Source organism: Erythranthe guttata, chromosome 4, assembly GCF_056151865.1.
Source record: "Erythranthe guttata isolate IM_541 chromosome 4, IM_541, whole genome shotgun sequence".
Taxonomy (NCBI): domain Eukaryota; kingdom Viridiplantae; phylum Streptophyta; class Magnoliopsida; order Lamiales; family Phrymaceae; genus Erythranthe; species Erythranthe guttata.
Window position 1 is genome coordinate 9,910,388 of NC_142536.1, and position 72,089 is coordinate 9,982,476.

General features: G+C 36.4%; 2 protein-coding genes and 2 long non-coding RNA genes across 4 annotated transcripts; 3 read left to right on the forward strand and 1 right to left on the reverse strand.

Moving 5' to 3' along the window:
* The first annotated feature begins 31,869 nt into the window (after positions 1–31,869).
* On the forward strand, positions 31,870–37,394 carry LOC105954913 (protein argonaute 5). The gene is made up of 22 exons (XM_012978596.2): positions 31,870–32,532; positions 32,839–33,035; positions 33,108–33,263; positions 33,339–33,469; positions 33,561–33,670; positions 33,745–33,848; positions 34,035–34,170; positions 34,323–34,439; positions 34,521–34,631; positions 34,710–34,781; positions 34,887–35,006; positions 35,097–35,253; positions 35,364–35,488; positions 35,570–35,707; positions 35,788–35,906; positions 36,002–36,064; positions 36,145–36,208; positions 36,324–36,459; positions 36,551–36,624; positions 36,724–36,818; positions 36,919–36,950; positions 37,055–37,394. The coding sequence occupies exons 1-22, from the start codon at positions 31,951–31,953 to the stop codon at positions 37,240–37,242; spliced, it is 3,027 nt and encodes a 1,008-aa protein (XP_012834050.1). The 5' UTR covers positions 31,870–31,950; the 3' UTR covers positions 37,243–37,394.
* Positions 37,395–38,486: 1,092 nt separating this feature from the next.
* Positions 38,487–39,071, reverse strand: LOC148771107 (putative F-box/LRR-repeat protein At3g44080). Its single transcript, XM_088817490.1, has one exon. The coding sequence runs from the start codon at positions 39,069–39,071 to the stop codon at positions 38,487–38,489; it is 585 nt and encodes a 194-aa protein (XP_088673616.1).
* A 6,387-nt stretch (positions 39,072–45,458) lies between these two features.
* On the forward strand, positions 45,459–47,680 carry LOC148771108 (uncharacterized). Its single transcript, XR_016031027.1, has 3 exons — positions 45,459–45,479; positions 45,572–45,611; positions 47,347–47,680. It is a non-coding gene; the product is annotated as an uncharacterized LOC148771108 (long non-coding RNA).
* A 21,687-nt stretch (positions 47,681–69,367) lies between these two features.
* On the forward strand, positions 69,368–71,622 carry LOC148771109 (uncharacterized). Its single transcript, XR_016031028.1, has 3 exons — positions 69,368–69,605; positions 69,681–69,715; positions 71,409–71,622. It is a non-coding gene; the product is annotated as an uncharacterized LOC148771109 (long non-coding RNA).
* Positions 71,623–72,089: the final 467 nt, after the last annotated feature.

Below are 72,089 nucleotides of genomic sequence, written 5' to 3' on the forward strand. Positions count from 1 at the left end.
GATACTATTCACGACAATATGTTTCGTTGCCTATGAGATACAAATGCAACAAAAATATCTTGTTACAGAAACGTTATTCTTTAGCCACAAATACTATATTTCGTTGCTAAAATATAACTATTGGCAACGGAATTCATTTCGTCGATAAATAAATCATTGCCTATTTTGCATTTTCTTGCAGTGAGTGTAGAGTTTAGACCATTTACTTTACTATTTCACCTACTTTTATGTTGAAAATTGAGTATATCTCCCATGGTTCGCACTCTATTTCACAATTTCATCTTTTTTGTTTGAAAAAAGAATAGTTTTGGTGTCTCATGATTTTCATTAAAAAACACATTAAACCATAAAATAATATTATTTCATAATTTCTCCAATTTCATATGATGGAATTTAGTTTGTTCTTCCATCGTACTCATCAAATGTGCAGCCAAAATTATAAAGTAATTTGATATTTAATTATCTTATTCAATTTCAAACACAATAATATTAATTTCATTGTTTTATATGTATAATTACAAATTTTTAAAGCTAATATAATATATTTTTCAACTTTTATGTTATGAATTATGAAAAATGCATGTGAAATTAAATACCAATTACAAGGTGACACGACACATACATCTTGTCCACTTATCTTTAGGATTACGGGTGATACAAGCGCTTGCATGATCAATAATTTATCTGCAAATAAAGTTTGAACTACAAAGTGCAAGGTGACACTTTATGACTATCTTAAGGGCATCTCCTGTCGATGGGGGCGGCTCCCCCGACCACGACCCCAACCTCAATTCATTTTTCGTCCAGCCAACCAATCTCTTTCTTCTATTTTTTTCCAACAGCACTCTCACCATATAATAATAATAATAATAATAATAATAATAATAATAATAATAATAATAATAATAATAATAAAAGAAATTAATAATAAAATGAAAATAAATAAAGAAAAAAAGAAAGAAACAAAAAAGGAAAAAAAAAAGAAAGAATTAAAATAAATTTAAATAAATAAAGAAAATATACAAAGAAACAAAAGAAAAAAAATAAAAAAAGAAATACTAATGTGGAAAGAAAAGAAGAAAAAAAAACAAAAAAAAACAAATGCCTGCGTACGTGAAATCCACGTGAGGAGTAGGAGAGTGAGAGCTCAGGGCTTATCCCTGGGCTCAATTGACCCCTCCAGCCACCCCAGCTCCACCCCCTTCTTACTAAACACCTCAGTCCTCCCCCACCCCACCACTCCCCCATTCCATAGGAGATGCCCTAAGAATTGTGGATATGAACACAATTGCACTTTCAATAATATAAAAACAAAAAAAAATCTCTTCTAATTAATAAAATAGTATTAAATGCAACAGCAAATCATATTTTTCTCTCCATATTTGATATGGTATGACAAATTACGTCAAGTCGATGAGGTGGTGTTAAATTACGAAAAAAAATTCTTTTATTTGGAAATACAGTTACCCGTAAACTATATATTTTCTTACGAAAAAACTTCAGAGTGAAAAAATCAAATTCATTGCCAACAAAATTAGTGGTTTGTTTTCTTTTCTGAAAGTGGTGAAATAGAGTTCACCATGATATTTATATGGGATGCTGAAATTGAATTTCAATAATTTTTAATATGTAATAGTAATAGTGGTTTTTGGTAATTTATGTAAAAGTAAAAATATATATATACATATATAAATTAATAATTAAAAAAAATCAATTTTTTTAATAAAGAAATATAAAAATGGAATTTCCGTAGGATGGATGATGGGTTTAGCACTTTAATTTGAAACATAATATGGGGTGGGAGGTCTCAGAAAACTCCATACACAAAGTAACAGCTCTACCCTACCCTACACCTTCATCCAAGATTTGACGTTAGCTTTTTTTTAACGTTAGCTTTGACTGAAACAAGTCGAACAGTGGAGGGTTTTGGGGATACACAAAAAATTAAATAAATATATAGATTGCATTAAAAACTCTGTCCAACATTATGGAATGGAGAAAGTGGATTTGCTGTCAATAGCCTTTCCAACTGTAATTTGTTGTCTCAATGCTATAGTTTGTTTATTCAATTTTATTTGGTAAAAGTTTTAATACCCTTGCTCGCACTCCTACTCTCACTCAATTATCTACCATACATGTATAATTTGCCCTAGACATGGCCACGGGCCGGGTCGGGTCCGGGTCCGGGTCGGACCCGCCGGGTCCGGGTCCGACTTTTCAGGGACCCGAAACCGACCCGCGTGGAGGCGGGTCCGGGTCCGGGGCGGGTCCACCCGGTTTTTCAAATTTTTTTTTATTTTTTTTTATTTTTAAGAAAGGAAAAAAAATTTATATTGAAACTTGAAAAAACATGAGATTAACTTTAAATTCAAAATAAAAAAATAATTGAATTTAAACACTAAACAATTTTAGAAAAAAATGAAACGATTAAAACATTGAGACATAAACTAAATAAAATTAAAGTTGTGAAGATTGAATTATGGGTATTTATAAGTGAAAGTAATAAGTGAGAATTTTTTCAAAATTTCAAAATTCAAAAAATATCAAAATTCAATCTTTCTTTTAAATTAAATCGTATTTTTTTTATATTTTTTTTTATATATGCATTTGTTACTAGTCGAGATTTTTGATATTAATAATTTATAAATATTAATAAGTTCTTGTCAACAATTGAGGTTAATCGATTTAAATTTGTTACTAATCGAGATTTATATTTTTAATTAATCATCTTATGATAAGATACTCAATAATATTAATAAGTTCTCGTCAATAATTGAGGTTAATCGATTTAAATTAATTGAAATGAGTTATAATCTATTTTTTTTATATAAACATATTATTTTTCATTCGATTTTTTCATACGGTCGATTTTAATAACATAAGTTAATTTGTAATAAGTCAACGCATTTGTTTATATATTGAATTGATTCAATACTTTATATTTTTCAATAGTGGAGATTACATTGATATAGTAATTAATAAGAGATGTTTTGATGTATTGAACCGTGATTCTATATATTTTTTTTAAAGTTTCTTATATTGCATTTGTTAATTATTTAATTAAAATTATTTAATAATAATTAATATGAGAATTTTTTCATAATTTCAAAACTAAAAAAATTTCAAAATTCAATCTTTCTTTTAAATTAAATTGTAATTATTTATATATGCATTTGTTATTAGTGGAGATTTTTAAATATATATATGTATTTGTTATTAGGTGAGATTTTTAATATTAAAGATAATGAACCTGACAATTAATAATTTATTAACATTAGTTATTCAATTGTTATAATTATTTTATAGTATTATTTATAATTATATAGTTATAGTTAAGATTAATATTGTAATAAGTAACTTTGCCCGAGTGGTTAGTGCTCACTAAACCACTCGGGCTACCTGGGTTCGAACTAGGGGTGTGCACGGGCCATAAACCCGTGGGTTCTATCAAAACCCGCCCTCGTCCCGTCAAACAACGGTTCTTGATTTTGAAGAACCAAACTTGTGGGTTTTTAACGGGTTTACGATAGGCGGGTCCATGGCGGGTTTGTAGTAGGACCCAACCTTTACGGGTCGAAACCCATTATCGTCTAAACTATTTTTTTTATATATAATTTATAAGTTTTACGAGAGAATAATTAGAAACTTAAATGAATAACCTAAAATTTTAAATTGAAACCAAACATAAATAATGTAAATGTCAAGAGTAAATAAAAATTAATATAAAACTAAAAATAACTAATTCATAACTTAAAAGACAAAATTTAAATAAAATAAATATAGTTTTTTCAAGCATAACCAACGCTATTCAGCTCCATTCAACACCATTTTCTTCCTTTTTTTTTTCTGTCGTGTGTTGACCGTTGTATATATATGTTTTTTTTTCCTACATTTTCTTAGAGATTTTCATAATCTTTATAGCTATTACTTCCACAATTATAGTTTAGTTGATTTATGTATTTGATACACTAGAGATACTTTATTTATTCATTAATATTATTAATTTATTATACTATATAATGTAAACAAAACGACGTCGTTTTGTATGGCGGGGCGGGACGGGTTTCACGGGTATTAAAAAAAATTGAACCCGTCTAAGACCCAAACCCACGGTTCTTCACCATTTTAGGACCCAATCCTATGGATGAATCTATCCGTCCGGTCCTAACTGGGCGGTTTTTCACGGGTTTGATGGGTGTAGCGGGTTGATGGGTCCGACTTGCCCACCCCTAGTTCGAACCCCAGAAGCTGCATTTTTGGCATTATTTCATTAAAAATCCGGGTGGACCCGACGGGTCCTCGGGCCGAGCCCTCGGGTCCGGGTCTTCGGGTCCACCCGCCAGGTAGACCCGGCGGGTCTCGGGTCCAAGAAGTCGGGACCCGAAACCGACCCGTACTTGGCCGAGTCCGGGTCCATGGTCAACGGGGCGGGGCAGTCACCGGGCCGGGTCCGGGTCAAACCCGGCCCGTGGCCATGTCTAATTTGCCCACAGTATTTTTTATTGGGAAAAGTACATATAAATCTCTAAAATAAAATATAAAACGCAGATCAGTCCCTAGATAATTTCTTCAAGTAAATCAGTCCTTACTCACGCGTCTAACATATAGATGAGTTCCTAATGTTATTTATTGTGTTTTTTCTATTATCACTCTTATATTTAGCTATCTTCATTTTCTCTCTTTCTCGTTCCCTTTCTCTCTCTTTCTTCTCCCTACTCTCTAACTTCTCTCTCTTCTTTGGATTCCTCTTTCTCCGACGAGAAAATCGAAACCCACAATGACTACAAATGATGTACCAAACCCAGTGTCCACTGTGATTCTTGGAAGTTGTCGATACAAAGATCAACTGCACATCATTACCGTCAAAAGTACTAAGCGACCTTAATGGAGATCTATGGTGCTGTTATCAGAAAGTGGAATGACATCCATCCAGATGCACCGATCCTCCAATACTTGGCTCCTCGGGAAAGATTGTATGTGACATTGGTTGTGACGAAGACGTGGAGAACATGGTTGCGTTGCATTTGATAATGAAAATGAGTGTGATCGATATTGTCGTGATCCGCAAAGATGATCTTAATTCGCGTGGAAAGAGGGTCCGTACCGATGCCTGGTAGGCAGGGGCGAGTCCACCCAAGGGCTAGGGTGGACTCAAGCCCCCCCCCTTCCAAAATTTTTCCCATTATATATATATATATATATATATATATATATATATATATATATATATATATATATATATATATATATATATATATATATATATATACTATATACTATATATCCTATTTAATTTTTTAGTCTATTCAGTTATATTATTTAAGCTCACTTATTTTTAGTCCACTTACTCAAAGCCCCCCATGTATATTCTATTTATATTTTTAGCCCATTCAATTATATCCTTTTTTTTTTTAGTTTATTCAATTATATTATTTTAGCCCACTTAGTTTTAGTCCACATACTCAAAGGCCCCCATGTTTGACTTGCTCTCATCTTCTATTTCTCAATTTTGTTACATATCTTGAAAAAAAAAAAAAACTTTGTTCTCTCCCACAGTCACACTAATAGCGGTTAAATTGACGGGGCTATTTGAGGAAACCCCCTCATTACTTCTTTTAATAGAGAGAGGCCCAAATTTTTTTTTGGGGGCGCTGCCCCCAAACCCCCGTGTCTTTAAGCCCCCCCTCACCAAACTTTCTGGCCTCGCCACTGCTGGTAGGTCTCCATCCCTTTATGTATTGCTGAAATGCATTTCTTTATGGTTCTTAATTATTCTGTGATACATGGTATAGAATATGGCACATAATAGTATCATGCTAATAGAATCATGGTATGGACGTATGGTACTTACAGTACGTAAGCGTGATTTGTATAGTATTGGTGATAGGTGAATTTAGTACTGTTGGACGTGGGAAAACATAGTATCATATAATGGGGAAGATAGTATGGAATCAACGCACATTAGTATTTTTCATTGTTTACCAGTTATGATATTTGTCATGTACATTGTTATTTGCATTCCACCCTGTTGTAATCCATTTTTTGAATTATCTTAAACCAAAAGCGGTGGTCAAACCGAGGTTGAAGGTAACCCGCTTGAAAATTCAATTGATGCATGGAAACATTACATACGTGTGGGGAGTAGACTTGACCACAGTTCGGTTCAGTTCCGATTCCATTTCCAATTTTGGAGGAACCGGAACCAAACCGAAAATATCCGGTTCTTTACCGTTCGGTTCTAAACCGGCTCCGGTTCGGTTCCCCGTTAAAACCGGTAGAACTGACCGATTCTGATATTTATATATTTTAATATATATTAAAACTACTTAAGAAAGACTAAAAAAATATTTTTTTTTAAATACTTCAAACCAATTATGAATAAACGGTTAACTATATGTCTATGCAAACCAATTATGAATAAAACATTAAATAATAAGTCTCGTAAATGGCTACCTAAGGTATTATCTGTATGTCTACGATAATACATGCAATTAACACACTCATCATGTGAAAACTACTCGAAGGCTCTTCTATCCATGTTCTAATTATTAAAACGATCTGTCAATTCAATTCTAATAATAACACATAGCAACATAAAGTAGCTAGGTTCATGCACTAAATAAGATCAGATAGAAGAAATAATCATAGAATTTAAACTTGCATAATATTAGTAAAATATGTTCGAATTACCACAAAGGGTTCTAATAAAATCATAGAATAAAAACTTAGCTACTCATGTTCTCTACGAAAAACATCACAAAAATATAAAAAGACATAAATTCAGAAAAGATTGATAAAAGAAGAATTATGATGAAGATTCGTCAGGTCTTCGTCTTCGATTCTCCGTTCTCTTGCTCCTCTTGCTCTAAGATTGTGTAAGAAAGGTTCCCTCAATTGTCTGCTTGAGTTGGTCTTTTATAGGGTGGGAAAAGTTTGGTGAAAGAAGCAATTTCCTTGTGTAATTAGGATTCCCTTACTACGCCTCACTGCCATCTAAGACCCCCGTCTGGATTTTTGGTTATAATTCCAGACGGGTGTCTCAATTCCAGAAACTTCATTCTTCATGGGAAAAAAATATTCAGACCACCGTATGGATTTTTAGTTATAATTCCAGACAGGGGTCTCAATTCCAGAAACTTCTTCAGACTTTTGACTTCTTCACTTTTCGCCAACCTTTCTCCAAAATTGGAGTTTTGACCCTCTATTTATTCAATTCTTCAATTTGGACCTGAAACACAACAAATCCACACTTTAAGCACTAATTATCAATAAAATACACCAAAAGCTTAAATTAAAAGATATAATTAAGTATAAAAATATACACTTAACATTTAATAATTTTAGTATAAATGTATTGTTTTTATTTGCACATGGTATTATCTATGAGATAGAATGATGGTATGCCTTCTGTTGGTTGATGATTTATCATTTTTTGTATAAATGTACTGTTTGTATTTACAAATGGTATTATCTATGGGATAGGATGGTATAACTGACTCAATTTATGACCATTACAAACATAATATAGCCGTTGTTTATCGTCAGAAGTAATCAAGTCATAATATGAGCATAAAAGACACATAGGCTCATTTTCTTCTCATTCATGGCTTCTTCGAGTAGCACCACTCAAACGAGTGGATTAAAATACAAAAAAGGAAAATGCAAGCGTCACACCATAGCTAATCTCATTGGTGTGAACCATTTGAAGTTGGGCAAAGTTTTCCCCACAACAACTCTAATCTTGAACAAAATGAAGCTACAAGTGCGTCGATGAACCAAGTCCATTAAGAAAGTAAAGTGACGAATTGCAATTCTGAAGGTGGAGTAGTTCAGAGTTTGATAGTGTTGAATCTACTAATATTTGCAGTCCACATGCTATGTCAAACCTATGTATCGTTGTTTAACTAGTGACCATAAGAGTATGGTAAAGTTAGGGTTATTCATGAATATAGTACGCTTTGTTCATCAAGTAAGTACAATGTATAAACTGGAAAATTGGGATTATTCATGAATATAGTACTCTTTGATCATCAAATAAGTACAATGTATACAATGATAAAGTTACGGTTATTCATGAATATAGTACGCTTTGTTCATCAAGTAAATATAATGTATAAACTGGTAAAGTTAGGGTTATTCATGAATATATAGTACAATTAGTTCATTCATAAAGTATATGTTTGCCATTCATATTGTATTGTTACATTCTATATATTATTGTGGGGCATATGCATTCATATAATTGTATTTTAAGACGCAATTCTTCATTTTAAGACTATTAAAAATTAAATGAGACAATGTGGGAGTCGATCAACACCGATTATAGTAACATTTATGGAAAATATTAGTTTTACACACGAGCCTTATACACGTATATGTGTATCTTGTATACTTATATGAGTATCATGTAGGAAATTCAATATATTTATGGCATCTTGTACTACAAACGCAACAATAATGCTCACCTACCTTAAAATACGCATCTAAAACATAATTTATGCATCTCTCACACTTATTAATCATTAAAGTGTCAAGGAAATTGGTACAACTCAATTCATCACAAAATATAGTACGCTTTGTTCCTCAAGTAAGTACAGTGAGTACACATGTGACGTACATGTATAGTATTGACAAGGTATCTTCGAATAAACTAGAAAGTAGTTGTTGTTCATTACTATGGTACGCTTATATTCTCTATACAAACTCAATTCATCACAAAATATAGTACCATGTGTTCAAAAGGACATATAGTATTGTTAGCTCTACAACAAAAGGACATATTGCTTATGGTACAAAAATACTTTCATCTGTTCATGAAAAAAAAAACCCCAAAAACCCTAAAACACCTCCACTCCCAGATTGTTCACAATAACGCTATAGCTCTTTCATCTCTAACTTCTACTTCTACTCCCCGATGCCTCAGAAAGATAATTGCTAGTTTAGGGCAAAGTGTTTTGATATCGCAAGTTGTTTCCTTAAACCAAATATCTAACTTGTCTACAACATGACAATATGACCACAAGAAGACAAACAAGCCTCAATTAAGATTCCCATCCTGCTGCCTGCATCCATGAACCCATTTAGCTTCCGATTTGATCGCCAACCTAGATCTTCTTCAATCATCTTGCTTTAAAACGAGACCTACGAAATAAAATATTATATTAGTCTACAACAAAGCCAGTACATAAAGAATAACTAATTACAAGAATACGGATTTACGACATAATTCGCAATTCGTGTGAAAGTCGGAGAATAGTCTATGGAGTTCCAATGGTAAATAAATACATTTGTACGGTTCAGAACAAGCAAGAACCAGTGTTGACTGGAATTGATGTGTCAAGACAAACTTTTTAATAAAGATATTTGTTGTGTTTAGATTGTCAAACGCCATCGTTCCAAAAATAGTAAAATCTTCGAGAAGACTATGAAACTTGGCATCACCCATTTTTTCGACGTCTATCCGAGGTCGCTAATTGTTGCTACGAAATATAATACAAAATATTAGATAAACCTTGTAATGAATGCAACATGTTTGTTAAACCACCATATGCGGAGTCAAGGTAATCAATCTCATGTCCATGCTGGTTCATGATGGATTCGGAACATAATCAATTCAAGTACAAATCTATGTATTCCGCACTCAACAAGTTATTAAATAAAAGTTTGCATATATGCCTTCCAGTCAATAGATGTGGGCCTCTCTCCACAATAATTTCACTACAATAAGACATTACCACGTACTATTGGCTAAGTAAATTTATACTATGTACAAAGTTACTACATACTATAACATGTAGTCAACTGTTGGTTGTAATACCTACACGCAAGTGCACATATCGTATAAGTAATAAAGTGGAGAATTAAGTCCGGATATCGATTCCACATAGAATATTTAATTACGCTAAACCCTAGCAATTATTATCAAGCCCACCCTACACAGTTGACTTTAGAGAGAATTAACTAAATTAAATTAAACTAATTAAGCAAATTAAAAAGGCAAATACAAGAAAGCAATTTAAACACGAAGATTAATCAAAGTAGACAAGTCTAGGATTTTATTCTTTCCCGTATGTGATTATTACTCCTCCAATTCCTTCAATTATGCAAGCAGTTAACCCGGACTATTAACCTGAGATGCTAAATTAATCATAACCCGCTTCCGCGTGTATTACGATTCTAATACTCTAGATTCAATCAGTGTATTCCTACGCAATTAATTCTAGAACACAACATTAAGCACAAATCTCAATAATGGCTACCTAAGAGATTAATTATATTCCTATGTTAATATCACAAAGGCTCTTCTACCACAGTTCTAATTATTAACCCGATCTTCCGATTCATGCGATTAACAATAACATAAAAGCACATAAGGTGATCAAATTCATGCACTTAATAAAACAAACAGAAGAAATAATCCGGAATTAAAACTTGTATAAAATCATAGAATTGGGTTCATGAATCCCACATAGGGTTCAAAATAAAATCCTAGAAATAAGAAAATTAGCTACTCATGATTAAAGTAAAAACACAAATAAAATTAATCATAAACGATAAATCTATGCTTGGACTCTTCAAATTCTTCGTCATCGTTATTGCTTTGTTGCTCTTGAAATTGCGTAAAAGATGGATCCCCAATTGTGTGCTTGGCTTGGTCTTATATAGGGTGGAAAACTTGGGAAAGAAGGTAGTTTCGTTGTGCAATTAGGATTCCTTTACTGCGCCTTTTCGTCATCTCGGAAGGTCGTCCCGAATTTTGTACTAAAACTCGGACGGCCATCTCAAAACCATAGACTGCTTCTGCTTCTCGGACGGTCGTCCCAAATTTTAAGTGTATTTCTCAGACGGCCGTCCCGGGCTATATTTTTTCAGATTTTTTATTTCTTCACTTTTGGCCCATCTTTTCTCCAAAATTGCAGTTTTTACCCCATACTTTTTCAATTCTTCAATTTGTACCTAAAATACAATAAAACAACTTTTTAAGCACCAATTATCGTTAAAACACACCAAAAGCTCCAATTAAAAGGCACGATTAAATGTAAAAATATACACTTAATATCAACATGTAACATTTGTTTAGTAAACTTATACTATGTACAAAGTTACTACATACTATAACATGCAGTCAACATGTACTATGTATTCACTTGACATATACCATTAAAGACATTAACATGTACTATCAAGGTGGTTGTGCTCTTACCATAAATCAACATTTTCCAAGAACAGATCCAACAACATCCTCTCTTCTTCGGATATTTAATCACGATGTACTTAGTCCTTTCTTCCCCGGTAATAATCGACATTCTATATAACGAATAAATCACACCAATTATGACATAAAATCTTAATAATGAAATACTAATATAATCATAAATACCTTGATAACAGGGACCGAAACCGAAACATTGGACACGTGAACTCGACCACGCCCTCGTCATCGTCTTCGTCCACGTGGAACTTTGGGCTGTGAAAAACTTTGAACTTTGGCTTTTAACTTTGGGCATGTGGAACTTTCCTCCCCCTCCTTGATCTCGCCTTCATTTCATTCTCCTTCTTCTATCTCCTTGATACGATCTCTCGAGTATCATAAATATTTCCTACGAAACGTAAGATCTATTCTTTAATATTTTTCTCTTCATTCTAAAACCCTAGCACAAAACGACTATTTAAAGAGAATAAAACCGTAGAATCCTAATCTAACTAGGAAAGATAATTACCTATACTAATAAAATACTAAATATCTATCATATACCTAGAATCCTACGGCTCCTATGTAAACTAACTAAACTAATACTTAAATAATATATATAAAATATACTAATCTACTTAATTAATAGTAAATTATTAACTAAACTAATAATTAAACGATATATTATTTAATATATCGTATCAAACCACCCCTCTTGAAATGAACCTTGTCCTCAAGGTTCGAATAATTGCAGCTCTCTCTTTTTTGCGCTTCCACCTATGTTTGACTAGGTCGAATTGCTTCCCGATTGAATCCGAAAAACATGACAAACGATCAAGATCTTTAACACATTGTTTATGTTGATCGAACGAACTCCTAAAGGCTTTTGGAAAAATTCTCAATATTTTTCCTGATAAATAAGCTTTTTCAATCGTCTTTTTAGATTTTGTCTCATCCAAAGTGACCATTGGTTCTTCGTCTCCTTCCTTTTGAACACCATAGAAATCTCCTAATATCCACTGTGTCTCTTCGTTCTCTTCCCTGGTTAATTTCTCGTCTTCATCCCACTTTACCTCAGTTGACTCCGATTCTTCTTCTTTCGGCTCTTCGTCCCACTTTATGTGAGTTGAATCCGATTCTTCTTCTTCCGGCGAACTCACAAAAATTTGGAGTTCTTCGAAAAAATCATCGTCGTCCTCTTCCTCTCCCTCCGGCGATAGGATCGGCAGCGGCGGCGGTGGCTCTTTGAAAAATTCATCGTCGTCCTCTTCCTCTTCCTCCAGCGATAGGCTCGGCAGCGGCAGCGGCGGTGATGGTCGGCGGTCCCTTCGGCAGCGGTCCCTTCGGCTTTTGTGATGGCGTTGACGTCGTCCTTGACTTTGTTCGAGCAATTTCTGAAAATTAATCCGTAATTTCTCTACGGATTTTTCCAATCGCTCCAACCGTCTTGTTTCTGACATCATGATTTCACAAAGTTTTGATGTGATCTCAACTTTGCTCCAGCGTAGCTTTGATATAATCTCTGCCTTGCTAACGAAGCGTTGGTGTTAATCGCAACTTCGCTCTGATACCAATTGATACGATCTCTCGAGTATCATAAATATTTCCTACGAAACGTAAGATCTATTCTTTAATATTTTTCTCTTCATTCTAAAACCCTAGCACAAAACGACTATTTAAAGAGAATAAAACCGTAGAATCCTAATCTAACTAGGAAAGATAATTACCTATACTAATAAAATACTAAATATCTATCATATACCTAGAATCCTACGGCTCCTATGTAAACTAACTAAACTAATACTTAAATAATATATATAAAATATACTAATCTACTTAATTAATAGTAAATTATTAACTAAACTAATAATTAAACGATATATTATTTAATATATCGTATCACTCCTCTACTTCATTTCGTTCTCCTTCTTCTTCTATCTCACTCTCCTTCGTCTGCCCTCTTTTTTTCCCCCTTCTGTCTGTCTCTTTCTCTTTCTCTTTCTTTGTCTCTATCACTGTCTCTGTCTCTCTCTCTGTCTTTGTCTCTTTCTCTATCTCTTTCTCTTGCTCTTGGTCTTTCTCTTTCTTTCCCTTTACTGCTGCTGTTTTTTTTTTCTTTATTTTTTTCCTTTGTTACTCTTACATTCTCCCTCTTTCTTTCTTTTTTGTTATTCTTCTTTTGATCTCCTTCATCGGATATAACAATCTACCATTTGGTCTCTTTGCTTCGTAGCTCGCCTCTATCACATTTATCCTGGGCTGGTGCATAACTATTGAGCAACTAAATGGATGTGGGAGGGGTAATAAAAATGAACACTGAGTCATTTTCTTTTTCTGGGATATCGTGGATATGGATAGGCCGATAGTAACTGCATATATATATATATGGGGGCATGAGAATGCGTTTGTCATTGTTTTTAAGTACCTCAACGTGTGGGATCCGAATAAGCCTTTATCTCGCATTAAGGTAATAATTGTGATTGTCTGAGTTTGTACAGCAGTCATTGTTTTGAGTTTTCTTTCATATTAATCAATGCTGTTTTGTTTGTCTTCTTCTTCTTTTAAGGTTGAGAACAATCATCAGGACCATGTAAAGCATCATAAGATATCAGGGCTTGCGACTGAACCAACACAAAGGCTTATGTAAGCTCGTCTGACCTTTTTTCTTCTTCTACTGCTTTGGTGCATAAAACCAGCACTCTTAAAGATTGTATGTTTTGCAGATGGTGGAAAAGAATAACTACAACAATGATGAACTTGTGCATGCATGCAGAGTTTGGTATACAAGTTAAGCCTCCTGACCTTCTTCTGTCCATCGAGATGGTAACATTAATTTATAATTTATTTAAATTTTGTATCTCTTTTACATGCATGACCTTTTTAACTTATGCTGCTATCTATTATTTCTGTTGCCAGCTGAAAGAAATATCATGATTCTGGAAAGGAGAAACGTGTTCACCCAAATGTACGTAGGTGTTAAGTGTATATTTATACACTGAATTGTACCTTTTAATTAGAACTTTTGGTGTGTTTTAACGATAATTGGTGCTTAAAATGGTTATTATTTGTATTTTAGGTGCAAATTGAAGAATTGGCAACTTATGGGGTAAAAACTGCAAATTTGGAGAAAAAGTGGGCCAAAAGTAGAAAAATCAGAACTCTGAAGAATTAAAGACCGGACGGCCGTCCGGATTTAAGAACGAATTCTCGCACGGCCGTCCGGGTGAACGAAGTGGCGCAGTGAAGGAATTTTAATTACACAAGGAAACCGCCCTTTTATATTTTTGCACCATATTTAAAGGCCAAATAGCACACAATTAGGAATCCATCTTTATCTTTTCTACACGCAATCTAGGAGCAAGAGAACGGAGCAACGAAGACGAAGACTTGACGAATCTTCATCATAGTTCTCCCTTTTTACTTTTATTTCTCGATTTTGATGAACTTTCGTATTTTTATTATTATGCTTTTCGTAGAGAACATGAGTAGCTAAGTTTTTATTCTAGGATTTTGTTGGAACCCTATGTGGTAGTTCGAACCTCTTTTTCTACTTTTATGCAAGTTTAATTCTTCGATTATTTCTTCTATTTTGATCTTATTTAGCGTATGAACGTAGCTAATTTATGTTGCTATTAGTTATTGTTAGAATTCATTGACAGACCGTTTTAATAATTAGAACAGAGATAGAAGAGCCTTCGAGTAGTTTTCATCGGATGAGTGTGTTAATTGCATGTATTATCTAGACATATAGATAATACCTTAGGTAGCCGTTTACGAGACTTATTATTTAATGCTTTATTCATACTAGGTTTGCATAGACATATAGTGAATCGTTTATGAATAATAGACTCATAATACACGCGACAACTGGTTATGAGTAATTTCGTGTCTTGGGTTAATAATCGGGAATCGTAACTTGCATGATAGAAGATTAATTGGGTGAAGAATTATCGCATAGGGGGAAGATAAAATCCTAGATCCGTTTTTATATTGATATTTTCTCGTGATTATTTGCTTTCTTAATTAGTTTAATTTATTTAGTTAATTAATTTGACAACCTTGCGTAGGCTGGATAAAAATCATAATTGTTAGAATTTGGTACTTCGGATTAAATAATTTGCGTATTCCCTGTGGGATCGACATCCGACTCTCATGAGTCTACTTTACTACTTGTTTGCGATACGTGCACTTGTGTGTTGGTATTTAGCACCCAACAAGTTTTTGGCGCCGTTGCCGGGGAATACAGCTAAATTATTTATTTATCCTAATATTAAATTTGAGCAATTTTTCTTACTTCAGCCGTTTTATTTATTTTATTTAATTATTTTTAGGTACTTTTTATGCGAAGAGGACACGACACGAACTTGCTACCTCTCGATCCCGAAATTGAGCGAACATTTAGGCAAGCTAGGAGAAATCAAAGGTTAGCTCAAAACGCTCCCGCAACGATGAAAGAAGAGATTAATCGTGGGGGAGATGACCAAGGGCTCCTACCGAGTGCGGTGGGGGAAGTCGTCATTGAGCAAGAGCAACGCCAGCTAATTAATCCACCACCTCGTCAACGAGCACTGCATGAGTACACCGTTCCAACACTTAATGGGTTTCAATCAAGCATCCAGCAGCCCCCCATTGAAGCCAACAATTTCGAAATTCGAGCGGGACTCCTCACTATGCTCCAAAACAATGGGTTAATCAGCGGATTGGCTCATGAAGATCAACATCTCCACTTGGTCAACTTCCTCGAAACATGTGATTCGCACAAGATGAACGGAGTATCACCCGAAGCAATGCAACTCCGCTTGTTCAAACACTCCTTACAAGGAGCTGCCCGAGAATGGTTACAAACTCGCGCACCGCACTCCATCTCGTCTTGGGCCCATCTAGCACAACTTTTCATGAACACATACAACTCCCCAACAAAAACTGAGAGAATCCGGAGAGAAATTCAAAACTTCATACAAGAAGCCGGTGAAGCGCTATTCGAGACGTGGGAGCGGTTCAAGCAGCTAATAAGAAGGTGCCCGAATCATGGACTTCAAGAGTGGCGCCAACTGCAAATATTTTACGATGGATTGCAAGACAACTCGAGAACCGTGCTCGATTCTGCAGCTGGAGGTATGTTCATGAGTTTGACCTACGACGAAGCATACGAACTCTTGGAGCGAATCGCTAGAAATAAATACATGCGGGCATCGGACCGGTCAAACAGCGGAGGCGCTAAAACGGGAGGAATTTTAGAGTTAGACGGTGTCACTGCAATCACGGCCCAGTTAGAGAAGCTATCAAAGCAATTAGCAGCGTTGCAGACTCAGCAAGTCCATGCAGTCCAAGTTCCCGACCAGCGCGTAGAAGAAATGGAGTCTTTGAATTATGTGCATGACACCAACCGACAACAGAGAAATCCTTACTCCAACACGTATAATCCGGGATGGAAGGATCACCCTAACTTTGGGTGGGGAGGAAATCAGCAAGGACAAAGGCAAGCACCACCTCAAGGTCAACCGCCTAATTATTCACGATCAGCTCCTGGATTCCAAAATCCGCCTCAAGCTCAACCTCAAGGTGGAGATCTCGCAAATATTTTGGTGCAATTTATGACAACCACCCAAGCCTCCATCCGAAATTTGGAAACACAGATGGGTCAACTTGCAATCCAGCTAACCGCGAGGCCATCGGGAGCACTACCGTCGAATACGCAAGATCCTCGAAAGAGCAACATCGAGCAGTGCAACGCAGTAAGTTTAAGGAATGGGAGACAATTGGAGGAAGCTCCACGACAAGAGAAGCAAAACACGGTAATCAAGACGCCGACCGTGATCGTGGAAAAAGAAGCAACTCACGAAGAACCACAACCATCCACGTTGAAATCACGAGCCCCTCAAGTCCCATATCCTCAAAAGCTGCTAAAGAAGAAGATCGATGCCGAGTACCAAAGATTTTTGGACAAGTTGAAGGAAATCCATATAAATATCCCGTTTATCGAAGCTCTTCAAAAGATGCCAAAGTGGGTGAAGTTTCTCAAGGATCTCGTGACGAAGAGGAAGAAATTGCAAGGGAACAAGATGATCCAACTCACGGAGCAATGCAGTGCAATTCTTACACGGCCCCTTCCACAAAAACTCGGCGATCCAGGTAAGTTCACTATCCCTTGTACTATAGGAGGTAAAAATTTTAGATCACTCATTGATTTAGGGGCTAGCATTAATCTTATGCCTTGTTCCACTTATAAAAATCTTGGGTTAGGTGAGATCGAACCTACGGCTATAACTCTTCAATTAGCCGATAGGACTTTAGTTTACCCAAAAGGTATTTTAGAGAATGTGCTAGTAAAGGTGAACAAATTTATCTTCCCGGTTGATTTTGTTGTACTCGATATAGATGAAGATAGGGAGATACCTCTTATTTTAGGGAGACCGTTTTAAGCCACTTCAAAAACTCTAATTGATTGTGCGAGTGGTGATCTTACAATGACAGTGCATGATGAAACGATCAAATTTAATATTTTTTGTGCTAATAAAAATCCATGTGATAATAATGAGTGTTTTACTATTGATCTTATGGATTTTACAAATCATGAAAAATTTGATGTTTCAATTTCGGACCATGGAAAGCATCGTTGAGTGCAGGAGATGACGACGGAAAAGGGAATCGGAAGGAGCACGTTTATTGTGCAAACTCAATTTCAACTCCTCCGAGAGATAGTCAAAAGAGTTAGGGTGCTAACGGTGATGAACGTGCAAGGAGGAAGTGGCCACCTAAAGAATCAAACGAGCATCATTGTGGAGGGGAATTCAATCGCCAAGTGACTTCGGTCACGTTAGCTTGAACAAAGAAGCAGACAAAGTCCGGCTGAAGACTGTAAACTTAGCGCTTCTCGGGAGGCAACCCGAGATTTCGTTTTTATATTTTATTTTATGTTATTTTATTTTTTTTTAGTTTTTGTTTTTATTAAAAAAAAAAAGTTTCAGGGGCACTGATACGAAGTTTGTATTTTTCAGGGGCCTAATTGCAATTATTCACACGGCCGTGCAAGAAAAAGGCAGGAATCTCACACGAGCGTGTGAGATTTCGGTGATGCTACTGCCCAAAATCGCAAAAGGGCGCGGCCGTGCGGATTTTTCACCTAAATCTCGCACGGCCGTCTGAAATTTGAAGAGGCTACTGCCCAATTCTGCAAAAGGGCGCGGCCGTGCGGATTTTTCACCTAAATCTCGCACGGCCGTGCGAATCAAAAAAAAAAAAAAAAAAAAAACGGGCATATTAAAAATGGATTTTTACACCACAATTTTCATAATTCCCAATTCTCCCTCTCCCCCACTTCGAACCCTAGCCTTCCTCTTTCGAAAATTTCCCTTTTCTTTGACAAATTTCACAAAAAATTCACCAACTAGACTCACATAATACTTAATCTCGGTGGTTTGTTGTTGATTTGCGCAGGGAGGATTCAAGCAAGGTGAAATTTTCTCTAAAAACCCATTCCACCAAGAACGCCCACAAGGTGTTCGACGATTTGCCCGAGTCAAGTTTGGGGGAAATTTCGCACATCGATTCACTTCAAATCCCTTCCACACGCATTATCACATCATGGGGAAACGAGGACGTGACGGGGAGGGCACCTCACAAGGCAAAGGCACTTCAAAAGGCAAGGGGAAGGGCAAGAAAGCCGATCAAATTCCAACACCCGATGACGATGCTTTTTGTGTCGAAGGCGCCAATGCTCGTTTTGAGAAACAAAAGGTGAAGAAACTTGTGACGGAGCGCGCATATGAGATTACCCTTCCGCAATTTGCACCATTGCACCAAGAATTCCTACGACGAGGGTGGCAATCATTATTGGAACCGGCGGGGTCGATCAACTTATCTATGGTCCGCAAGTTCTACGCCAACACCTGTATTCTCTTAACCTCGGATAGGAAGACAAGCACGGTTCGAGGAAAGCGAGTCGATTGGTGTGCCAAGGCTATCAACTCCTTCTATAACCTCCGACATGAGCCATTCAATTGGGAGCAAATGCAACTTGCGGTCACAAGAGATCAACTCGGCGAGGTGTTGTGCGATGGGCCCCCAATTTGGTCCGAACTCTCAACCGATGAGGCATACGAGTTGAAGTGGAAATGCATCAACCAAATAGGCAAGGCGTGCCTTACTTTCATTTGTGCCAACCTCATCCCCACCCGCTCGTGGACTCACGTGGATCCCAAACGGTGTGCTCTTGCATATTACATTCTCAAGGGCACACCGATCAATATTGGCGAAATTATCTCCGACCGATTTTGGACCTCCATGGTCAACAATGCCAAAGGGTTTTATTTCCCTTGCCTCGTCACCGGTCTATGCAACAAGGCGAATGTCCCAACTAAAACGACGGATATTCTCACACTAATTCGGAAGCCGATGAGTAACCTTGCGGCCCGACAATACAAGGCACCCATCCAAGATGGTGAGCAACCCCTCGATAACCAACCAATAGCTCCACCCGAGGGTCCAAGCACAAGTTCGGACCGCCGTTTTCAAAGAAGAATGGAGCGAGAGTTGGTGATCACTAGAAATCGGAAATCGGCTTGCCACCGTGGAGCACAAGGTAAGCACAATCGAGTCCCTTCAACGGTGGTCGGGAAAGATGCTCCAAGCCATTGTACGCCATTTGGCATGCGGCACTCCCGAGTGCGCCGAACCGGCTCCGTTGCCCGCACCGATTCTTGAGCCGGTACCCGAGCTTTTGGATGATGAGGAGGATGGTGATGCTCATGCGCAAGGTGGAGTTGGTGAGCAGCCCGACGATGGTCCCGACGCTTAAACAGTTGTTTTCTATCCTTAAACTCCGGGCAAATCACATTGAGGGCAATGTGAATTTTAAGTTTGGGGGTGGTTAACTATTTGTTTTTTTTCTTATGTGCGCCTTATTTGTGTTTTTCTTGTTTGATTGTTTGCATGCTTTAGTTTTTGTTTTTGTTTTAGTTTTCGTTTTATTATTTCCGTTTTATTATTTCGATTATAAAAAAAAAAAAAATTGGTTTTGCTTGGATCGACGCATCGATGAATTATGATGATGGGAGATGGTCAATGTTTGATGATGAAATTGCTTGATTTATGTTGATATGGAGTAGATATTCGTTTTGCTTTCGATTCAACGGAACGTAGAAGTGAATTATTGCTAGGAATCACACCTTGTCCATTGCTTTGGTTGAATGTTTTGTATTTTAAATTTGGAATTTATTTGTGCTAAATCATGCTTTGTTCGGTTTTAAATCTCACCTTAGGACATTTATGATACGAAGTATTGGGTAGTAAGTGATTTGGGATATGATTTGGGCCTTCTTTAAACCGTTTGAGCCTTTCAAGCCTACCCTTTTTATCGAACGTATCCTTAGAACCTTGATTTGAGCCTCGGAGAAAAGGTGTTCCTTTCTTTTAGCCAATTTGTAGAAGGTAGAATAGTGGAGATTTTTGAACAATTAACCCTTGCAGTTCTGTCGAAAATTCTTATAAAATCTTTCTTCTTCTTCGGAAAAAAAAACAAAGAAATATATATATATATATATATATATATATATATATATATATATATATATATATATATATATATATATATATATATATATATATATATATATATATATATATATATATATTCTTCTATTCAAAAAAAAAAAAGAAGAAGAAGAGATTAGAAGGGAGAAATAAGGACTAGTTGTTGAATTGTGTTCAAAGCTCGATCCATTGCCTTAAAGGCAAAAGTGTAGTCGTTTGAACTTTCGAGAATCGAGTTTATTAAAGTCCTTAGAGGTGAATGCATTGTTTCAAACGCCTATCTTTCAATTTTTGGCGTAATCACCTCAATTCAAGAAAATTAGCCACACATACCCATATTACTTACCTCGGACCAAAGATCCTAACAATTGAAAGCCACAAAGTCCCAATGATCCCAATAGCTTAATGCTCGATATTAGTTGAGTAAAATAATTTGGTGAGTATGGGAGTCAAATATATGCATGTAAGTATAAATTATTTCTATCTTTAACTTCCAAATATTGGATACTTGAAGCAATTGTATGATTTGTGGTTTTTGGTAATAGTGAGTGACTACGTGCCGTTGAATGTTAAGCTTACGAATACCTAGGAATTATCATCATACTTGCAAGTTCTGAAAACACGAAATTGACCAATCGATCTATGTAATGAGATGTATAGTCGTGTTTTGTGCTCATAAATTGATTTTACTTGAGGACAAGCAAAAGCTCAAGTTTGGGGGTGTGTTAATTGTATATTTATACATTGAATTGTACCTTTTAATTAGAACTTTTGGTGTGTTTTGACGATAATTGGTGCTTAAAATGGTTATTATTTGTATTTTAGGTGCAAATTGAAGAATTGGCAACTTATGGGGTAAAAACTGCAAATTTGGAGAAAAAGTGGGCCAAAAGTAGAAAAATCACAACTCTGAAGAGTTAAAGACCGGACGGCCGTCCGGATTTAAGAACGAATTCTCGCACGGCCGTCCGGGTGAACGAAGTGGCGCAGTGAAGGAATTTTAATTACACAAGGAAACCGCCCTTTTATATTTTTGCACCCTATTTAAAGGCCAAATAGCACACAATTATGAATCCATCTTTATCTTTTCTACACGCAATCTAGGAGCAAGAGAACGGAGCAACGAAGACGAAGACTTGACGAATCTTCATCATAGTTCTCCCTTTTTACTTTTATTTCTCGATTTTGATGAACTTTCGTATTTTTATTATTATGCTTTTCGTAGAGAACATGAGTAGCTAAGTTTTTATTCTAGGATTTTGTTGGAACCCTATGTGGTTGTTCGAACCTCTTTTTCTACTTTTATGCAAGTTTAATTCTTCGATTATTTCTTCTATTTTGATCTTATTTAGCGCATGAACGTAGCTAATTTATGTTGCTATTAGTTATTGTTAGAATTGATTGGCAGACCGTTTTAATAATTAGAACAGAGATAGAAGAGTCTTCGAGTAGTTTTCACCGGATAAGTGTGTTAATTGCATGTATTATCGTAGACATATATATAATACCTTAGGTAGCCGTTTACGAGACTTGTTATATAATGATTTATTCATACTAGGTTTGCATAGACATATAGTGAATCCTTTATGAATAATAGACTCATAATACACGCGACAGCTGGTTATGAGTAATTTCGTGTCTTGGGTTAATAATCGGGAATCGTAACTTGCATGATAGAAGATTAATTGGGTGAAGAACTATCGCATAGGGGAAGATAAAATCCTAGATCCGTTTTTATATTGATATTTTCTCGTGATTATTTGCTTTCTTAATTAGTTTAATTTATTTAGTTAATTAATTTGACAACCTTGCGTAGGTTGGATAAAAATCATAATTGTTAGGATTTGGTACTTAGGATTAAATAATTTGCGTATTCCCTGTGGGATCGACATCCGACTCTCACGAGTCCACTTTACTACTTGTTTGCGATACGTGCACTTGTTCGGAATATGATGAACAAGGTAAAATTGTTCGGACGGACATTTGTCTTTAAATGCTGTTTGGAGATTTTATTTCTGTTTTTGTTTTTCAGATCCACTGACTAAACCTGTTTTGCTAGAAAATGATCAACCTAAGTGCAAAGCTAGCAGGCTCATCTTTTACAGGTTAGAGATTTTGGTGATGTGCATTGATTTACTCCTAGTGTTGGATGTTTGCCATTTCGTAATTATTTTCAAATTACAGGGATGGTGAATTAGGTACGAGTTATTTATGAATGTTTAATATTATTTATTTATTCTTCTTAATCTTCCCAATTTGTGTGTATAAATCTTTGTGTTTTTCGTGAATTAGGTACTGTGGTTGATACCAAGATTTGCATGCCACCCCAATGAATTTGATTTCTCTATCTTTGCAGCCATGCTGGGATCCAGCTACAATCTTCTAGCACTTCAAATAATTCGTTCAAAATTTCAGCTTGTATTATACATATATATCTCGATCTATACTTTGTTCGAAATATAATACATTTTTTTTTGATAATTCTGGTCTTCATAGGTAAGATATACAGCAGCCTTCAATCTGATTATAATCTTTCAATTCTTTTTTGTTCTACTCAGTCGCTCTTTATATTAACTTGAAATTGATTGTCTGTTGTGCAGTCCCACCAGCTTATGATGCGATCTCTTGTGTATCATAAGAATTCTTTACTGAACGTAAGAAAACTCTTCTTTATTATTTCTCTTCATTATCAAAACCCTAACACAATACGACTATTTAAAGAGAATAAAACCCTAGAATCCTAATCTAACTAGAAAAGATAATTACCTAAACTAATAAAATACTTAATAATTCTCCTAACCTAAACACACGGCTATTATATAATAAACCTAACAAACTATTCTAATTAATTAATAATAAAATACTAACTAACTAATAATTAAATAATATATTAAATAATAAATCCCAACATTCCACCCCGCTTGAAATGAATCTTGTCCTCAAGGTTCGTCTTGCGTTTCCATCTATGTTTGACTTCATCGACTTTCTTTCCGAATGAATCCGAAAAACACGATGAACGACCAAGCTCTTTAACACATGGCTCTTGCTGACCCCAAGAGATTTTTCATGGTGTGCAAAAGAAAGGAGACGAACAAGATTTGGTGACTTTGAATGAGGCCGGATCTGTAAAGACGACTGAGAAAAATAAAAGCATGATATTGATTGTGAAGGAGATGAAATTTGAAAAGGCAATTGAGAAGGTCGATTTGTCGGGAAAGAGATTGAGAAATTTAAGTCGGGCAGATAGGTTCATCTTTGAAAAAGAGCTCGATTTTTCATCGTGTTTTTTGGAGTTAATTCGGAAGCAAGTCGATGAACAAATCGATGAAGTCAAACATAGATGGAAACATAGAAACGAGAGACGATTATTGGGCAGAACCTTGAGGACAAGGTTCATTTCAAGAGGGGTGGTTTGATACGATTTATTATTTAATTATTAGTTAGTTAGTATTTTTATTATTAATTAATTAGAATAGTTGTTTAGGTTTATATTTTGCCGTGAGTTAGTAGTGAGTTAGGAGATTATTTAGTATTTAATTAGTATAGGTAATTATCTTTTCTAGTTAGATTAGGATTCTAGGGTTTTATTCTCTTTAAATAGTCGTATTGTGCTAGGGTTTTGGAATGAAGAGAAATATATTAAAGAATAGATCTTACGTTTCGTAGGAAATATTTATGATACTCAAGAGATCGTATCAATTGGTATCAGAGCGAAGTTGCGATAACACCAACGCTTCGTTAGCAAGGCAGCGATTACATCAAAGCTACGCTGGAGCAAAGTTGAGATCACATCAAAACTTTGTGAAAATCATGATGTCAGAAACAAGACGGTTGGAGCGATTGGAGAAATCCGTAGAGAGATTACGGATTGACTTTCAGAAATTGCTCGAACAAAGTCACGGACGACGTCAACGCCAACACAAAAGCCGAAGGGACCGCCGCCCATCACCGCCAACGCCACTGCTACCATCACCACCGCCGTTGCCGAGCCTATCGCCGGAGGAAGAGGAAGAGGACGACGATGATTTTTTCGAAGAACCCCAGATTTTTGTGAGTTCGCCGGAAGAAGAAGAATCGAATTCCACTGAGATAAAGTGGGACGAAGAGCCGAAAGAAGAAGAATCGGAATCAACTGAGATAAAGTGGGACGACGAGCCGAAAGAAGAATTATCGGATTCACTTGAGGTAATTTGGGACGAAGACGAGGAATTAACAAGGGAGGAGAACGAAGAGCTACGATGGATATTGGGAGATTTCAATGATCTTCAAAACAAAGAAGACGAAGGATTATTGACGATTTTCAAGGAGATTAAGAAATCTAACATTGCTATTGAGAAGATTGAGGTATCACTAAAAGTGTCAAATATTTCCTCGATGATGTTTAATGAATTGTTTGACCATAACAAACAATACGTTAAAGAGTCAACGATGGTGGAGACATGTGATGAAGTAGTCGATCAATTGATTGAGATTCGTGTTCTCAGCATCCTACATGAGAACAAATTATTTTTGAAGAAATTGGATGGCATCAAGCATAGATGGAAGCGCAAAAAAAGAGAGAGCTGCAAATATTCGAACCTTGAGGACAAGGTTCATTTCAAGAGGGGTGGTTTGATACGATATATATTTAATATATCGTATATTTATTCGTTAGTTATTATTTTATTATTTAATATATTATTGAAGTATTATTTTAATTAATAGTTTATAGATTAGTATATTTAGATATATATATGGCCGTGAGTTAGGAGATTAGTTAGGAGATTATTTAGTATTTAATTAGTATAGGTAATTATGTTTCCTAGTTAGATTAGGATTCTAGGGTTTTATATCTTTAAATAGTCGTCTTGTGCTAGGGTTTTTATAATGAAGAGAGAAATATTAAACAATAGATCTTACGTTTCGTAGGAAATATTTATGATACACAAGAGATCGTATCAGCTTACTACGCACATCTTGCTGCATTCCGAGCCCGTTACTGCTGCACCGGGCCCTGGTGGAGCTATGAGGGAGAGGGTTGGAGAGGTTCGGGCTCTGCCTGCAGTTATGGACAATGTTAAGGATGTCATGTTCTACTGCTGATTTTAGATGACTTAAAAACTTAACCACAGGACTACATCTTTTTGTCTAGATTCACATGTTTTGCTGATTTTCGATTAATTTAGAAAAAAACACTACATCTTTTTGTCTATGAAGATATGTTTTTGTAGATTTCTCTTTTTCGGTGCTAAAATATGCTATGTTACCTAAGGTTGTTTTGTCGTCGTAGGTTGAAAAGAATTATGTGCCATTTGGCTAATGATTCGATGGCAATGTTATTTAGAATCTTTGAACTTCAATTGTGTTGGGATTAAAGGAATTTGATCGGTTTTCTTTTTGTTGAACGTATATGTTCTATGTGTGGTCGATTTTTATTTTTTTTGTCTATTTTTATTTTATGAAGACAGGTACATATTGCTGTATATACATATTGCTGTATATAGTGCTACATATGTCAAATGTATTTGATTTATGTTGATATAGTTACTTTAATCTATAATGTGTTTATTGTAATTTACGTAATATGCTAATCATGTCAGAAAATTATTTAAAAGAACTGTTGTTATATATATAAACTTGTTTGCACCAAGATGGCACAAATAGGACTTGACAAACAATTTTGTTAACATTCTGAAAGCACAGCCAAGCAGCATATAATATAAATTCGATGGTCTTAGATTAAATTATATATCTAGACAACAACAAAATTAACCGAATCTTGTAGTATTGGTTTAAATTCTTTCCGCACACGAGCTATCGTCCTTTCTCGGCTTGTATAGCTTTTGTCGGGGCTAATTTCCACGATGAGCTCTTCAAGTACCGTAGCTTTTCCAACAACGAGCATCCCGAGTTCCACTTCGTTCGGGGACGCTTCGAGTCCCGACAGTTTCACCGTTTTCGGATGATCATCATTTGAGGCCTTGCTCACCACCTTCATACAATAATATCGTTCGTGGAAGCTTGTTGCCGTAAACTGCAAAATTATAACAATATATTAATATACATATATGAATATAATCGATTCCAGTTGATCAAATTTTGGATAATATATAAAATATTAGGATATAGAAATTAACTTAATCTCGAGTCTCTGCAAGCACGGACACGCGTCGATGAAACGAACGAGTTCCTGGAAGTTAATAGTATTCCCGAATAGATGACATTCCAATTCCACATGTTTAACCTTCGCCAATTGCTCACTAATTATATTGCCGCGTGAGAGGATTTGAGTTCCGATCTCGACACAATTAGTGTCCAACTCAACAAGCCTCGGCACATTTTCTATCACGAGGAGACAATAATGCGGAAATTCATGAAACCTCATAGATTCGAGGTTCGTCATGTCTCTAATCTCAATGGTATTGATACTCCAACACGTACTTATGCTCAAGTGCTTCAACTTTGGCGCCAAATCGCCAGATATACGCACGTCGCTTAATGCATCATTACGCGAAATCGAGAGGCGCTCGAGAGCGACGGAATTCGAAAGCAGTAGCCTCAAACCCTCGTCGTCGAAATCAACGCCTTGTAGAGATAGTTCTTTTAGGAATTTGAAGGTCGGTAAGTTTCTTTCGAAATTACAAGGAGGAATGGAAAAACGGGCCGATGCATGAACGGAATTTAAGTGTAGGTGGACGTTCGGACGACTTTTTTAGAAAACGCGAAATCGAGCCACCTCTCAATTGGCCATGTCGTCTCGTCCGACCACGTGTTTATCTGGAACCAAGATAAGTAGAGTCGAATTTCTTCTAGAGCCGCACCTCCCTTGAGTGAATCCAATGTGCGATCGATTATGCTAGCGTAATTTCTTACGACCTCCTCCTCGAATACTCGATCATCACCTTTTTTGTTGCGGCCGTGCTCCTCTTCTTGATCTTTAAATGCTTGTAGTTGTTTGGAGGTAGGAGAAAAATCGAGGCAGGTGATGTACTTGTGGAGCCCAAGCCAACGTGTGGATAGGACATATTTATAACCACAATTGAGTACATATTTATAAGTTTTTTCTTACTTTAATACAAAAAAAAAAACCTTTCAACTCACCCACCGGCGCCGCTCCTCCCCTCCACCGTCGCTCACCGCCGAACGCCACTGAACGCCGAAACCTTCATCGTTATCAAGCCGCCGCCGCCTTCGTTATCACAAGTAATATTTGGTTTCGATTTTTTTTCTTTAATATTGAGTTAGGATTTGATTGTTTGATATGGGTAGTTAGGATTTGATTTTTTTAGGTAGAAATGATCGTCAATTAGTAATGGGTGCATCTAATTTCAGTCGATTTGAGCATTGATTTGAGATTTCGTGGGTTGTTCTTCGTTTCACAAAAATCGACCTGAAAGTGTCGATTTTTGCAAACTTTTCGACAGATTGCTTTCGAAAATTATGCAAAAATCGACACCTTGTTATCGATTTTTTGTGAAAATTTTGAAATTTAACTTTTGTTAATTCGACAGCAACCTGTCGAAAATGTTGGAAAAATCGACAGCTAGCTGTCAATTTTTGCTACAACTTTCGACATGTTGTTGTCGAATTCTTACTGTATTGATTTTTTTTTCTTTCTTATTTTTATTTGTTTGTTTTTATATTATGTATATTTATTTATTTATGTGTTCTTTTACAATGGAAGAACCACGTAAACCTCGTATACCCCCGACTGTCTCGAACCGTAAGAAGAGGAAGAAATTATCCGATAAGGGCAAGGGCAAGACAATCACGACCAAGAAAAAGACAACGACCAAGAAGTCTGGAGAGGGGTTTTTTGATAATTTGCAATTTTTATTTTTTTTGTCCAAAAACACTTAGAATATGTTGTTTATGTTACATTGAAATAGATTTGGGGTTAATTTCACAAAAAAATATAAAATATTGCAAATTATTAAAAATAATTAAAAAAAAAAAAATCAAACAGTATACTTCCAGGAACCCATGCCAATAAAGCTTCTTTTGTTGGGAATTTTTCTGACGTGGTAAATGAATGGGTGCAATCGATATACACAAAAGTGAAGAAAATATTAGACAAATAAATTTGCAACAGGAAAAAATTGACACTTAAGTGTCGAAAATAATGGACAAATTCGACACTTAAGTGTTGAAATATGACTTATATAATAATTGATATTATATATTTTCGACGGGTAACTGTCGAATTTCACCACTATTTTCGACACGTAAGGGTCGAAAATGAGGATAAATTCGACAGTTACCCGTCGAAAAGATATAATATCAATTATTATGTGTTTCGACACATACATGTCGAAAAATAAGCACACTTTCGACCTGTATGTGTCGATATTTTATGGCGGATTTTAAAAAATAAAATAAAATCAAAATCGACGTTTTAGCTTAAAAAATACATGGATATATATCTTAATGGGTTCTCCTTGCTCGTAAGCTACCATTCTATTGTCATTTGACGTCATTTTGCAAGTTGTGTAAGGTTTTGATTTCTTTAGTTTTGAGGTTTTTTAGGAGGGTTTTTGGGGGAGGGAGAAAGAGGTGGAGGAGGTGAGGGGTTTGTGAGTGAGGAGGGAAATAGATTTTGAGGGGTTTTGATTATTTGGTATTGAAGAAAGAAAAATAATATTTGTAATATTTTTTTGATTTTTATTTTCATTATGGGTATTAAAATAATTTACTATTAATTATTTATTTTTTTATTTGTTCGGTATTTTTTTCTTTTTTTGAGGATATTTGTTCGGTATTCAACTAAGCAAAAGTTGGGATTCGTTATAGTTATCCCCTAATAAAATATGTTGTTATTCAATCTTAATTATCGGGCAACTTAACTGCTCTAGTTAGACTTAGGATTAGGAATGTAGAAATTGGCATAAATTAAGCCGCGTGGTAAATTTTCTTTTGTTTATTTTCTTTTCGTTTCATTTCCATAAAAAAATATTATATTTAAAAAATAAGTTGGGTTTTTTTTATATAAAAGCCAACATAAGTGTCAAACAAGAGAATAATATTATTTATTTTATTTTCACGATTAAACAATTATTCTCTGTTATATTATTTATTTTATTTATCTATACTTGATTATCAACTTTAGGGTAATTTCATAGTAATTATGTAATAATTAAATAAATAAAAAATATGGAAAAGTAAACTAGAATACAACTATATTGTTATACTAGCAAATAGTTAAAACGAAACAATTGAGATGATTTTTTTTGCAAGTAACGTAAAAGATTAAAATGTAGTTCATGAATAAAAGTAAAAACAGGAAAAGAAATCCAAAGATAAATAAACAAAAAGATATATATCTACCCCAAATAGGCTTAGGCCCAAGTTGACCCAAATGTATAGAGGTAGGTAGAGGTAGGTAGAGATATTTTAGGAATTCTTTGGAGTGTTCTAGAGAATCACTCTCAACCGTTAGATCAAATCGATCTTCACCGTCCATTGAGCAGCTGGACTAGTATAAATAAAGGTAGGGTCCTTATTTGTAATCATCCAAGAAATCCAACAATTGACCCACTAAATATATTTATTTCTTTTTTGAATTTTCGTTTACTATTTTAATTTTGCTATTTATTCGCCAAATAATCTTCTTTAATTAATTGGGATTGATCATAAGTTAATTAACTTTTTTTCCATGTGTCATGAGATGGCCGGAAGCCGCTTATTCTTTAAATAAAAAAATTTGAGGATATACTACCGATTACAAATAAACAGGATGTTGAAGATGCTGCGTACGAACTATAACATGCTCCGAAGCAATGAAAAACATCACAATATATATATATATATATATATATATATATATATATATATATATATATATATATATATATATATATATATATAAAAGAGAGATTCAATTAATAATTACCTAAAGTAGATTTTTATCTTTATTAATCTTCATGTAATTTATGTAATTTTTCTTCCTTCTAGTTGATCTACTGTTAGTCATCTCTAATTAATTTATCTAACCAAGCAAAATACATAGCCTTCTTCAATTTGCGTACGTATTAGAACTAGGTTTTATGTATATTTTACCATAAATAACTAGGTTTTATGTATATTTTACCATAAATAATAATTTAATAAAAGCAAAGTTGCATTGTAATTAAGATACATATTTATTTTCCTAATAATAATTACTAAGGTGAATTTCAAATATTAAATTATATTATATTACGTAACATATAATTGAAAAATATAATTTAATTAGATAAAGTGGGTTATAAAATAAACATTATTCCTGAGGAAAAAAACTCTTTAATTTAAATCAACAACTAAAAAATAACAATCTTAAATTAAAATAATTTTAGTTAGAGACTTTGAAATAATTTTAAAGTTACTTGTATGGTAAATATTTATACATGAGACGTACGCCACTGCCGGCGCAAGCTAGCAGTTCAACTGACTACTAGCTAATAACCTAGCTCGGAGGCAGTGTAATCATTCGGATGCTCAAAATCCACTCTTGCTAGTAGGAATTTGGCATCGACGCGCCAGTTGAGATGCACACATTTCCTTCGAGTGTAACAAACGCGTCTACTGTCGAGTAGGGATGCAATAGACTGCGGATCAGATTTTGTTGGCGTTCTGCGTGAGGGACTGAGTTGTTGTTGGCCTGTTCATTTACCTTTTTACCCTCCAATGCAAGCCTATAAACTGGAGCTGTTAATTATGTTTTGAATTTTATTTTGGGGCAAATATTTTATTTTATGTTATATTATTTGGTTTTTCCTGTCATTTAATATTATTTGTATTTATATTTTAATTTTATTTGGCTTATATTTATCACATACTTTATATAAAACCAGTTAGAAGTCAAACATTTAGTTGACTAATTTCCCAGGTACATAAAAGTGATGTTATTTTGGGGGGAATGAAATTTTACTTACTTAGGAGTGGACCCCACAAAAATTTGCTAGCACACAAAAAACAAAAGGCGAAAACAACATTCTCTGCGGTTCTATTCGGTGCTGTTGTTGCGGTTCCCTACAGTTGATTTAGCGTTTTATCTATTTCGAAAAAATGAAACACGCAGAAACTGTACGAACCGGACTGTAAATAACTTTAAAATACTAGTCTCCAGTAAGTCTTCGATATGTCTCTCTTCTTCCAGTATATATATAGATATATATATATATATATACTCCACCACCCTTCTCTGTTATACGACGCGCATTTCATAACCGTCTCTCCGCAAACGAAATCGCGAGCAGTGAAAATCGGCGAAAATGTCGGGAATAGGGAGAGAAGAACGAGGACGATCACGTGCCGCCGGCGGAAGGGGACCGCAGCAGCCAACCGGCCGCGGCAAAAAACAACCATCGCGCGGCGGCGGTCCAGGCCGTGGTCGAGGCCGCGGTAGTAGTGCTACGCCGGAGCACTCAATTTCAGCTTTTGTGGCTCTGTTCGAGCAGTCTCCGATGGAGCAGAAGCTCACGTTTCAGGCTTCGTCTTCGACCACTGTTCCGGCGCCTCGCCCACAGGTTACGGCGGTTTTGGCGGTGAATCCGCCGCAAGGACCGTCGAAGAAGGCGTTGACTATCCCGGCAAGGCCAGGTTTCGGATCACTCGGACAGAAGACCATCGTTAAGGCGAACAATTTTTTGGTTCCGGTGACTAAACCGCCTGCTCCGACGCCTCAGCCACAGGCTCCGGCGGTGATTCCGCAGCAAGGACAGTTACCACCGGCTTCCACGAAGGCGGTGAGGCTACCGGCAAGGCCAGGCCTCGGATCATTCGGACAGAAGACCATTGTTAAGGCGAACCATTTTTTGGTTGCGGTTGCTGATAGAGATCTGAACCACTACGATGTAAGTGTTTTTTTGATTGCGAATGTGCTTTTTCTGCGTAGAGAAGTTTTGTCTGCGATTGCGTATTTGTTTGTATTTAATACACATCTCTTTTCATTTCATGTATGTGTTTGCCTTGTGTGTGTATGTATGTGGTATATGTGTTTTTGTTATCATGTATCAATTATCATAGTTCTCTTTCGAAACCATTAACATTCTTCTGGTTTATTGTTTTTCGTGTTTCTCTGTGTTTAGAATTGAAGAGTAGTGTGTTGCGATTTTTCGTAATTGTTTCTATTATTTTGGTGCCTGTTATTTTCATTTTAGGTTGCTATCTCGCCTGAGGTAACCTCGAAGAAGGTATGCCGGATGATAATGGATGAGCTTGTCAAATCCTTTAACGCTTCAAATTTGGGCAAGAGACAATTGGCTTACGATGGAAGGAAGAATTGCTACACTGCAGGGCCATTGCCCTTTGTCTCTAAGGAGTTTGCCGTCACGCTTGATCAAGATAGTGGATTCAGGTGAAAGTACTCTCACTTGAAATTTAAACCGTAGAGATTTATGAACTTGAACATGTTTGTGTTCCTATGCAGGAAGGAACGCGAATTCAAGGTTTCCATTAAGTTTGCTTCCAAAGCTGACTTACACTACTTAAAAGAATTCTTACAAGGCAGACAACTCGATAATAATCCAAATGAAACTATCCAGTGTCTTGATGTGGTGCTTAGGTCGAAACCATATAATAATAGGTGACAAATGTTTTCTAGAATTTAAATGTATGACCACGATGATTATAAATTTCTTACTTGATGTTTTAATTTCAGCTATGAAGCTGTTGGAAGGTCCTTCTTTCATTGGGACTTCGGATCAGGGAAACTCGGTGATGGCCTGGATTACTGGAAAGGATTTTACCAGAGTCTTCGCCCAACTCAGATGGGGCTGTCACTGAATATTGGTACCCATTTATTTACACTAATTTACGTTTTCTTCATATTTGGGCTGGGTTGAAATTCGTTATTTCTCCATGTTTGAATGTAATGTTGCAGATATGTCCGCTAGAGCTTTTATTGAACCTATTTATGTGTCTGAGTTTGTTTTCAAGTACCTCAACCTCAGGGATCGGAATAGGCCTTTATCTGACCAAGATCGGATTAAGGTTGTAACAGTCACTGTTTTGGTTTTCTCTAATATCTTGCCATTTAATGAAGGATGCTCGTTTTCTGTTTTAAGGTCAAAAGAGCTCTTAAAGGTGTCAAGGTTGAGAGCATATATCTGAAGTACACCAAACGTTTCAATATCACAGGCGTGTCGACTGAACCCACTGAAAGCCTGATGTAAGCTCTTCTCTACTGCTTCGGTGTTTAGAACAAATATTTTAATTTATTTATTTTTCTAGACTTTGTAACTTGATGTAGCATTTGCTGATTAGTTGTATAATTACTATGTTTGCTTAATTTAGTGGATTTGGTTTTTGAAGATTGAGACTACTATTTAACACATTATTTTATACGCTAAATCAGGTTTACCATCGATGCATCCGGTGCACAAATATCTGTTTCTGAGTTCTTCCGTCAGCAGCACAGTATCGTGCTTATGTATCCACGTCTGCCTGCTATTCAGTCCGGCATTGGGAGACCAATTTATATTCCAATGGAGGTCTCTCTCTCTCTCTCTCTCTCTCTCTCTCTCTCTCTCTCTCTCTCTCTCTCTCTCTCTCTCTCTCTCTCTCTCTCTCTCTGATCTTGTATGTTCTTTGGTCTTGATCTATCTTTTGTCCTTGTTAAATTAGCCTTTTTTCGTTTGCGCAGTTATGCAAAATTGTTGAGGGTCAAAGATACTCTAGGAAATTGAACGGGAGACAAGTTACTGCCCTGCTCCAAGCCACATGCGAACGGCCAGCGAAGAGAGAGGGTGTCATTAGAACGGTACGGATATATGAAACTGATTAGTATTATAGTTTGGCTTAATATTGTTTTGCATTGACCGTACAATTATTTATTTTGCAGATGGTGGAAAGAAATAATTACAACCATGACGAACTTGTCAATAGAGAGTTTAGTATACAAATTAGGCCTGAACTTATGTCCGTAGAGGCACGGGTTTTGCCTCCTCCAATGGTAAGATTAGTATATTCAAATTTTGTATCCCTTTTGCAATTTTTTTTTCTTATGTTGTAATTTTGTTTTTTTTGCCAGCTGAAATATCATGATTCTGGAAGGGAGAACCGTGTTCAGCCAAATGAAGGACAATGGAATATGATGAACAAGGTAAAAAGTTAAAATTGTTTGAACGGAAATTTGTCTTTAAACCCTGTTTGGAGATTTTATTTCTGTTTTTTTTTTCAGATCCACTAACTAAACCTGTTTTGCTAGAAAATGATCAATGGTGGAAAGGTGGATTTTTGGACTTGTGTCAATTTCTCCCGAAGCAAAGATCATGTTGTCAAGAGATTTATCAATGAACTGGTTACTAAATGCCTCAGCAGAGGGATGGTAAGTGTTGAACTTTAGTGCATAATTTGATTAAAGTAAAAAAAAATGTGGTAATAATTAGCTTGCTTAAAAATGTTTATTTGCTCATAGGAATTTAGTCCACATCCTCTAGTTCCTATTCGTACAAAGCCTTCTAACCAGATTGAGAAGTCCCTAATCGGTATCCACTCAGACTGTTTGAAAACTAGGAAACAACTTCAGTTGCTTCTTATTATATTGCCCGATGGCAACGTGACTGATTCATACGGTTAGTTATGCTGTTTAGTTTCTACAATCCCAACATATAAACTTTGATACAAATATTATTATCTTCTTACATTCATTCTCCTCTTTTTTTTTTTTTGTTTTCCACGACAGGTTTAATCAAGAGAGTGTGCGAAACCGAGTTGGGCTTTGTGTCACAATGCTGTCAGCCCCAACATGTTTTAAAATGCAATAATCATCAGTACTTGGAGAATGTTTCTCTCAAGATCAACGTTAAGGTTTGTTGTATGAACTTTCGTTTCTTTATTTAAATAATTATTCCCATTTTTCTCCCTTCATCACCTTGTGTTTTGACTTAGGTTGGAGGGCGAAATACGGTGCTGGAGAAGGCACTCTGTAGAACAATACCTTTCGTTAGTGACATGCCTACCATAATATTCGGTGCTGATGTCACTCATCCTCAACCAGGGGACGAATCCAGTCCTTCTATAGCTGCGGTACGTACAGCTTCTATTTTTGCACCTAGAATGAAAAATGCAAAGAAATGAACAATTCGATTAATCTTATTCTTTCTCAGGTGGTGGCCTCAATGGATTGGCCAGAAGTCTCTAAGTACAGAGGCTTGGTTTCTGCACAGGGCCATAGGGACGAGATTATCCAGGATCTCTACATTAATAAGGACTCAGGAATGATTCGGTTAGCATTGTCTAATCTTGATTAATATATATTTTTATTATCCTATATTTTATTAATTCCTTTGCTCATTCTTATTTTCCTTTTTGTTTTTGCAGCGAACACTTGGTTGCATTCTACCAGAACACTAAGTTGAAGCCTAGCAGGCTCATCTTTTACAGGTTAGTTATTTTGGTGATGTGCATTTGATCTACTCGTAGTGTATAGTGTTTGCCATTTCGTAATTATTTTCAAATCGCAGGGATGGTGTGAGCGAAGGGCAGTTTAATCAAGTTCTTCTGTATGAAGTTGATGCAATTAGGAAGGTATAAAGATTTCTCTATGGGGTTTTCATCGTATTTACTTTAAAAAAAAAATTAGTATGTAAATTTCTTGAGAATACTATCTTGAGAATATTTATCTGAAAATTGTGAGCTTCAGGCATGTAATGAACTTCAGACAGACTATCAGCCAAGAATAACTTTTGTTGTCGTTCAAAAGAAGCATCACACTCGTCTCTTTCCTGCTGACCATACAAGTCCTAATACTACAGACAAGAGTGATAACATTTTGCCAGGTATTAAACTTTAATTTAGGTTCAATATAAGATCTTTTTTTTTTGATCTTCCAAATTAATTTGTGTATAATTTGTTGTCTTTTGTGATTAGGCACTGTGGTGGATACCAAGATTTGCCACCCCAACCAATTGAGTTTCTATCTTTGCAGCCATGCTGGGATCCAGGTACGTACGTAAATTAACAAATTCAGTTTTTATTTTCTGTTGGTATTTTGAATGCATTAAATTCTAAGTTTGATATATACTTTATTCTTGTTTTGGAAGGGAACGAGCCATCCAGCACATTACCATGTGTTGTTCGATGAAAATAAATTCAGTGCAGATAGTATGCAAATGCTTACCTACAGCTTGTGTTACACGTATGCATTTGTTTGTTATTATAAATGTGGAATTGATCATACTTTTATTTTGAATATATATATATAAACTGAGTTCATTTTTTCCATTGTTTTTCTTCAGATATGCTAGGTGCACTCGATCAGTATCCATAGGTTAGATAGATTGCTATTGAATCTGATTTAAACTTTTATACAGTAGTCGTGTAACTTTTTAAATCAAGTCGTTGAAATTAATATTAGTTGTATTTGTCGTGCAGTACCACCAGCTTACTATGCACATCTTGCTGCATTTCGAGCACGGTATTACATCGAAGCTGGGGGAGATCTCTCTGACAGTGGATCCGCTGCAGCGGGCCCCGATGGAGTTATGAGGGAAAGGGTCAGAGAGGTTCGGGCTCTGCCTGCAATTATGGACAATGTTAAGGATGTCATGTTCTACTGCTGATTTTAGATGACTTAGAAAACACAATCTTTTCGAACTATATATAGATATCCGTCACCTTAGGCTTTTGTTACATACGTACGTTGTAAATAATTCTGTGCAGTTTGGTTATGATTCGCTGGAAATGTTATTAAGAATCTTGGGATTTCAACTAACAGAATCTCGCTAGTATGGGTTGGAAACATGATTGAATATCTAGACAATAACGAAATTAACTGAATCTGGTAGTATTGGTTGAAAACGTACACTTGCGCACAAGAGCTCTGGCCCTTCGTCGGTTTTTTCGGGGCAAATTTCCATGACAAGCTCTTCAAGTCCCGTTGCTTTTCCAATAATGTACGACCCGAATTTCATTTCACATGAGCACCCTTCGAGTCCCGACAGCTTCAGCCTTTTCAGATGATCATTTGAACCCTTCTTCACCACCTCCATACAATAATGCTCACCACCCCTTCTTGACGTCATCTGCAAAATTACCAATTTATATTATATATTTATTCGAGTCTATAGAATTTGGATTTATAAATATTGTGAAAAATATTATATATATATATATGAAAATACCTTAATCTCGAGTTTCTGCAGGCACAGACAAGCGTCCATGAAACGGACGAGTTCGTGGAAGCTGCGATCACTGTATATAGAAAATTCCTACTCCACATGTATAAGCTTTCCCATTCTCGGGAGGTGCATGTAGTCGCTGTACACATCAAAAATGTAGGTCGAAAGCTTGAGCTTCACCAATTGCTCGCTAATTACACTGCCGCGTGTGAGGACTTCGATTTCGGTTTTTCGACAATTAGAGTGCGTTTGGATGGATGGATTTGGGGAGGGATTTGATTTGGGGAAGGGATTTGAAATGACTCCAATTTTGGAGTCATTTGAAATCCACCTCAATTGCTCAAAACATAACTAAAAAGGAGGGGTGTGGATTTGAAATCCATCCCCAAATCCCTCAATCCAAACAAGTCCAAGGGATTTGTTATTATGGATTTGAAATCCCTTCCCCAAATCCTTCCATCCAAATGCACCCTTAGTGTCCAACTCAACAAACCTCGGCAAATTTTCTAGCAAGAGTTCGTAACCAATCAATGGCAAATGATATAACCTCAAAGACTCGAGGTTCGTCATGTCTCTAATCTCAATGAATTTGATATCCCAACACGCACTTATGTTCAAGTGCTTCAACTTTGGTGCTATTAAATGACCACCTAGTATAAGTAAGTCGCTTAATTTGTCACTACGTTCTATTGAGAGACGTTCGAGAGCAACGAAATTCGAGAGCAATATAGCCTCAAACCCTTGTCGTCCAAATCAATGCCGTTTAGAGATATTTCTTTTAGGGTTTTGTTGAAGCTCGTGAAATTAGAATACGGAATCGGGACCCACAGATGAACAGTATTTATGTGTAGGTGGATGGTCTGGACTTGTTTGGAAAACGCGAAATCGAGCCACCTCTCGACTAGTCCACTCTCGATTGGCCATGTCTCGTTCAACCATGTGGTTCTCTGGAACCAAGGTAAGTAGAATCGAATTTCTTCTAGAATTGAACCTTCATTGTTTGAATCCAATGTGCGGTCGATTACGCTAGTGCATTTCCTTACGAGTTCAACTTCGAATAATCGATCATCATGTCCTACTTTGTGGAGGCGGAACTCCTCTTCTTCTTTAAATGCTTGTAATTGTTTGGAGCTGGGAGAAAAATCGAGGCGGGTGATGTACTTATGGAGCCCACGCCAACGTGTGGATAGGATGCTCGTGCACACAGCTTCGGCAACCGTCAGTCGCGAGATTATCGATATTAGAATATCGTCCGACAATTTGCTAATCATGTCCACCCTATCATCACGACCAATATTGTTATTATTAATCTCACAATTACTTGTTGCTGCTTTTTTTTTCCTGCAAAAACAAATTAAGCATACATATATGAGTTATGCATAAATAAATAAATAAATATATTTGATGATGTAATACAGAATTACAGATTAGAAAATAAACAGGGTTAATGTGGATGCCACGTAAGAAAAAAAATATATTAAAAAGATATTAATTAATAATTGCCTGAAGTAGATTTTTATCTTTATTCTTCGAGTTTCTCTTCCTTCATCTCTAATTGATTTATCTAATATATATATATATATATATATATATATATATATATATATATATATATATATATATATAGAGAGAGAGAGATATTAATATAAGAGAGAGGTTTCGTATAACTCTGAACGTGATATATATATATATATATATATATATATATATATATATATATATATATATATATATATATATATATATATAGAGAGAGAGAGAGAGAGAGAGAGTGTGTGTTTAATATAAGAGAGAGGTTTCGTATAATTCTGGACATAAGTAACAAACTAGAACTAGGATTAGTAATACGGCAAATTGTGATTGTTATTTGGGGAACATAATCGCATTGTGTTGCAACTAGGATACCCATATATATATATTTTTTCCTAATAATTAATAAGATAAATTTCGAATTATTATTTGTGCACATGGTGTGTAAAATACTAAAATACCCCCTTAAATTTCAATTTTTTTGTATCGAAATTTGAAGTTTAAATTTGTCCTTTCGAAAAAAAGAAGAAAAAAAAATTACGAGGACGTCATTCCATCCAATTTTCACATTGGTAAAATACACGACATTAGTCCCGTAACGTAATCCTCTATGAAATTTTGTGTCGAATGACCAGCTAATATCTAAGTATTATACAACAAATGCAGCTGGATGGCTAAAATAACAGGGAACTAAAAGAAAAAAAAGTAAAAATCTAAAAAAAAAAAAAAACATATATATGATTCTATAAATGGATATTATAAGAATGTAAGAACACCAAAGAATACTATATGCAACAAGAAAGCTATATGGTGTTTGGTATTAGTAAATTGTAAACTTTGTTATGTATCGAGTCGCCCCGCGTTGAAATATTCGATTTTACCTGTACCAGTTGTCGCAGAGACATTCACAGACAACGAACCTATCTATATTTATATTTATTATACTATCTATAAAAGTGGGAATAATATGGTAGGTTTCTTCCCTTTTATGTGAGGACCAAAATACCCTTTTCAATAGAATAATTATATACATAAGATAAATGAGTAATATGCTTCAAAAAAAAGATAAATGAGTAATAACTAATAATAATACAAAGCTATAGGTCATTTAATATATAACAACGGAATTTATAATTGAAGTTTACAAATTAAGAAATTTTGCAGTTGTTATACCTTTTGATATCTATATGTAACCTAAAGAATCCAATAATTATTTAAATTTCTTCTTAAGTTTTACATTTTACAATAATATGATATCAAAAAGAAATTGTTTCAAATTCATGCAAAAACGAAGATTACTAATAAAATATTCTAGGGAATTTCCACTTGGCACAAATTGAAATTACAATAAAACTATTAATTTTTCATTAATACAATCTACCCAAAACAACATGCCTTTTATTACTTAATTTATCCATGGATTAAAATAATTGTTATATGCTAGGTTTCGTTATATTTAATAAATCAAATTTAACTTATCCTCTGATCATCTAAAAAAATTCCAAGTTAAAAAAGGCCATCAATTTAGTTCATGAGTTACTCCTGTTACAAACCACGCTAAAGTAAGATTTTCAAGGGCAAGTATGCAATTTGACAAATATAATAAATAAACAACAATGGGTTTTTAAGTGTGGCATAATTTATTGTATTTAGAAACAAAACTGATGTAATGTTTTTCAAGCACATTCAATTCCATTATTTTTAATGTGGGAAAAACGGCCGAAACTAATGTGCATCTCCCTGAGGTGTGAATGTTAGAGAAGATGGTGAGAATTAGCACCCAAATTAATAGTAAGCAAGAAAACGGTTCAGAGGCTTTTTTTTCTACATGTACAATTAATATGTCATAATGTGTGTGTAATGTATTGATAAAATGATGCAACACAATCCCAACCACACATAAAAAGAAAAATGCAATATTTAACAAATAACAAATAGATTATAATCGAGTCTTTGGGATTGTAAGCACATAATTCTAAATGTTAGTCATACAAGAAATTCAAAGAATCTCAATGGTCTCGATAGTTTGCATCAGTTACATCAAGGAAATAGAAGAAAATGATCGTAACTTTCATTTTCAAGTTATCTTTCATCTTTTCTTTCTCTTCTCGATTTCTTGTTTGTGTTCTTCTTTTTCTTTGTTTTTTGTTTTCAGTTCTATGTTTAATATTTTGAATATTTTCTCATCTACGTCCCTTATTTTTCCTTTTTTATCTTCCATCCATCTTTGAACCCTAAATTTTGAGAAATTAATAAAGCTTTCTAGTTTAATGAAGGAATAAATCCTCCATATCAAGACCAGATTGAGCATCTGTTAATAAAGTTCGTAACTTATTTTGCATATTTTTTCCACTTCTATGTACTAAGTTAATTTTTTTATTCATTTGAATTAATTGACCTAATGAAACATGTATGGGTTATATCTATCATTGACTTTGAATCTTTCTGATCAGATCTTACATGTTAAAATTATTTTTACTCAGGTAATTCAAAACACGTGTCAGTTTCATAAAATCAATGGTCTGTGCATAGGGATTATTGATTTAACTTTTATCTACTAAAATTACTTTATTTACATGCAATTACATTTTATTTTTCCGTTCAATTCTTTATTTATGTATTGGCAGGTAAGATTTCATTGTGATATAGTTTGTGACTAAGCATGCATGTTATGCGTGAAGTTTATAAGGACTTTTGATTTCAATTGACTTCTTCTTGTCATCAAAGTTAGCCCGCATGGGTGTAGCTCAACTGGTTCCGGAGGTGGTAAGTTGGTGCAAGGTCCTAGGATCGAATCCTGGCAGCCGCAGTGTGGGAATTTCAACTCCAATGAGCGTTGGTTCCTTGTGGGCACCAGATCCGGGTCCGCTACCTTAACGGGCCGTTGAGTTACCATGATTTACATTCCTCCATCAATGCTTGTCGGGCCAAGGGATGGGGGCCCTGGGGGCGAGGGATTTCGCCTTTTGGTGCAAGACTAAGCTATATATTTTGTGAAAACCATAATTTAATTTTAGTTTTTGTGGCTTTTAGTATTCCACATTCCATTTATGAAAAATAGGAAGTTAGCTGCCATGTTATTAATCTTTGTTAATGTTATGAATTGTGAGTGGATAAATAGGAAATAGTCTGTTAAATGGGTTTTATATTGCTATTGGTAGTTTTGCATTAGATAGTTATATTGGCCTGTTATATTTTAATTACTCCGAGACTTCACTCTAGGTGGCTTGACTATATCTATTGGTTAGTGATATAAATTTTAGGGGAAATTTCACTTTCTCCCTTGTACTTTGGCTCGCTATCACTTTACCCCCTTCTACTCTCGATTGCATCGATTTGCCCCCTATACTTGAAAAATTGTCTCTCGATGTTAGTTGTCTGACATTTGACATTAACACCGTTTGATCTAAACTCTGAAATTACAAAACCGCCACCCCTCCCAATTTAAATAATTATTTAAAAAAAACGAAAAAAAATAATAAAAATTCAAGACAACGAGAAAACATAGTCCACGACGCATGTCGCAATTTTTTTTAATAATTATTTAAACTAGGTGGGTTGGTTTTTTTGTAATTTTCATACTTATATCAAATGGTGTAAGGTCAAAGGTTTGAAAACTAACAGCGAAGGCCACATTGAGACAAATTTTCAAGTACATGAGGGCAAATTGATGCAATTGAGAGTATAAGAGGGTAAAGTCATATTTAGCCAAAGTATAAGGGGGAAAGTGAAATTTACCCTAAATTTTTTGCACTTGACTGATGGTTTTATGTTGTCCAATGGTAAATAAATATAACTTGGAATTAAAAGTTATTTCTCATGTAATTTATTTCTATAAACTTGTTTCCTTCATTTTTATTTTGATGGCGGAAATTTTAATGCCCCTTGTTCGTTTTATCTTCTATATTATTTAATTTTTTAATGATTTTATTTGTTCATGATCTTCTTATATTTTTCCATTCATATTTTTTCCCTCTAAATGTTACGGTCTAGTGGCTATAGATAGTTTCAATTTTAAGTTAGTAAGTTTTGTGTTTACTCTAAATTAAAAATCATGAGTTAAGCTTGAGATTCTGGTTGAATCATCCATCTCCTTCCTGCAGACAATACCTCACACCTTATGTAGAACACTTGTAATCGCTGTCGTGCTCTCATAAGAAATTTCAAAGTTATTAGATATTAAATTTCTTTAACACTAATCTGAACTTGGCAAGCATGTTGCTTTATATAATTTCTTCGATCTGGTTCCCGTTACCATTCAGGTGAGTTTCAGGGAGATATTATTATAGAAAATCTACGAGCCATTAAAGGGGATACTAGAGTGAATTATGCATGCCAGTATATTTTATATGCTTTATCACTGTTATTATTGGAGATATTAGTGTTAAATGATATACTTCACTAATAACTTAAGCTTTTGGTTGAGGTAGTCATTCAACATGGTATCAGAGCTAAACCAAATGAAAGGTCATGAGTTCGAATCCCACCGCCACCCATTTCAAATACTTCAAGTGGAATGCTTCAAATGTAATTAGCTTGAACTTTAGGGGGCGAATTGGAGATATTAGTATTAAATAATAATAGCTTGAGTTTTTGGTTGAGGTGATCATTCAACAATTATATTTGTTTTTTTTTTTTTTTTTTCTTATTTTCCTCTTTATAGCAAGTCGATGTGATCCGTCAAAACTACAAGATAAGGATGTTGGAAGTACACCATATTCTTAGACATATCAGGTAGGGGAGGTACAACCATACATATGAAGTCAACAACAAATTGATTCTCCACGGTGTAGTCACATGATGATGAAACTGATAGCTGAAGGACAAAATGAAGCCACAAAAAATGCATAAGTAGAAATTTCAGCTCAATCTTGTATTCTCGAATGCTTTTACTCAATAGTTAGTTTTAGGAAGCTAAATGAAGAAATAGCTGTACATATAGTCCGTTCTTTGTTTTGATATTTCATGACATACCAATGGCTGAAGACAAACTGTTTTAATTTCATTAATATATTTCATTGTTTTATTTAAAATTGTAGCAGATTTTACTGTATAAAGGTCAAGATTATGCTCTTGTTGTGCTCTTTTAGAATGCATTCAAATAGACAATCAACTCCGTGCTCTAGAAGAAATTTGAACTTTTGAGAATAATCGTCATGGAATGCTCAAGTTTAAATGTATTATTGGCCATAATTTGTGTAACACCCCGCATTTCCGATAAAATGATATTATTTTATTTTACCACCTTTATGTGCATATTTGTGAAATTAGAAATTTTAATAATTCTTGCATGGTTAGTATTTACGTGAATTAGGTAATTATGTGAATTATGTGATTATGTGAATTAATTGATTATGTGTATTATGTGATTATGTGAAGTATGTGATTATGTGAATTATTGTGTGCATTATGTGAATTATGTGCTTAGGAACTATTTCGAGATATTATTTCGAAATAAATTATTTTTCATGAATTATGATTTTATTCTTGCATGTGATTTTAAATGAGCATTTCATTATATTTATGCATGCACAAAATTTTAGAAAATGAATTTTATCATGCATTTTAGGATTTTTAATTAATGTCGAAAATTAGAAAATTCTCCCCACATTTTCTTGAATTTTCGGACATGACACACACACACACATGATTTTTAAAATTTGCATATTAATTAGTATTAGACATGCATTGGTGTGGTTGTACTTTGAGCATAGAAAGAAATACCTATAAGCTAGCCCCTACTCTATAGCCTAGGTATACTTTTCACTCCTTTAAGTAAGACCAAAGGTCTTCTTCTTCTCCCTCCCCTTCATTTTTCGGCAGCCACCACCACCACCATAACCACCACCTTCTCAAGCTTGAACCATCCTAGAACCACCACCACCTCATACTTTCGAAAATTGCAAAATCACCCCCAACCCACCTAAAGATTAAATTGCCAAGAAGTCCTCTCCTCCATACTTACCCGTTAAGGTTGCAAGCCTCCCCATTCTATAAATAGAACCCATTACCAAGTATTTTCTCATCTCCCCACTACAATCTTAAGTTCTTGATAAGAAATCTCTCTTCTCTTCTTTCTTCTTCCATTTTCGAAATTAGTAGTACAGGAAGCTTAAAATATTTTCTTCAAGAGATTCTTCAATTTGAATGTAAGAGCTTCATCTCCTCTCTTATTCGAAAATTTCCTCTCTTCCTTCTTCATATTGTTTTGTAATCTAACTCTTATCTCTTCTTGTATTAGAGAGAAAAGAGCTAACAAATCCTTCCCCTAAAGAGTATAGGTGAGAATTCTTGAATTCTTGCTCAAACCTACAACACCACTAGTATTTTCGGTTTTTATGTGTTTTTATGTGTTTCTATGTGTTTTTATTGTTTATTATGTGATTATATGTTTTAGATGATGATTGCATGTTAGTGTTTTGAAAAGATAACTTTGTTCTTGAAGTTCTATGATTTTTCGAAAATTTGGGGAAAAATGTTTTAAATGGCTTATTTGGATTAATTAGTGCCTTGCATGTGTTGATCTAGTGTTTGATTGTTGAATTTTGAAAAGAAAATGAATTTTTGGCCTAGCCATGAAACTTTCGAATTTTTGGGGAAAAATGTTTTAAAATTTCTTATTTGGCTTAATTAGTGTTTTGCATGTGTTAATCTAGTGTTTGATTATTGATTTGTGAAAAGAAATTGAATTTTTGACTTAGCTAAGGAACTTTCGGATTTTTGGGGAAAAATATTTTAAATGGCTTATTTGGCCTAATTAGTGCCTTGCATGTGTTGATCTAGTGTTTGATTGTTGATTTTTGAAAAGAAAATGAATTTTTGGCCTAGCCATGAAACTTTCAAATTTTTGGGGAAAATGCTTAAACTTGCTTATTTGGCTTATTTGGTATCTTGCATGTGTTGATCTTGTGTTGATTGTTGTTTTAAGGCCTTGCATGTAAGATTGGTGATTTATTGTTGATCTAAGGTCTTGCATGTTAAGATCTAGTGATTGATGGTTGATCTAAAACCTTGCATGTTAAGATCTAGTGATTGATGGCTGATCTAAAACCTTGCATGTTAAGATCTAGTGTTTTCTATGAAAAATGATTAGAGAACTAATGATTTGTGCTAACTTGATTTAAAATACCCTTGCATGTGAAGATCTAGTGTATTTACTTGAATAAATGTAAAGATGGAAGTCTTGAATTTTATTCTTGTAAAAATGCTAGATTTAGTGAACTTTTGATGTTAGATTGTCTTTGCATGTTAAGATTTCGGTTACTTCTATGTTTTTATGGCTAAATGATTTTTGTGAAACTTTATGTGTATTTTCTATGTGCTCCTATGTGCTCTTGCTTGCTTATGTGAATCATTGGGTGTAAGGATGAGAGAAGGGTAAGTAGAAGGGTGCATGGGTGGGTGCATTAGTGTCATGAATTTTTAAATGATAAAAACTATGTTGGAAAGTCTTTCGAGGTTACGATAAATTTCCCGGGTACGGCGAGTCGGTACCGTAGGGCCTAGGGGTTGTTTGATCCCACGTAGATAGACATGATTCGATATATATGAGGTTATTTACCGGTAACTTAGATTGGCTCTTCCGAGGGATTCCCGACAATTTTTCATGTCATGCATGTTGCATTATGGTGTTGATGATATAGGGGGAAAATCTCACTCTATGGTCTTGGGATCGTAGGGTTATAAAGGTGGGAAATTCCTTCTATAATCTTCAATACGTGTCATGGCATAGGGTTATAAAGGTGGGATATTCTCACTCTATGGTCTTGGGATCATAGGGTTATAAAAGTGGGAATTATCTCACTCTATGCGTGTGGCAATTATGTGAATGAAGAACGCCGACGAAAAATGGAAGTATTTGATTGCTTTACTTTATGTTGCATGTTCATGTATAAGATATATGTATGTATATATATGTATAGATATATGTTTGCTCTATGTGCTATGTGTATTCGATAATACTTCAAGATTCTCATTGAGTCCTCAAAGACTCATATAGGTGTTGTATGTTTGTAGGTATACCCGATTTAGGGCCCGAGGAGTGAAGTTGGGAATCGAGCTCGAGAATCGGAAGGAGATCGTATGGAGGGGTTGTGGATAGTGTTGGCTATTAACTTAGTTATGTGGTTTTATTTGTATAATATGCTTGTAAAAACTTTTGATACGGTTTTAGGTATTTTCTACCGTTCGATTCCTCCGATCGGTGGGAATTATTAAAAGACGATATGTGTAATAGTAATTAGGATTACCCTATTTTGGATAATTAATCGGTAATCCGTAGCCTTTTGTAAGCGAAAGCAAATTTTCACTAATTATATGCATGCATGCTTTCGGCTAGTAATTTCTTCGTATTTTGTCTCCATGTTCTAAAATTATTTTCATATAGGTTCTCTGCTTAGAAAATCATGCAATTTTAGGAGTCTCTGCATCTCTCTGTCCTCATCATTTTGATAGGTCTTGTGCATGATTTGGGTAAGTCTTCATTTAGTTATGATTTATTTTGCACTACTGCATTGAAACAGGGCCATTCGGGTGTTTTCTGGTATAACTGGAGTTTTACTCACCCAAATGCCTTGTTTCCCTTTGGAAAATGTTTCAAACTTATGTTTCTGCCTTGGGGTAAAAATTGGTAGTTTTTGGGTCAGTGAGGAATTTATTATGAATTTTCAAAACCCCCTCCCCTGTTCTGGATTTTAAACCGAGTGATTGTGCTATTTTATTTATTTCTCCTAAATGGCCATGCATATTTCAAACCTGTTTTAACTGAGTGATCTAGACCCGTGTTAGATGGTATGGTATTAATTTGGGATCATTTTCATGAGTAGTTTAAGAGGAATCAATTTTTAAAGCTTCTGCATTGAATCTGTCCGCATTTGCATTAAGTCCATCATGCCTAGTTACTTTCTAGTCTTGCATTTAGCATGCATTGGTGTTAATTGGTCGATTAGGGTTTAGTAAGCTGTGCCCTCTCTCCCTCTGATTTAAAAATAAAAATTTTCACGTAAATTTATATCCACAAAAAAATCATGTTTTCAAAAGTCTTCCGCTGAGATTACATATAATAAGAGTAATCGAGAGAGGGGTGTCACAATTTGTATCTCTATGATACACTATTTTTGTTCAATATAGTTTGACTGATTGTTGGATAGTGTGGCCATTTGATTCCAATATTCCAGATGTTTTTTTTAGTTTCTGCATTTAGAAGCTTGACATTTTACGAAAAATGCAAGATATATATTTCAATCTTTGTACCATATCAAAGATATCATTGTATGCAAAGTTATGGACAATATCTAAAGTTCTTCCATGAATTATTTATTCTTTATAATTAGACTTAGTTTCACTTTGTGAAATCATTATGTCATTACTTTAACAGGATGATGGCCTGGTACATAGCCTGTCAAACTCAAAATGCCCTGAGCTGTGTTATTAAAATATGCTAGTCCCTTTTTTGTTTCTCTCTTCTTCTATGTTTCGAATTTATCTAAATTCTCTAACGCTTAAACGATCGAGATTATTAGAGCTACTCCAGACTTGCGTTCATGTGGAGTGATACTCTTTGTAAAGTTTGCATGAACCTAACCTTCTCTTTATACTACTACAAAGCATACATACCAATTAAATTTGTGTAGAGTATGTTTCGAACATAATTTACATTCTTGCTCATTGCTAGGTGGAAATTATGTTAATGCACCAAGCTCCTAATTTTTTTGTTTATTTTTCTGATTTATGTTTCATCATTCAATAAGGAAAAAATGGAATTGGTTAAAGAGCGGATAATCCACAATAAATAGAGCCCGTTGCATAAGGACTAGATGTGCCATGAGAAACATTGCAATTGGATGATGCATTTTGGTTATCAGGAAAAGATTTGTTGTCCCACTACGAGTTATATGAGTTGTATTAGTTTTCAATGATTTCACATAAATATTATTAACTAAACAAAATCTCGTAATTGACTGCAAATTTGATCATCAATCTCGAAAAATATGTTCCTAGGATTCTCCTGAATTTCAATGTATATGCAATACAAAGAAGATAAGATAAGTTTGATTTGATGTAGTTTACGTTTCTCCAATATTTATAGAAGTAATAATATATTTTTGGTCTAAAACAAATTGACTCATATTTTATAAAAAGCATCTTACAACATAATGTATACATAAAAATTATTTTCACCATATAATAATATTACGACACGTGCAACGCACGTGCACTTTGCTAGTAATAAAGAATTATACAAATTAAAACAATTTATCACGAAACCTACACAAAACTGCAGCACCGCCCTACACAAAAGCAAACCCGTTCTGCTAATTACCAACATTTAGCAACTTAGAAGAAAATCGAGAAATTATCCGGTACCACTATTTAAAAACATTTATAATAAGAATAAGATAAAATACAAATTATCAACTGGAATCCAATAAATGAAGTGCTTTATGCAACGAAGAATTACCACAGAATTCTGGTGCAAAAGATAATCTTGGGGCGGGGCCTCAATAACATTGATGCACCACCGGCAAAGTTTAAACTAACTGGAGGGAAAACGTCTGAGATACTGGAGAGAATAAACAAACGAACAATGTAAGATAAAAGGAAGATGGCCACAAAAATATGAATATTGTAAAAGAAAACCTGGAGGTTGTTAGACAAGTATCGGACGAACAGATTGTGAAACAGTTTCCGTAATCTGCAAAGCGAAGGCACCAAAACAATATAAATAACATGCATCGATATCTAATGAGCGTCAATAAATAAAATATAAAAAAATTTCGTTTTGCAACTTACAGCGGTAACTAAAGGATCATAAGCCTCTTCCGCAAAGTATGCCAATGTGGTTCCTGAGTCAATTATTGTTCCTTGGTTGTTTGATGTTGCAAATACCGATGGATCGATGTTTAATGTCTGCCCATTTACAGCAATACTTTGTAGATTTACATTGTAATGTGGCGGTCTGATAGTTAAGAAACAGAGAATAAATTAAACCCGAAATATTTGCCAGCTGCTGTGGAGTACACGTAAAATTGCATATAAACGGGGACACTACCGAGTAACCTTATGGAATAACACATAAGGATTTATGGAAATTACGAAGAAACTAAATCGGCCCTTTCAACTTCAGTACCTATTAACCTCATTGAGTAAAGAACGCTACCGATTTCAATCACCAACAGAACCGGCAAGTTAACCATTCTTTGCAAACAACATCAATTTCTAAATTTCAATTAGACTACGGTAATTATCTTTAAAGATACTCAACAACGTATTATACGATGAAATTCATTTAAACCTTGCAATCAACATAAAGAAACTAAAGAACAAGAAAAAAAACATACTGTGATGGAACAAGCGGAATGTACACCATATTTGGCTCGACTATCTGACCAAGCACCAATATTCCACCACCACCACTTTCTCTTTTCAAACAATGAGAAAACGCATTTGGGGTGATTCCCTGCGACGAATCCTTGTTGTCCGAATCCAAATATACCATCAACTGCCCTGTCTGGCTTTGTCAGATCCCCAAACTGTGATGTGCTACAACTGTGTAATAAAATAACAAGGGGAAGTTTTCAAGAAAAACATAATTTCGAGGCTGTAAGAATTCGTCTTCAGAATCCATTGGTTCAGGGGATATGGACTAAATACAGGACCGGTTGGATATTTTTATGGTGTAGGATGTGTATAATCATTGAATATTAGATAATATGCCTGAGAAGAAGTTCATTCCTCCCCATCGTGCATCCTCGTAAGCTTAGGAGGTATCTGAGTCTGTGACTAAGGTATCTGAGGCTGCGGTATCTAAGCATGAGTATGAGTTTGAGGCATATCTGCAGGCCAGTGTCGACGCTCCAAGATATCAACACTGGTTATGAGCATCTGTAACACCCCACATTTTCGAAACCCTAATCCCTAACCAAAGTTCCATAACCCGAAAATTCTCAAGTAGAAATCATTAGGAATTTCACTAACTTAAATTCCTTAAGTGCCTTACATTGCCTAGACTAATAGTCCTTATATGCCGATTTGATTATGTGCCTTACGTGCTAGGAATTATTGGATGATTATGTGCCAGTTTATTTCGATAATTATGTGCTTAAGTAGATTAATTATTGATAATTATGTGCTAGATTAAATTATGTGACTTATGTGTATAAGTAATTTATTTATATGATTTCATGACTTAATCATAATTATATGCATAATACATGCATATATATGTACATGTATGCATATGCTATATAAGGTATGTTACTCTAGACTATAAGTATATGTATTTATATATGTATGTGTTCGGTTTATGTGAGTAAGAGAGAGAGAGATTAGTGATTTTTTTTATTACAAAATAAAATTAAAAAAAGATGCATGCTTGTACACTTGGCAAAGAGTGGGGATTTACACTAATCCTGCACTCAAGCATGCTAAGTAATCTCAAGAGACACTCTCATGTCTTCTTCTCTCTCCACCTATACCCCCACTTGTCTTCTCTTCACCATCACCACCAAAGCACCACCTCCTCCATCAGCCAACACCTCAAAATTCTTCAAGAAAAAAATAGAGAAAATCAAAATGCAAATCCCCTATATAAGCTTCACCCTTGAATATGCCAAGAACACCATCAAAAACACTTGCCCTCTTACGGGAGAATTAAACTCCTCCCAACTTGATATCAAAGCTCTTACCTTCTCCATTCAACTAGCTTGGTTCAATCTTGGAGCTACTTCTTGAAGGAGGTAACATTGCATCTTTGTGTTCTTCATTTTCTTCATCCTCCTTTCTCTCTCTAAAAACCCTCTTTTCTTTTGAAGGTTTTTTTTCTTTCTTCGGCCAACACTCTTGATAGGTAAGAAATCTCGAATTTATTGTTTCAATCGAAGGGTATCATAGTATGGAAAAGGATTTTTAAAAAAACTACCTAAAAGATTTCCTCACTTTTCGAAAAATTAGGGCTTTTTGTGAAAAATCCGAAATCTTATGCTAATCTTGTTATTTGTGTTATTGCATGTCTAATCCATGTTATAATCTGTGAATCTAAGCATTTTGTGTTTAAAGGTTTGATATTTCTAATTTTTGGAATTTTGGAAAAATAAAATGAGTTTTCAAGATTTTTGGGATTGCATGTGTAGATCTATGAATTTTTAGGACTAATCTACAATTTCTTGAAATTTCAGCAAGCAAAAATGTTTTCATCTTTAAAATCTCAGTAGGAGTAAGTGGAATTTTATTAATTGCTATTTGGCCTTAGTTTGGATTAGTAATTGTTGGGAAAATCATTTTTGGCTTCAACACTATTTGCCGAGTATTTTAATTTTTATAAATCCGATTTTTGAGGAAACAACAAAATTCTTTTTGCATCTGTTCATCTAGTCAGTTAGGTAGCATATAATTAAATTTGAGAATTTTTAGATGCTATTTGCTATTATTTCGAAATATTGCTTGTGCATGTGTCATAAATGGAACTTTTGTGTTTTAATCATTATGTCTTGAGTATTAATTGTGAGAATGTGAATTGATGGTAAAAATCTGCAGGTGAACTATGTTAAGGGGCTGTAAGAATTTTAATTCATTAAATGAATAAAAGTGGGAGAAATCCCATAAATGAATAAATGAAAAGATAGAAATGTTGGTGCTTTAAGGGCATGGTTTGCTAATTTAATGCTAATTAAAATGTGTTTTGGGGCTGCATGTTGTGTGTATATGTGTGTGCCGTGTGTGTGTGTGTGCTGTTGTGTGTGTAATTTATGATATATGAATATATAATATGATGCTATGTGAATTATGTGCTATATTTAAGTGGTTATATATATGTGTGTGTGATATGTGTGTGATTGCCGTGTGTATTATGTGGATAATTGGAATTATTTGTATGCTCGTTGATTGATATTTGTGATGTCGTAAAGTGGTTATTTTTAGAGTCTCATTCGTCTCATGGTCTTGCATAAAAAGAGATTTCATTTTACGAAAGGAAAGGTTAATGGAATGCTTGGGTTGGATAAGTCGGGATACGGGGGGCCGGTATCCCAACCATAGTTACTATAGATAAAGGGGTGGATTGATTCCACCAAAAGAACGGGCTCAGAATAATATGCTTATCATCCAAGTAAAGAAGTTAATTTTTCACGGATCCGAACGACAGAAAATGTTTTCATTCATGCATTTGCACGAAAAGGATAAATTGGTAATTTTTCAGTATTTGCGTCGATTTACGTGCTTAAATGAAATTTCGTGTTTATGTGTGTGTGTTCGTTTGCCGACGAATGGTAAGGTGTGATGCTTATGTGTATATACTAATATAAGTACGTAAAACCATATTTTAAAACCTCGTTATCCATTCGGATTTCTTACTGGGCTTAATAGCTCATATAGATACTTCTTTGATTGCAGGTAGTAGTAGAAATCCCGCATCGGAATGGACCGAGTAGTGGATCGGAGTCTTGGCCGAAGTTTTTGGAGGGTCATACGAGGGGTCTATAAACTATGCTTATTTTATTTTGGTGATGTAACTTATAAACAATTTCCGTATTTTCTCTCCCTTAAACTCTAGTATTTCCTTGTAGGGAAGTTAAAACTCTTATCCTAGTACGGGCCTTATTTTGATAATAATATAGTGTTGGAGTAGGTGACCAACAAGCCAACTTGTGGCTGTGGTCTTTCCTTTTATCTTGTAATAAAACAATCGTTTTTCGTTCGTAATAATAAAATATCTTATTTGGCATTCTATATCTGTTATTCCATGCAAGTAGCATAGATATAGTCCTAACGAGTTACTCTATTACTGTGAGTTGGTCTAGTAGAATCGTGAGATAACTCAGCAATGTAATGTAACTGTTAAACCTTGTTCCTAGTCGATGGGTTACGCCAATAATGAGGATACCGGCCTTTCCCTTTTGAGACTAGCACTTAGTGTATGTGTACTGCGTCTCATCAGTCCTCGGTGTTGTGACATCGGCATACTTGAGTGGGTGCTCATATTAGATGAGTTCACTGAACTCCATCGCCCTAGAAATCTATAAGTGGTTCTCATTCATCGAGTAATAGGTTTCTAAGATATAGTTGTACACCATTAGTCCTTAAGACCCAGACATCACCGTGACTTCACTAGAGGACCGATTGTATTGTGACCTGTCCCTGAGTCCCACCGCGGACCACTCCAAGGGCCAACGTTCGTGCAATCCGAAATCTAGTGTGAAGTCTGTGTATTGTAGTAGGGGATTCGAGCGCTTGAGTAGTCATGGATGTCCTGTGTGTTCTGACGGTTTATAATCCATGGAATCTCTGGCCAGAGTTGATAGTGGGGTGATTAGGGAAATGTGTTTCCCTAAGTCGCACACGAACGGATTTATAATACCTAGAACGTTCGCACGGTTATTGAACTTTATAAGAGGTCTCGGTGAACCAATGTCTCTAGTTCAATCGGGACATGTGCTGCGAAAGGATCGTACTGTACGCTAACTATATCATAAGGTTCTTGCAGGCACTTCATTTGTATCTAGGGAATCATGATGCGTAGTTGCTAGACCCCAATCTTGATTCGCTGGGCACCGATTTGATCGGGGATTAGGTAAAATGAGTTTTACTCTAATCGGGACTCTTGGGAGGAGTTCGTATAAGAACAATGTGTTGTTCGAATCACAAAGAGTTGTGAGCCCACGGCTAGCATACACCTGAACCATTGAGGGTCACACTTCTTGTGTAATATAGATCCTTGATAACAACAAGCATAGATTAATGAGTTAATCTTTGAACGATTGGATGTCGATATGATTGAATCCAAGATTCGTAATTGTGGATTGCGAATCGGAATAAACGTAGAGAAAGAGAGACATGCGGAATTTAGTGAACTTTCTAAATTGGGAAGTTTTCCGATTTAGCAAGTCCACTAAAGTGGAAGTTTCCAATTTTGGAAATTGGAAATTTCTAAGAGGCACTCGTATCGACGAGGACTTTGAGCTCGTCACAAATATAATTTTTTTATAATTTTGTGGACGATCGTTTATTAGAAATGAGGCCGACGAGGGAATGGGCTTTATACATCAGCGGGTCAAGCCCAATGACTTAAACCCACTAGGGTTGAAAACCCTAAGTATAAATAGACCTCAAACAAGAGTTTGAGATAAGATTTTGCTGGACCAAACCCTAGCCGCCCAAGCCCTAGCCGCTCTCCCCTTCGGCCGTTGCTGCCCCGCCGCACCACCGCCGACCACCGCCGGGAAACCGCCGGTTTTCTCCTCTCTTCTCCTTCGTTTTACTTGTTGTTTATCTAACTCGTTTACATCTAGTGATGTAGTTCGAGTGGGTCGAAAATACGAGGTGAAACCTAATTGGAGAGGAGCTGCTGCCCCGACGAATCCACGCACCACCGCTGCACCGCCGCACGCGCCGCTACGCCGCTCACGCGCCGCCGTCATTGGTGGGAAGGAGTCAAAGAAGGAGTCGACCTCAACACTATACAATGGACCGACTTCAAACTACAATTCTTCGAAAAATATTTCTCCAAAGACATACGTGCCCACAAACTGAAGGAATTTCTAGAACTTCGTCAAGGAGAACTGCCAATGCTCGAGTACATCCGTCGCTTCAAACGTGGCTGTCTCTACGCCCCATTCATCGCTCGAAACCCCGAAGAGAAAAAGAATCACTTCATCCGTGGCCTACAACCGGAAATCCGACGAGATATCCGCATGTCCGACGCCTCGACTTACAGACAACTAGTGGACAAAGCCCTGATGGCAGCCCAAGACGAAAAGGAGATCCAACAGAATCGTCGATCCCAAGGCACGAGTCAATGCCCGTGGAAGAAGGCTAACTTCGCAACCACAAATTCAAGGGCAACCGAAGCCAACCATCGAGTCAATCTGGACTTCCACAGCCGCCCAAACCAACTTGCCAACAATGCGGGAAATCACACTTTGGAGTTTGTGCACAAGGGACGAACACGTGCTTCAGATGTAGAAAGACCGGTCACATAGCAAGGGATTGTCCGAACGCTCCGAATCATGCTCAAGGACGTGTGTTTGCTATGACAAAAGAGAAGATTGAGCAAGATCCCTCAATGATAGCAGGTACTATATACATTTTCGACGAACCTGTCTATGCCTTAATTGATTCCGGTTCTACTCACTCTTTCATATCGGAGAATATGATTAGAAGCCTTAAGATCAAACCTAGTCACTTGAATCACGACTATAGCATACTCATCCCCTCTGGCGAAGAAATGATCTCGAACCTAGTAGTGACCAACTGTTCAATCCGAGTTCATTCACAGCCTATGAATTTCGACCTCATTGTCCTACCCATCCGCAATTTTAATATCATTCTAGGAATGGATTGGTTAACCGAATATAAAGCCCAAATTAACTGTGCCCCGAAAACAGTTATTTTTCCTCTTCCAAACGGCCAAATCCTAAAATTCCAAAGCCAAGCCAAAACTTCGATTCCAATTATCTCAGCTATAAAAGCCGTCAAACTCATTCATAAAGGGCATTTCGGCTATCTAGTAGATGTCGTGAATCCCAAACCCGACGCCAAGCCTCAATTGTCCGATGTTCGAACAGTGCAAGAATTTCCCGACGTATTTCCCGACGATATTCCCGGACTTCCACCCGATCGAGAAATTGAGTTCGAAATCGATCTAATTCCCGGAGCCGCACCAATTTCCAAATCCCCATACCGCATGGCCCCACTTGAATTGAAAGAATTGAAAGATCAGATCCAAGAGCTGCTCGACAAAGGTTACGTTCGACCTAGTCACTCACCATGGGGAGCCCCAGTGCTGTTTGTCAAGAAGAAAGACAGATCCCTTCGTCTTTGTATCGACTACCGAGAGCTCAATAAAATCACTATAAAAAATAAGTACCTTCTTCCCCGAATTGACGATCTGTTCGACCAACTCCAAGGTTCTTCTGTCTTATCCAAGATTGATCTTCGATCCAGATATCACCAACTCAAGATCAAAGAGTCCGACGTTCCGAAAACCGCCTTCCGAACGAGATACGACCACTACGAATTTATTGTCATGCCTTTCGGTCTAACTAATGCTCCCGCCGCATTTATGGATCTCATGAACCGAGTCTTCCACCCGTATCTAGACCAATTTGTAATCGTCTTCATCGACGATATTCTCATTTACTCCAAGCACGAAGAAGATCATTCCTCTCACCCCCGCACTGTTCTCCAAACTCTTCGATCTCATCAGCTGTACGCCAAATTCAGCAAGTGTGAGTTCTGGCTATCCAGTGTCTCTTTTCTTGGCCACATCGTCTCAGCAAGTGGAATCTCCGTCGACCCCAGCAAGATAGAAGCTTGTTTCCAACTGGTCAATTCCGAAGAATGCAAAGGGGATAAGGAGTTTCCTCGATCTAGCTTGTTACTACCGCAAATTCGTACAAGATTTCTCGGAACTCGCATCGCCACTCACTCGAATCACTCGAATGGATGTCAAATACCAATGGACCCCAGAATGCGACGCTAGCTTCACCGAACTCAAGAATCGACTCACCTCTGCCCCAATTCTAGCACTACCGGAAAGAGCTGGAGAATTCATAGTCTACAGCGAGGCCTCGATGCTAGATTTAGGAGCCGTACTCATGCAAAATGGAAAAGTTATAGCCTACGCCTCTCGACAACTCAAGGAGTACGAACGGAACTACCCGACCCACGATCTTGAATTAGCCGCCGTCGTCTTCGCACTCAAAATCTGGCGACACTACCTTTATGGTGAAAAGTGCACCATCTACACCGATCACAAGAGTCTTAAGTACTTTTTCACTCAGAAGGAATTAAATATGAGGCAAAGAAGATGGCTCGAACTAGTCAAGGACTACGATTGCAAAATACTCTATCACCCGGGTAAAACAAATGTCGTGGCAGACGCTCTTAGCCACAAATCAATCAACGCACTCGTTGTTCAGCCAAATCTGACAGAAACAATCAAAACCGCTCAACAAGGCGATCCCCAAGTTCTCAAAGTTCGCAACAACCTTGAATCCAATCCGAATTTCCGAATCTCCGAGGAATGAATTGTCCGATTCCAAAGCCGCATCTATGTACCTAACGAATCCAAGATTCGCCGACTAATCCTAACCGAAGCTCATTCAACCGTGCACACTTGCCATCCCGGAGCAACCAAGATGTACCAAGATCTGAAGAAACTCTACTGGTGGCCCGGAATAAAAGGAGAAATCGCCCAATTCGTCGCCGAATGTCTAGTGTGCCAACAAGTCAAAGCAGAACACCAAAGACCCGGAGGTCTACTGCAGTCCAATCTGATTCCGGAATGGAAATGGGAAGCTGTCACAGTGGATTTTGTTCAAGGGTTTCCAAAGACCCAAAGAGGATCCGACGCCATTTGGGTAATTGTCGACCGATTAACCAAGTCCGCCCATTTTCTCCCCATCCGAATGACCTTTATGTTGGGGATCGATGCATGTATACGCAGCGGAAAACAAAATTTAATCGAACTCAATGTTCTATTACATGCATAAATCAATTAATTAAACGTACCTTAACGCTTCCGCCATACACATGGTAATTTTTCATATTTTAATCGAAATTAATTAAAACGAAAACAAAGACGAGCATGCTTGCATACGACATCATGAAATCGAAAACATACATTCTTCATATAATTGTCAGGCTCACAAATTAATTCACATAATCCAACTATGAATTAATTCGCAGGGGTTTTCGATTTTACCTCTTGAAGCGTGAGATTTCGACGAATCGAAATCTATAAAATAAGACACGTACAAGCTGCTATTAAACAACTCCAAGGCTGCGAAGAACCGACCGAACAGCAGCTGGTCCGATCTGATCTCGACGGCGGCGCGTGGCAACAGCGACGGCGCGTGCGGGGCTGGCGGTGGTGGAGTTACGTTCTTCCTCTCCAATTAGGTTTCACCTCGTACAACTAGACCCACTCTAAATGCAGCACTAGATACATAAGAGTTAGAAAACAACGGGAATAAAGACGAGGAAGAAAAGAGAAGAAACCGGCGGCGGCGGCGGCGCGACGGCGGTGCGGCGGTGCAGCAGCGGGGCTGCAGCCGTGAGGCGGAGGACGGCCTTGCTTCATGCGGCTAGGGTTTGGGGCTGTAAAAATCTGATCTCAACTCATCATATGAGTTGTATTTATACTAGGGTTCATAACCCTCATGGGCTTAAGTCATTGGGCTTGACCCACTGATCCATTAAGCCCACCCCCTCGTCGGCCTCGTTTCTTACAAACGACCGTCCACAAAATTATAACAAAATTATGTTTGTGACGAGCATAAAGTCCTCGTCGACACGAGTGCCTCTTTGAAATTTTCAATTTCCAAAATTGGAAACTTCTAATTTAATGGACCTGCTAAATCGGGAAACTTCCCAAATTAGAAAGTTCACTAAATTTCCGCATATATCTTTCTCTCCGTTTATTCCAACTCGTAATCCACAATTACGAATCTTAGATTCAATTATATTGACATCCAACTACGCAAAGATTAACACATTAATCTATGCTTGTTGTTTTTCAAGGATCTATGTTACACGAGAAGTGTGACCCTCAATGGTTCAGGTGTAAGCTAGCCGTGGGCTCACAACTCTTTGTGATTCGAACAACACATTTTTCTTATACGAACTCCTCCCAAGAGTCCCGATTAGGGTAAAACTCATTTTACTCAATCGCCGATCAAATCGGTGCCCAACGAATCAAGATTGGCGTCTAGCAACTACGCATCATGATTCCCTAGATACAAATGAAGTGCCTGCAAGAACCTTGTGATATAGTTAACGTATAGTACGATCCCTTCGCAGCAAGTGTCCCGATTGAACTAGAGATATTGGTCCACCGAGACCTCTTATTAAGTTCAATAACCGTGCGAACGTTCTAGGTGTTATAATCCGTTCGTGTGTGACTTAGAGAAACACATTTCCCTAATCACCCCACTATCAACTCCAGCCGGAGATTCCATGGATTACAAACCGACAGAACACACATGACATCCATGACTACTCAAGCGCTCGAATCCCCTACTGCAATGCACAAACTTCACACTAGATTTCAGACTGCACGAACGTTGGCCCTTGGAGCGGTCCGCGGTGGGACTCAGGGACAGGTCACGATAAAGTCGGTCCTCTAGTGAAGTCACGGTGATGTCTGGGTCTTAAGGACTAATGGTGCACAACTATATCATAGAAACCTATTACTCGATGATTGGGAACCACTTATAGATTTCTAGGCGAGGGAGTTCAGTGAACTCATCTAATATGAGCACCCACTCAAGTATGCCGATGTCACAACACCGATGACTGATGAGACGCAGTACACATACACTAAGTGCTAGTCTCAAAAGGGAAAGGCCGATATCCTCATTATTGGCGTAACCCATCGACTAGGAACAAGGTTTAACAGTTACATTACATTGCTGAGTTATCTCACGATTCTACTAGATCAACTCACAGTAATAGAGTAACTCGTTAGGACTATATCTATGCTGCTTGCATGGGATAAGAGATATAGAATGCCAAAAGGTATTTTACCATTAATATGAAATAGATTATTTACGAGTAGCGTGAGAAAACACAACACTTAGTTGGCTTATTGGTCACATACTCTAACAATCTCCCACTTGACCTAAAGCCAACTACTCATTACCTAAGTCCCATCGACTCTCGATGTTTCTCATGGACTGGTCTGTGTAAAGGCTAAGTAAAAGGATCTAGAATGTTGTCTACCGAGGCAACTCTCTCGAACTAAAGTTCTCCTCTACTAATTATCTTACTAATGAATTAATTTGTATTCAGTATCTGCTTGGATTTCTGATGAGATCTTTTGAATAAATACATTCAACATTTGAATGTAATTTCAAATCCAAACTGCTACGTTTGCGTCATCCAATGCCGCATTATTCTAAGCCTCGGAGGTGGAATCCGCTGTACTGTCATGTTCCATTTGGAACTCTTTCCAACACACGGCACCCCGTTATGAAGCATGAATATAATCCCTCACGTCCTTTAAAGTTGTCCATTTCCGATTGAAATGCTAAAGTCGTCGAATGACTTTACTTTCAACTCGGAATCCCCACAGACTATATATGAACAAGTCCTTAGTACTTTGCAAGTATTCAAGGATTTCTTTCATATCTATCCAACTAAATTGGCTGGGGTTAGACTGAAATTTACAGTGACGCTTCACTGCATAAACCATATCAAGTTTATAATATGAATTAGGGTAGTTAAGCAACCTCTTCTATTTATCTATATAAATACGTATCCTCTAATACGTAGGAAGCTTACCCTAAATTCATTCATTGAGAAACGTGTGGACAACCGTGTTTTAGTTGACTGCAACATTCCTACATCATTCCCTATGAGTAGAATGCCACCAACACAAAACACTATTAAACGTAATGGCGCTCCCACTAACCTTCTTGTGAACTTAAGGCTCTTTCGAATTCTTCACTAAATCAAATCCCTTTGATTTTCGTGTGGAATCAAACATTCTAATTTAATGGGATGCTAGGTTCAAACCACAAATGGATCGCCGGAATTTTGCAAACATTTTGCCAATTTCGACAAGATGTGAAGCCTTCCGGCTGTTCCACTCTGATTCCCTCAATCTCGCCATTGAGGAAGGTGGTTTTCACATTCATTTTCCATATCTCGTAGTCATACTACGCAGAAATGGCTAGCAAAGTCCTAATTGATTTTAAGCACAGCGATTTGTGAAACTTTATCTCATAGACAACAACTTGTCTTAGAGTATAACTATCTTTCACGTATCTAGCTTTATAGGTCGATACCTTTCCATCTATTCCAATCTTAAAGATTGTAGATCCACTTGCATCCAACGGGAAAAATTCCCTTGGGTGGATCCATCAAGGTCCATACCTTGTTGGAATATATGGAATCCATTTTGGATTTCATGGCTTCATGCCAATGTCCCTTGTCTGCATCAAATACATACACATTGAAGGTACTTGGATCATATCCGTGGTCAAACTCATTTTGACTACCTTCGATGATCATAAGCCTATTGAGTTCTCTATGGATCCTTTCGAATCTCGACATAGTTGGTTGAGAAGGTACATTAATGGGTGATTAGATTTTGATTGGCTCTTGTCCTATTTATGGTGTTGGAACTTCAATTCGTGGTTCTCGAATTTCTTCGAGTTCTACCATACGCTTATTTTATCACATAGAAACTTCTTTAAGAATGTGACATTCCCCGAGACAAACACTTTTGTTTCAAGGGATAGTAGAATAAGCATCAAAAACATTTTTGAGATACCCCACGAAATGACATATGTTGGATCGACTATCCAACTCGTCTCCCACTAGCCATTTCATGTAAATAGATTATCGGGTATGCCGTAGTTCATATGGTGTGGAACAAACTATTTTAGTGTTAAACCTATTCAACAAATACGCGGCAGTTAGGAGTGCATGACCCCACAGGTATGCTGACATCTCGGTAAACCCCATCAAAGATCGAACCATGTCCAACAGGGTTCGATTCCGACGTTCGAACACTCCATTCAATTGAGGAGTTCCAGGAGGAGTCCATTGAGAGAGAGAATCTTATTCTCCTTTAGACAGTCAATAAACTCGGCGCTTAAGTGTTCGCCATCACGATCGAATCACAGCTTCTTAATACGGCGACAAGTTGGTTTTCTACTTGGTGTCTAAATCTTCGAACCCTTCAAAAATTTCAGACTTGTACTTCATTAAGTACACGAAACCATACCTAGAAAAATCATCGGTAAAGGTAACGAAGTAGTTGAAACCACCCCTTGCACTAACGCTTAGTGGGCCACATATCTCTGTATGGATCAAATCCAAGAGACCTTCAGCACGTTCCATTTGCCCTTTGAATGGCGACTTGGTAATTTTTCATTTAAGACAAGATTCACAAGTTTGAAGTGAGTTCACATCATCCAAGGTGAATAATCCCTCACGGACAAACTCGTTCATCCTTCTTAAAGAGATGTGACCTAGTCGGGGCGTACCAAAGTTTTGCGGGGTTTTGACTTCTATATCGAGTTCGGGTTAACCTAAAGTTCATTGGATTATACTTCATATAAGTTCAATGAATAACGTATCTTTCTTAGAACATTTCTGAGCAAGACATTCCTTACAGTTTACAGAGCCTAATGGTCTGTCTTTCCACATTGGAAGCAAGCATCACTTATATGCTTGTTTTCTTTGGCCTTGTGAATACTTGATTTACCCCTAGTCTGTCTTTTCTAGGCTGGAAACTATTTTCCTTTTTCTATCTTCTTCGACTTTGAACTATTCTTAGTAAAAGATATAGAAACTACCAAATGCAAAACATACTCCTCTTCCTTTATAACCGACTCGTACCACAACATGTTGACCAACTCCTTCAAAAGGAGATTCAACCATATTCTTGTTGAAACTAATTATGAACGTTTCATAATAGTTAGTGAGTGATGGAAGTATGAGATACCGAGATCTCTGACAGGAGAACGACGTTGTGGTCACACGACTTCTTTAAGAGTGAGTCATCTTAAAACCATGCTTCAAGACCGTAGTCCTCTAGCTCAGTCTAAGAGACATCAACTCCTCAGTTGTCGCGAACCTCATTGCCATAATGTTCTCACCACACACGATCTCAAGGCGATCCTATATGTCATTAACATAAAGGTGGTTCTCATAGTTCCTTGCTAACTTGGGCGACTAGGTTCTATCGTATAACACTTCGTCGTAATGGACACCCTTCTTCCACTTCTAATAAGTGGTGGTTCCCTAGTGAGTCGAGTTATCATGAAGTTTGGTCGGGGTATTTATTGGAGTATGCACAATTTGCTCTTGGAGCAAACACGCCAAACGAATTTTATTGAGCCAATCAAGGTAATTATTGCCATTAAGTTTTGTTCGTATCGAGAATTGACGATAAGGGATTCTTAGCATTTATACTGAAACTTTTAAGTAGACTTACATAAAAGATATTTCATTATTAATGAATGCAATTAAAGATTTGGACTTTTATCATTTAATTGTTCTCCCACTAATTTTATCGAATTCCACCACCCTCTAGCAGACAGACGAGAAAACGTATTTTTCCTTAATGGGCTTTAGGTCCAATAGCGCAAATGTAACCCGTAGTTAATCTAGCCCGATTACATAAGCCTAAAGGTAGAGTACTATCTATCACATCACTATGTGACCCTAAAAATTGTTTTACCTCACACTTGATAATGACCTAAGTTAATCTTGCGAATATCAAAATCTTCGTGTGTCAAGTCTAGCCTACCAATGCGAGATGTCATAGATCCAACTCTATCAAACTAATGCAGTCCCTAGTTAATCTAGCCGACCACATTAATCCAATAGAATTTTATCTACGACCGTATCTCCATCTAATGTCAATTAAATTACAGCTTATCCCATAATAGCACTCCCCGCTAACATGGCTTACTGCACTATTATGAGAGGCTACACATAATCTAATCGTTGGTAGAAGGAAAGAAGAAAGGACGACAAATCGGTTCTCCTTTATAGCTTGATAATTATTCTTAGAAATTAAGAATGAGGGATTTTTATTAAGTTATGGTTATCTCATCAGAATTATTGGTTATGATCGTTTGGGATTCCTACAACTATGTTCTCTAATGTGGAAACGCATATTGATCCTAAGAGAGACATACGATCATCATTGTACTCAATTACAATTATTCATCATATGAATTAATAAATTAAAACGATTAAATGCAAAATAATTAACGGACCTCTTTCATTCATCAATCAATCAAATAAGAACGAGACCCATTAATTATTTGCCATGTAATAACATTTGTGTTCCATTTATTAAATTAATTTAACAATTAAATTAATAAATTAATCCAACACTATTCCTTGAATTCAAATTAAATTAATGGATCAATTATCTAATTGGGCTTAATTGATAAATAATTTCAAAAATAAAAAAATCAATTTGTTTTAATTTTAATTTCAGAAATTTAATTTTTTTTTTGTTTCGGTGCTGACCGGACTGGTCAGCTGTAGAAAATCAGAAAAATAAAATTCAGAATTTTCAATTTTTCAAATTCTACAATTTCTGAAAATATTCAAAATATTCAATTAAAATTAAAACACCCAATTTCGATAATACCAAAAATTTAACAATTCACCAAATTAAGCATGCTTTTGAAAGCGATTAAACACGTTGACAATTAATCGATTACCCGTGGCTCTGATACCACTGTTGGGGATCGATGCATGTATACGCAGCGGAAAACAAAATTTAATCGAACTCAATGTTCGATTACATGCATAAATCAATTAATTAAACGTACCTTAACGCTTCCGCCATACACATGGTAATTTTTCATATTTTAATCGAAATTAAATAAAACGAAAACAAAGACGAGCATGCTTGCATACGACATCATGAAATCGAAAACATACATTCTTCATATAATTGTCATGCTCACAAATTAATTCACATAATCCAACTATGAATTAATTCGCATGGGTTTTCGATTTTACCTCTTGAAGCGTGAGATTTCGACGAATCGAAATCTATAAACTAAGACACGTACAAGCTGCTATTAAACAACTCCAAGGCTGCGAAGAACCGACCGAACAGCAGCTGGTCCGATCTGATCTCGACGGCGGCACATGAGGTGCAGCGGCGGCGGCGCGTAGCAACGGCGACGGCGCGTGCGGGGCTGGCGGTGGTGGAGTTGCGTTCTTTCTCTCCAATTAGGTTTCACCTCGTACAACTAGACCCACTCTAACTGCAGCACTAGATACAGAAGAGTTAGAAAACAACGGGAATAAACACGAGGAAGAAAAGAGAAGAAACCGGCGGCGGCGGCGGCGGCAGAGCGGCGGCGCGACGGCGGTGCGGCGGTGCAGCAGCGGGGCTGCAGCCGTGAGGCGGAGGACGGCCGTGCTTCATGCGGCTAGGGTTTGGGGCTGTAAAAATCTGATCTCAACTCATCATATGAGTTGTATTTATACTAGGGTTCATAACCCTCATGGGCTTAAGTCATTGGGCTTGACCCACTGATCCATTAAGCCCACCCCCTCGTCGGCCTCGTTTCTTACAAACGATCGTCCACAAAATTATAACAAAATTATATTTGTGACGGGCATAAAGTCCTCGTCGACACGAGTGCCTCTTTGAAATTTTCAATTTCCAAAATTGGAAACTTCTAATTTATTGGACCTGCTAAATCGGGAAACTTCCCAATTTAGAAAGTTCACTAAATTTCCGCATATCTCTTTCTCTCCGTTTATTCCAACTCGTAATCCACAATTACAAATCTTAGATTCAATCATATTGACATCCAACTACGCAAAGATTAACACATTAATCTATGCTTGTTGTTTTTCAAGGATCTATGTTACACGAGAAGTGTGACCCTCAATGGTTCAGGTGTAAGCTAGCCGTGGGCTCACAACTCTTTGTGATTCGAACAACACATTTTTCTTATACGAACTCCTCCCAAGAGTCCCGATTAGGGTAAAACTCATTCTACTCAATCGCCGATCAAATCGGTGCTCAACGAATCAAGATTGGCGTCTAGCAACTACGCATCATGATTCTCTAGATACAAATGAAGTGCCTGCAAGAAACTTGTGATATAGTTAACGTACAGTACGATCCCTTCGCAGCAAATGTCCCGATTGAACTAGAGATATTGGTCCACCGAGACCTCTTATTAAGTTCAATAACCGTGCGAACGTTCTAGGTGTTATAATCCGTTCGTGTGTGACTTAGAGAAACACATTTCCCTAATCACCCCACTATCAACTCCAGCCGGAGATTCCATGGATTACAAACCGACAGAACACACAGGACATCCATGACTACTCAAGCGCTCGAATCCCCTACTACAATGCACAAACTTCACACTAGATTTCAGACTGCACGAACGTTGGCCCTTGGAGCGGTCCGCGGTGGGACTCAGGGACAGGTCACGATAAAGTCGGTCCTCTAGTGAAGTCACGGTGATGTCTGGGTCTTAAGGACTAATGGTGCACAACTATATCATAGAAACCTATTACTCGATGATTGGGAACCACTTATAGATTTCTAGGCGAGGGAGTTCAGTGAACTCATCTAATATGAGCACCCACTCAAGTATGCCGATGTCACAACACCGATGACTGATGAGACGCAGTACACATACACTAAGTGCTAGTCTCAAAAGGGAAAGGCCGATATCCTCATTATTGGCGTAACCCATCGACTAGGAACAAGGTTTAACAGTTACATTACATTGTTGAGTTATCTCACGATTCTACTAGATCAACTCACAGTAATAGAGTAACTCGTTAGGACTATATCTATGCTGCTTGCATGGGATAAGAGATATAGAATGCCAAAAGGTATTTTACCATTAATATGAAATAGATTATTTACGAGTAGCGTGAGAAAACACAACACTTAGTTGGCTTATTGGTCACATACTCTAACACTTTAGCCTAGAGAAACTAGCAGAGCTACATGACCGAGAAATTGTCCAACTCCACGGTGTTCCAGTCTCTATCATTTCCGACCGAGATCCTCGATTCACGTCCAAATTCTGGAAAAGCTTACACGGAACTCTCGGAACTCGCCTCAATTTTAGTACCGGTTTTCACCCGCAAACCGACGGTCAATCCAAACGAACCATCAAAACCCTAGAAGATCTACTCTGCGCTTGTATTCTCGATTTCGGAGGAAATTGGGTATCACAACTTCCACTAATCGAATTCGCCTACAACAATAGCTTCCCAGCATCTATCGGAATGGCACCGTACGAAGCTCTCTACGGTCGCAAGTGCCGATCCCCACTCCATTGGGATGAAATTGGAGAAAGAAAATTCCTCGGCCCAGAGCTAGTCCAACAAACCGTCGAAATAATTTAGAACATTCGAGAAAGAATGCGTACCGCCCAAAGTCGACAGCAAAGTTACGCCAATTCTCGAAGAAGAGATTTAGAATTCGAAGTTGGAGACTCCGTATTTCTTAAAGTGGCACCTTTCAAAGGAGTAATGCGATTTGGAAAAAGGGGAAAGTTAGCGCCTCGTTTTATCGGACCCTTCGAGATTCTCGAGAAAATCGGCACCCGAGCCTATCGACTAGCCCTACCGCCTAACCTGTCCAATTTCCACAACGTATTCCACGTGTCCATGCTCCGTAAATATATCCGTAGCCCAGATCATGTTCTAAAACCTGAACCTATCGAATTAACCCCCAACCTAACCTACGAAGAAAAACCTTCCCAAATCCTTGAATACAAAACCAAAACCCTACGTAACCTAACCATTCGCTTAGTTAAAATCTTGTGGCATAATCATACTTTAGAAGAAGCCATGTGGGAACACGAAAAGGAAATGTGTAAACACTTTCCGGAATTATTCGGGTCAGGTAACAATTTTGGGGACAAAATTATTTTAAGGGGGGAAGATTGTAACACCCCACATTTTCGAAACCCTAATCCCTAACCAAAGTTCCATAACCCCAAAATTCTCACGTAGAAATCATTAGGAATTTCACTAACTTCAATTCCTTAAGTGCCTTACATTGCCTAGACTAATAATCCTTATATGCCGATTTGATTATGTGCCTTACGTGCTAGGAATTATTGGATGATTATGTGCCAGTTTTATTTCGATAATTATGTACTTAAGTAGATTAATTATTGATAATTATGTTCTAGATTAAATTATGTGACTTATGTGTATAAGTAATTTATTTATATGATTTCATGACTTAATCATAATTGCATGCATAATACATGCATATATACGTACATGTATGCATGCATATATGCATATGCTATATAAGCTATGTTACTCTAGACTATAAGTATATGTATTTATATATGTATGTGTTTGGTTTATGTGAGTAAGAGAGAGAGAGATTAGTGATTTTTTTTATTAGAAAATAAAATTAAAAAAAGATGCATGCTTGTACACTTGGCAAAGAGTGAGGATTTACACTAATCCTGCACTCAAGCATGCTAAGTAATCTCAAGAGACACTCTCATGTCTTCTTCTCTCTCCACCTATACCCCCACTTGTCGTCTCTTCACCATCACCACCGAAGCACCACCTCCTCCATCAGCCAACACCTCAAAATTCTTCAAGAAAAAAATAGAGAAAATCAAAATGCAAATCCCCTATATAAGCTTCACGCTTGAATATGCCAAGAACACCATCAAAAACACTTGCCCTCTTACGGGAGAATTAAAATCCTCCCAACTTGATATCAAAGCTCTTACCTTCTTCATTCAACTAGCTTGGTTCAATCTTGGAGCCACTTCTTGAAGGAGGTAACATTGCATCTTTGTGTTCTTCATTTTCTTCATCCTCCTTTCTCTCTCTAAAAACCCTCTTTTCTTTTGAAGGTTTTTTTTCTTTCTTCGGCCAACACTCTTGATAGGTAAGAAATCTCGAATTTCTTGTTTCAATCGAAGGGTATCATAGTATGGAAAAGGATTTTTAAAAAAACTACCTATAAGATTTCCTCACTTTTCGAAAAATTAGGGCTTTTTGTGAAAAATCCGAAATCTTATGCTAATCTTGTTATTTGTGTTATTGCATGTCTAATCCATGTTATAATCTGTGAATCTAAGCATTTTGTGTTTAAAGGTTTGATATTTCTAATTTTTGGAATTTTGGAAAAATAAAATGAGTTTTCAAGATTTTTGGGGTTGCATGTGTAGATCTATGAATTTTTAGGACTAATCTACAATTTGTTGAAATTTCAGCAAGAAAAAATGTTTTCATCTTTAAAATCTCAGTAGGAGTAAGTGGAATTTGATTAATTGCTATTTGGCCTTAGTTTGGATTAGTAATTGTTGGGAAAATCATTTTTGGCTTCAACACTACTTGCCGAGTATTTTAATTTTTATAAATCCGATTTTTGAGGAAACTGCAAAATTATTTTTGCATCTGTTCATTTATTCAGTTAGGTAGCATATAATTAAATTTGAGAATTTTTAGATGCTATTTGCTATTATTTCGAAATATTGCTTGTGCATGTGTCATAAATGGAACTTTTGTGTTTTAATCATTATGTCTTGAGTATTAATTGTGAGAATGTGAATTGATGGTTAAAAATCTGCAGCTGAACTATATTAAGGGCTTTTGAGATCCTACACCGGGTGAAATACACCGGGTATATCTTTACCATTAATATACACACAAACACACACATACCCACATTGGTGTGTGTAGATCAACGGTGAAAAATCACCCGGTGTAACCTTCACCGGGTGTAGGATAGATAAAACCCTATATTAAGGGGCTGTAAGAATTTTAATTCATTAAATGAATAAAAGTGGGAGAAATCCCATAAATGAAAAGATAGAAATGTTGGTGCTTTAAGGGCATGGTTTGCTAATTTAATGCTAATTAAAGTGTGTTTTGGGGCTGCATGTTGTGTGTATATGTGTGTGCCGTGTGTGTGTGTGCTGTTGTGTGTGTAATTTATGATATATGAATATATAATATGATGCTATGTGAATTATGTGCTATATTTAAGTGGTTATATATATGTGTGTATGCTATGTGTGTGATTGCCGTGTGTATTATGTGGATAATTGGAATTATTTGTATGCTCGTTGATTGATATTTGTGATGTCGTAAAGTGGTCATTTTTAGATTCTCATTCGTCTCATGGTCTTGCATAAAAAGAGATTTCATTTTACGAAAGGAAAGGTTAATGGAATGCTTGGGTTGGATAAGTCGGGATACGGGGGGCCGGTATCCCAACCATAGTTACTATAGATAAAGGGGTGGTTTGATTCCACCAAAAGAACGGGCTCAGAATAATATGTTTATCATCCAAGTAAAGAAGTTAATTTTTCACGGATCCGAACGACATAAAATGTTTTCATTCATGCATTTGCACGAAAAGGATAAATTGGTAATTTTTCAGTATTTGCGTCGATTTACGTGCTTAAATGAATTTCGTGTTTATGTGTGCGTGTTCGTTTGCCGATGAATGGTAAGGTGCGATGCTTATGTGTATATACTAATATAAGTACGTAAAACCATATTTTAAAACCTCGTTATCCATTCGGATTTCTTACTGGGCTTAATAGCTCATATAGATACTTCTTTGATTGCAGGTAGTAGTAGAAATCCCGCATCGGAATGGACCGAGTAGTGGATCGGAGTCTTGGCCGAAGCTTTTGGAGGGTCATACGAGGGGTCTATAAACTATGCTTATTTTATTTTGGTGATGTAACTTATAAACAATTTCCGTATTTTCTCTCCCTTAAACTCTAGTATTTCCTCGTTAGGGAAATTAAAACTCTTATCCTAGTACGGGCCTTATTTTGATAATAATATAGTTGGTCCGCTCGTTTTGATAATTGCATTTCTCACCCGAAAATCCCTATTCACCAAATACCTTAAAAACTCTGATTTCTTCTCGAACCCAAAATTAGAACCTATAGTTAGATAAACGTAGCACTCGAATAATAATCTCCCTTTTTAAAGTTACGTCGAAACGAAATAAAATTGAAACGACCAAAATCACTCCAAGAAACTGTTTTCGAAATTTTCAAGGCTCCCAAAAGCTTTCAAAATGACCCAAAAAGAGATTTTTAGAAATTAGATTTTGGTCCTACTCGAAAGTTTTATAAATTTCAAAGAGATCCCTTTTGCTTCCGCTATTTAAATAAAGTTTTCCGATAAACCGGTTCGATTTATCGCCCGAGCCGAGGGGGGTGCTACAGCATCGGTAGATACAAACGATAGCCATCCTGAGGTATGTCTCCTCCATCGATAAAAAATGATCAACGGTT

Excerpts from the sequence above, each read along its gene's own strand:
- LOC105954913 (XM_012978596.2), top strand. The coding sequence starts at position 31,951 with ATGTCGGGAATAGGGAGAGAAGAACGAGGACGATCACGTGCCGCCGGC. Across the intron at positions 34,171-34,322 it reads CAATTTATATTCCAATGGAG|TTATGCAAAATTGTTGAGGG; the intron begins GTCTCTCTCTCT and ends TCGTTTGCGCAG. Across the intron at positions 36,625-36,723 it reads GCAGCCATGCTGGGATCCAG|GGAACGAGCCATCCAGCACA; the intron begins GTACGTACGTAA and ends TTGTTTTGGAAG.
- LOC148771107 (XM_088817490.1), bottom strand. The coding sequence starts at position 39,071 with ATGATTAGCAAATTGTCGGACGATATTCTAATATCGATAATCTCGCGA.